Here is a 72,089-nt window from a genome sequence, read left to right on the forward strand (position 1 = left end):
GAAGATGAGGGTGGAAAAGGCGAAGGTGGAGAAGGTAGGGGAGAGAGGCGAGGGGTAGAGAGAATGCGAGGGGGAGAAGGCGAGAGTGGAGAAGCTTGGGGAAAGAAGGCTGGGAGAGATGACAGGGAGGAAAAGCGAAAGGGTGAGAAGGCGAGGAGATAAGGAAAGGGAGAGAAGGAGACTGTGGAAAAGGCGGGGAGAGAAGGCGGGGGAGAGAAGGCAAGGGGCAGAGAAGGCGAGGGGGGAGAAGGCGAGGATGCAGAAGGCGGGTGGAAGAAGGCGGGGAAAAGGCGGGGGGAGAAGGTGAGGTGGAGAAGATGAAGGTAGAGAATGCGGTGGAGAGAAGGTGATGGTGGAGAATGTAATGGGGGAGAAAGCGAGGGTGGAGAATGCGGGGGAGAGAAGGCGGGGAGAATGCCAGGGAGAGGAGAGAAGGCGAGGGGGAGAAGAAGAGGGTGGAGAAGCTGAGGGTGAAGAATGGGGGAAAGAAGGTGGGGAGGGAAGGCGAGTGGGAAGAAGGCGAGGGGGAGTAGGCGCGGGGAGAGAAGACGAGGGTGGTGAAGGCGAGGGTGGAGAAGGCGGGCGAGAGAAGGTGGGGTGAGAAGACGAGGGTGGAGAAGGCGAGAGTGGAGAAGCTTGGGGAAAGAAGGCGGGGAGAGATGACAGGGAGGAAAGGCGAAAGGGTGAGAAGGCAAGGAGATAAAGTGAGGGAGAGAGAAGGAGATGGATGAAAAGGCGGGTGAGAGAAGGTGAGGTGGGGAGAAGGCGAGGGGGTAGAATGTGAGGGAGGAGAAGGAGGGGACAGAAGGCGGGGAGAGAAGGCGAGGGCGAGAAGGTGAGGGGGAGAGAAGGCGAGGTGGAGAGAAGGCGAGGATGGGGAGGGCGGGTGGGAGAAGGCGGGGAGAAGGCGGGGGAGAAGGCGTGGTGAAGAAGGTGAGGGTGGAGAATGCGGGGGAGAGAAGGAGAGGGGTGAAGGCAAGTTTAGAGAAGGCAGGGAGAAGGCCGGGGAGAGAAGGCGAGGGTGGAGAAGGTGAGGGGATAGAAGGCGAGGGGAGAGAGCGCAAGGGGAGAGAAGGCGGGTTTAGAGAAGTAGGTGTAGAGAAGGCAAGGGGAAAGAAGGCGAGGAGAGAGAAGGAAGGGGTTAAGGCGCGGTGGAGAATGCGGGGTAGAGTCGGCGGGGGGAAAGCTGGGGTGAAGCCGAGGGAGGAGAAGGCGGGGGAAAAAGGCAGGGAGAGAGAAGGTGGGGGGGTGAAGGCGGTGTAGAAGGTGAAAGGGTGAATATGGTGGAGAGAAGGGGGGAGAGAAGTCAGGGTGAGAAGACGGGGTGGAGAAGGCGAGGGTGGAGAAGGCGGGCGGAGAGGGTGGAAGAGAAGGCGAGGGTGCATAATGCAGACGAGAAGGCGGGGAGAGAAGGCAGGGGAAAAGACGAGGCAGAGAAGGCAAGTGGGGTGAAGGCTGGGGACGGTGAAGGCGAGATGGTGTGTGAAGGCGAGGGTGGTGAAGGTGGGAGAGGGTGAAGACAAAAGGGAGAGAAGGCAGGGGAGAGAAGGTGGTCGAGAGAAGGCGAGAGAAGAGAAGGTGAGGGCACCGAAGGTTAGCGGGGAAGTCGAGCGGAGAGAAGGAAAGGGGAGAAGGCGAGGGGTAGAATGTGAGGGAGGAGAAGGAGGGGAGAGAAGGCAGGGAGAGAAGGCAGGAAGAGAAAGCGAAGGTGGAGAATACGGGGAGAGAATGCGGGGAGAGAAGTTGGGGAGCGAAGACGGGGAGAAGGCGAAGGTGGAGAATGCGGGCGAGAATGCAGGGAGAGAAGGTGGGGAGACGAGGCTGGTTTGAAGGTGAGGGGGCGACGGTGGGCGGGGAAGGTGGGGCTGAAGAATGTGGGGGGAGAAGGCAAGGGAGAGAAGGCGCGGGGGAGAATAAGGGGGACAGAAGGCGATGGTGGCGAATGGGGAGAGAAGGTGGGGAGAGAAGGGGAGTGGGAGAAGGCGAGGGGGAGAAGGTGCGGGGAGAGAAGGCGAGGGTGGAGAAGGCGAGGGTGGAGAATGGGGAAAGAAGGTGGGGAGAGAAGGCGAATGGGAAGAAGGCCAGGGGGAGAAGGCACGGGGAGAGAACACGGGGAGAGAAGACAAGGGTGGTGAAGGCGAGGGTGGAGAAGGCAGGCGAGAGAAGGCGGGGAGAGAAGATGAGGGTGGAGAAGGCGAGGGTGGAGAAGGTAGGGGAGAGAGGCGAGGGGTAGAGAGAATGCGAGGGGGAGAAGGCGAGAGTGGAGAAGCTTGGGGAAAGAAGGCGGGGAGACATGACAGGGAGGAAAGTCGAAAGGGTAAGAAGGCGAGGAGATAAGGAGAGGGAGAGAGAAGGAGACGGTGGAAAAGCCGGGGAAAGAAGGCAGGGGAGAGAAGGCAAGGGGGAGAGAAGGCGAGGGGGAGAGAAGGCGAGGATGCAGAAGGCGGATGGAAGAAGGCGGGGAAAAGGCGGGGGGAGAAGTCGAGAGTGGAGAAGCTTGGGGAAAGAAGGCGGAGAGAGATGACAGGGAGGAAAGGCGAAAGGGTGAGAAGGCGAGGAGATAAGGCGAGGGAGAGAGAAGGAGACGGTGGAAAAGGCGGGGAGAGAAGGCGGGGGAGAGAAGGCAACGGGGAGAGAAGGCGAGGGGGGGAGAAGGCGAGGATGCAGAGGGCGGGTGGAAGAAGGCGGGGAAAAGGCGGGGGCAGAAGGCGAGGTGGAGAAGATGAGGGTAGAGAATGCGGTGGAGAGAAGGTGATGGTGGAGAATGTAATGGGAGAGAAAGCGAGGGTGGAGAATGCGGGGGAGAGAAGGCGGGGAGAAGGCGGGGGAGAGAAGGCGAGGGTGGAGAAAGTGAGGGGAGAGAAGGCGAGGGGGAGAAGGCGAGGATGGAGAAGCTGAGGGTGGAGAATGGGGGAAAGAAGGTGAAGAGAGAAGGCGAGTGGGAAGAAGGCGAGGGGGAGTACGCGCGGGGAGAGAAGGCGGGGAGAGAAGACGAGGGTGGAGAAGGCGAGAGTGGAGAAGCTTGGGGAAAGAAGGCGGGGAGAGATGACAGGGAGGAAAGGCAAAAGGGTGAGAAGGCAAGGACATAAGGTGAGGGAGAGAGAAGGAGATGGATGAAAAGGCGGGTAAGAGAAGGCGGGTGAGAGAAGGTGAGGTGGGGAGAAGGCGAGGGGGTAGAATGTGAGGGAGGAGAAGGAGGGGACAGAAGGCGGGGAGAGAAGGCGAGGGCGAGAAGGTGAGGGGGAGAAAAGGCGAGGGGGAGAGAAGGTGAGGATGGGGAAGGCGGGTGGGAGAAGGCGGGGTCGAAGGCGTGGTGAAGAAGGTGAGGGTGGAGAATGCGGAGGAGAGAAGGAGAGGGGTGAATGCAAGTTTAGAGAAGGCAGGGAGAAGGCCGGGGAGAGAAGGCGAGGGTGGAGAAGGTGAGGGGATAGAAGGCGAGCGGAGAGAGGGCAAGGGGAGAGAAGGCGGGTTTAGAGAAGGTAGGTGTAGAGAAGGCAAGGGGAATGAAGGCGAGGAGAGAGAAGGAAGGGGTTAAGGCGCGGTGGAGAATGCGGGGTAGAGTAGGCGGGGGGAAAGCTAGGGTGAAGCCGAGGGGGGAGAAGGCGTGGGAAAAAGGCAGGGAGAGAGAAGTTGGGGGGAGAAGGCGGGCGAGAAGGTGAAAGGGTGAATATGGTGGAGAGAAGGGGGGGAGAGAAGTCAGGGTGAGAAGACGGGGTGGAGAAGGCGAGGGTGGAGAAGGCGGGCGAGATGGTGGAAGAGAAGGCGAGGGTGCATAATGCAGAGGAAAAGGCGGGGAGAGAAGGCAGGGGAAAAGACGAGGCAGAGAAGGCAAGTGGGGTGAAGGCTGGGGACGGTGAAGGCGAGATGGTGTGTGAAGGCGAGAGGATGGTGAGGGTGAGGGGGTGAAGGTGAGGGTGGTGAAGGTGGGGGAGGGTGAAGACGAAAGGGAGAGAAGGCAGGGGAGAGAAGGTGGTCGAGAGAAGGCGAGAGAAGAGAAGGTGAGGGCACCGAAGGTTAGCGGGGAAGTCGAGCGGAGAGAAGGAAAGGGGGGAAGGCGAGGGGGAGAATGGCGAGGGGTTGAAGGTGATGCAGATCAATGTGCGCAATTTGAATGCGAGGGGAGTGAAGGCGGGGAGAGAAGGCGAGGGGGAGAAGGCGAGTGTGGAGATGGCGAGGGTGGAGAATGGGGGAAAGAAGGTGGGGAGAGAAGGCGAGTGTGAAGAAGGCCAGGGGGAGAAGGCACGAGGAGAGAAGACGGGGAGAGACGACAAGGGTGGTGATGGCGAGGGTGGAGAAGGCAGGCGAGAGAAGGTGGGGAGAGAAGACGAGGGTGGAGAAGGTAGGGGAGAGAGGCGAGGGGTAGAGAGAATGCGAGGGGGAGAAGGCGAGAGTGGAGAAGCTTGGGGAAAGAAGGCGGGGAGAGATGACAGGGAGAGATAAGGAGACGGTGGAAAAGGCGGGGAGAGATGGCGGGGAGAGCAGGCGGGGGAGAGAAGCCGAGGGGATAGAATGTGAGGGAGGAGAAGGAGGGGAGAGAAGTCGGGGAGAGAAGGCAAGGGCTAGAAGGCGAGGGGGAGAGAAGGCGAGGATGGGGAAGGCGGGTGGGAGAAGGCGGGGAAAAGGCTGGGGGAGAAGGCGTGGTGAAGAAGGTGAGGGTGGAGAATGCGGGGGAGAGAACGCGAGGAGGAGGTGAGTGGAGAAAGCGAGGGTGGAGAATGCGGGGGAGAGAAGGAGAGGGGTGAAAGCAAATTTAGAGAAGGTTGTGAGAAGGCTGGGGAGAGAAGGCGAGGGTGGAGAAGGTGAGGGGAGAGAAGGCGAGGGGAGAGATGGCAAGGGGAGAGAAGGCGGGTTTGGAGAAGGTAGGTGGAGAGAAGGCAAGGGGAGAGAAGGTGAGGGGAGAGAAGGAAGGGGTTGAGGCGCGGGTGGAGAATGCGGGGGACAGTAGGCGGGGGGAAAGCGGGGGTGAAGCCGAGGTGAGAGATGGCGGGGGAAAATGCAGGGAGAGAAGGTGGGAGAGAGAAGGTTGGGGGACAAGACGGGGGAAAAGGTGAAAGGCAGAATATGGGGGAGAAAAGGAGGGGAGAGACGTCAGGGTGAGAAGACGGGGTGGAGAAGGCGAGGGTGGAGAAGTCGGGCGGAGAGGGTGGAAGAGAAGGCGAGGGTGCATAATGCAGAGGAGAAGGCGGGGAGAGAAGGCGGGGGAAAAGACGAGGCAGAGATGGCGAGTGGAGTGAAGGCTGGGGATGGTGAAGGCGAGATGGTGTGTGAAGGCGAGAGGATAGTGAGGGTGAGGGGGTGAAGGCGAGGGTGGTGAAGGTGGGGGAGGGTGAAGACGAGGGGGTGAGAAGGCAGGACAGAGAAGGCGAGGGGAGAGAAGGCGAGTGGGTGGAAGGCGAGGGGTTGAAGGCAAAGGTGGGTGAAGGCGAGGGGGGTGAAGGTGAGGGGAGGGTGAAAGTGAGGGGGTGAAGGCGAGGGGGGTGAAGGTGAGGGATGTGATGGCTTGGGGGGGGTTGAGGGCCAGGGGGTGTGGGCGAGTGTGGTTGAAGGCGAGTGGGTGTGAATGCAAGGTGGTGTGGATGCGAGGGGGTGAAGGCGAGGGGCAGTGAAGGCGAGGGGGAGTCAAGGCGAGGGAGGGTGAAGGCGAGCGGGTTGAAGTTGAGGGGGTGAAGGCGAGGGGGTGAGGGCGAGGGGGTTGAAGGCAACGGGGTTGAAGGTGAGGGGTGTGAAGGCGAGGGGAGTGATGGTAAGGGGAGTGAAGGTGAGGGTGGAGAAGGTGGGGAGAGAATGCCGGGGTGATGTTGTGTGGGTGAAGGCGGGGTTAGAAGGCGGAGGAGAGAAGGCGAGTAGGTTTAAGGCGAGGGTGGAGAATGAGTGGGAGAAGGCACGTAGAGAAGGCGGGGAGAAGGCGGAGGAAGGCAGGGGAGACATGGCGAGTGGGGTGAAGGTGGGGGAGGGTGAAGACGAGGGGGAGAGAAGGCGGGGAGAGAAGGCGGGCCAGAGAAGGCGAGGGGAGAGAAGGCGAGGGGAGAGACGTTTAGGGAAAAAGGCGAGGGGAGAGAAGGCGAGGGGGTGTGAAGAGGAGGGGTTGAAGGCACGGCTGGTGAATGCGAGGGGATTTGGAGGTAATGGCGGTGAAGGAGCGAGGTGTGAAAGCGAGGGAAAAAAGGCAAGGGAGCATGACGGCGATGGGGTGAAGGTAATGGAGGTGAAGTCAAGGGGGATTAAGGTGAGGGTGGGTGAAGGCAATGTGGGGGTGAGGGGAGGGGGTGTGAAGGCGAGGGTGTGAATGCAAGGGGCTTTGAGGGCGAGGAGTGATGGCAAGGGTGTTTGAAGGCGAGTGAGGGAGAAGGGGAGGGGGAGAAGGTGGGGAGAGAAGACGAGGGAGAAAGCGAGGGTGGTGAAGGCGAGGGTGCAGAAGCCGGGAGAGAAGGCAGTGAGAGAAGGCAGGGGAGAGAAGGTGGTCGAGAGAAGGCGAAAGAGGAGAAGGTGAGGGCAGAGAAGGTTAGCGGGGAAGTCGAGCGGAGAGAAGGAAAGGGGAGACGGCGAGGGGGAGAAAGGCGAGGGGTTGAAGGTGAGGCGGATGAATGTGCGGCAATTTGAAGACGAGGGGGGTGAAGACGGGGATGAGATTGCGGGAGAGAAGGCGGGGGAGAAGGCGAGGGTGGAGAAGGCGGGGAAGAAGCCAAGGGTTGAAAAGGCGGGGGAGAAGGTGAGGGTGGAGAAGGCGAGGGTGGAGAAGGCGAGGGTGGAGAAAGCGGAGGAGAAGGCGAGGGAGAGAAGGTGGGGAGAGAAGGCGAGGGTGGAGAATGCGAGGGAGAGAAGGCGAGGGAGAGAAGGCGGGGAGAGAAGTCCATTGGTGAAGGCGGGCAGACAAGGCAGGGCATGAAGGCGGAGATAAGAATGTGGCAGAGAAGGCGGTGGGGTTGAAAACAGGGAGTGAAGTCGACGGGAGAGAAGTGGGGGTTAAACCGAGGGTGGAGAATGCCGTGGAGAGAAAGCGGGGATGAAAGCGGGGATTGAAGCCGAGGGGGAGAAGACGGGGTGAGAAGTTGGGGAGAGAAGGCGAAGAGAGAGAAGGCGAGGGGGATGACAGCGGGGAGGGAGAAGGCGAGAGGTGAAGGCGGGTGATGGTGAAGCCAAGGGGATGTGTGAAGGCGAGAGGATGGTGAGGGCGAGGGGAGTGAAGGCAAGGATGGTGTAGGCGGGGGAAGGTTAAGACGAGGGGGGGAGAAGGCAGGGGAGAGTAGGCGGGATGGAGAAGGCGAGGGGAGAGAAGTCGACGGCAAAGAAGGTTGGGGAGAAGGCGAGGGGAGAGAAGGCAAGAGCGGAGAAGGTGAGGGGGTGAAGGCGAGGGGTTGAAGTTGAGGTGGGTGAATGCGAGGGTAATTGAAGGCGAGGGGGTGAAGGCGAGTGGTGTGAAGACGAGAGGGAAAGGCAAGGGAGCATGAAGGCGATGGCGTTGAAGACAAGGGGGATTAAGGCGAGGGTGGCTGAAGGCAAGGTGGTGAAGGTGAGGAGGTGATTTCGAGGGGTATGATGGCGTGGGGTGTTGAGGGCAATAGGGTGTAGGCGAGGAGCCAGTGAAGGTCAGGGGCAATGAAAGCGAGGGACGGTGACGTCGAGCGGGGTGAAGGTGAGGGGGTGAAGGTGAGGGCGTGAGGGTCAGGGGGTGTGAAGGCAAGGGGGTTTAAAGAAGGCGTGAAGGCGAGGAGAGTGATGGCGAGGGGAGTGAAGGCAAGGATGGAGAAGGCGGGGGATATAATGCGAAGGGGAAGGTGGGGAGAAGGCGAGGGTGGAGAAAGCAGGATGAGAAGGCGAGGGTGGAGACGGTGAGGGTGATAATGCAGGGGTGAGGTGGGGGAACAAGGCGAGGGTGAAGAAGGCGGGGAGAGAAGACGGGAGCAAAGGCGCGGAGAGAAGACGAGGTGGGAGAAGGTGGGGGGGAGAAGGCCAGGGTGGAGAAGGCGAGGGTGGAGAAGGTGAGGGGGAAGAACTTGGCGGGAGAATGCAGGGAGAGAAGATGAGGGTGGTGCAGCCGAGGGTGGAGATGGCAGGGGAGAAGGCGGAGAGAGAATGCCATGGTGGAGAAAGCGGGGGAGAAAGCGGGGAGAGAAAGCAAGAGGGAGAAGGCTTGGGAGAAGGCGAGGGTGGAGAAGGCGAGAGTGGAGAAGGCGAGGGGAGAGATGGCCAGGGTGGAGAAGGCGAGGGTGGAGAAGGTGAGGGGGAAGAACTTGGCGGGAGAATGCAGGGAGAGAAGATGAGGGTGGTGCAGCCGAGGGTGGAGATGGCAGGGGAGAAGGCGGAGAGAGAATGCCATGGTGGAGAAAGCGGGGGAGAAAGCGGGGAGAGAAAGCAAGAGGGAGAAGGCTTGGGAGAAGGCGAGGGTGGAGAAGGCGAGAGTGGAGAAGGCGAGGGGAGAGATGGCCAGGGTGGAGAAGGCGAGGGGAGAGATGGCGAGGGTGGAGAAGGCAAGGGGAGGGAAGCCGAGAGTGGAGAAGGCGAGGGAGAGAGAAGAGGAGTGTGGAGAAGACGAGGGGAGAGAAGGAGATGGAGAGAGAAGGAGAGGGGAGGGAAGGCGAGGGTGGAGAAGCCGAGGGTGGAGAAGGCGAGGGGAGAGAAGGCAAAGGTGGAGAAGTTGAGTTGGAGAAGGCGAGGGGGTGAGAAGGCAGTGCTGGAGAAGGCGATTGTGGAGAAGGCGAGGGTGGACAGGCGGGGAGAAGGCGGGGAGTGTAGGCGATGGTGGAGAAGGCTTGGAATGGAATGCGAGAGAGAGAAGGCGGGGTGTGAAGGCGGGGAGTGAAGGAGAGGGGAGAGAAGGAGGTGGTTAAGGCGAGGGTGGAGAGCGCCAGGGAGAGAAGTCGGGGCGTGAAGCAGGGGTGAAGCTGAGGGTGGAGAAGGCTGGGGGAGAAAAGGGAGGGAGAAAAGGCGGGGAGAGAAGGCGAGGGGAGAGACGTTTAGGGAAGAAGGCGAGGGGAGAGAAGGCGAGGATTGTGTGAAGGCGATGGGTTGAAGGTGAGGCGGGTGAATGCGAGGGTATTTGAAGGTGAGTGAGTGAAGGCGAGAGGTGTAAAGGCGAGAGGAAAAGGCAAAGGAGCATGAAGGCGATGGGGTTGAAGACAAGGAGGATTAAGGCGAGGGTGGCTGAAGGCAAGGTGGCGAAGGCGAGAAGGTGATTCCGAGGGGTGTGACGGCGTGGGGGTTTGAGGGCGAGAGGGTGTAGGTGAGGGGCGGTGAAGGTCAGGGGGAGTGAAGGCGAGGGACGGTGAAGGTGAGCGGGGTGAAGGTGAGGGGGTGAAGGCGAGGGCGTGAGGGTCAAGGGGTGTGAAGGCAAGGGGGGTTAAAGAGGGCGTGAAGGTGAGGAGAGTGATGGCAATGGGAGTAAAGGCGAGGATAGAGAAGGTGGGGGTGATAATGCGGGGGAGAAGATGGGGAGAAGGCGACGGTTGAGAAAGCAGGGTGAAAAGGCGAGGGTAGAGAAGGCGGGGTGATAATGCGGGGGTGAAGGTAGGGGATCAAGGCGAGGGTGGAAAAGGCGGGGAGGGAAGACGAGGTGGGAGAAGGTGGGGGGGGGAGAAGTCCAGGGTGGAGAAGGCATGTTGGTGAATACCCACTGTCCTGGCAGCAGTCACGGCCTCTTCATACAGAAGCAGTCAGCCATTCCCATCGTCATCGGGTCTCCACGTGGAAAGAAATGAATATATCTTGGATAAAGGCCGTCCCCTTGATGCACGTTTCAAAACACCATTCCCACCACCAATCAACCACATCAAAGTATTCCATGTGTACGGAGAGCAATGGGGTCACTTGGAGTGTCTGGGAGCTGACGATCAGGGATGGAGCAAAACTTCCCATGTCTGAACGGATCTGAGTGAACCCCCCCAGTACACAGTTTCATAAAGTCCTGTAATCTCTCTCCATTTCAGTAACATACTGCCTTCCATTATTCCTGTATATGAAATGACAGGTTATATCATGTTAAATTCTACCTGCCAAACTATTATCTATTGTCTTTACCTCTCTGAATCTATTTGCAGACTCTCCACCCTCTCTTGATAATTTAATCACTTGCTTATCACAGAGACATAACAATTCTTTGAAGAGGTGACAAGTAGGTTAGACCAGGGAAACCCAGTGGATGTGGTCTATCTAGACTTCCAAAAGGCCTTTGATAAGGCTGCTGAGGAAGGTGAGGGCCCATGGTGTTCGAGGTGAGCTACTGGCATGGATTGAGGATTGGCTGTCTGACAGAAGGCAGAGAGTTGGGATAAAAGGTTCTTTTTCGGAATGGCAGCCAGTGATGAGCGGTGTCCCGCAGGGTTCAGTGTTGGGGCCGCAACTGTTCACGTTATATATTAATGATCTGCATGAAGGTACTGGAGGCATTCTAGCGAAGTTTGCCGATGATACGAAGTTAGATGGACAAGCAGTTAGTACTGAAGAAGTGGGGAGGCTGTAGAAGGATCTAGACAGTTTGGGGAGTGGTCCAGGAACTGGCTGATGGAATTCAATGTGAGCAAATGCGAGGTCTTGCACTTTGGAAAAAAGAATACAAGCATGGACTACTTTCTAAACGGTGAGAAATTTCATAAAGCCAAAGTACAAAGGGATCTGGGATTGCTAGTCGAGGATTCTCTAAAGGTAACCATGCAGGTTGAGTCCATGGTTAAGAAAGCGAATGCAATGTTGTCAATTATCTCAAGAGGGTTGGAATATAAAAGCAGCGATGTGCTACTGAGATTTTATAAAGCTCTAGTTACGCCCCATTTGGAGTACTGTGTCCAGTTTTGGGCTCCACACCTCAGGAAGGACATACTGGCACTGGAGCGTGTCCAGCGGAGATTCACATGGATGATCTCTGGAATGGTAGGTCTAACATACGAGGAACGGCTGAGGATCATGGGATTGTATTCATTGGAGTTTAGAAGGTTAAGGGGAGATCTAATAGAAACCTACAAGATAATACATGGCTTGGAAATGATGCACGCTAGGAAATTGTTTCTGTTAGGCGAGGAGACTCGGACCCGTGGGCACAGCCTCAGAATTAGAGGGGGTCAATTCAGAACAGAAATGCAGAGACATTTCTTCAGCCAGAGAGTAGTGGGCCTGTGGAATTCATTGCCGCACAGTGCAGTGGAGGCCGGGATGCTAAATGTCTTCAAGGCAGAGATTGACAAATTCTTGATGTCACAAAAAATTAAGGGCTACGGGGAGAATGCGGGTAAGTGGAGTTGAAATGCCCACCAGCTATGATTAATGGCGGAGTGGACTCGATGGGCAGAATGGCCTTACTTCCACTCCTATGTCTTATGGCCTCATGGTCTTATGGACATCACCAAACTCAGCATCTGTATATCTCTTCCATCCTCCTGATCATTAATATAGACTGTAAATAGTTGAGAACCCAGCGCTGGTCACTTTGTGACCCTACTGGTTACGTTCTCTCTAACTGATTTATCCTGAGTGCCTGCTTCCTGTGTGATACCCAGTCCTCCCCCATTCCTGGGCAACACAGTCGAAGGGTTGAATTAGAACAAGGAGCATCTGTGGGGTATCCAACCCCTCAATGAGGCTGATGTCAACGCGGCCTCTGTTCCACTTTCCTGCCATCTCTCCATCCTCAAACTCTAGTCTCTTGTTGTAGATTGTGCCACATGAAAAAAATCCACTCCACATCTACACTTTCAATTACTTTTAGCATTTTACGGACCGCAATGAGATCTCCTTTCATTGTTATAAACTCGAGAGTATAGGCCTAAACTGCTCAATTACTCTTCATAAGACAAACACATCAAATAAGGAATCAATCTAATGAAGGTCTTCTGAATGGCCTCCAATGGAAAACCTCATTCTGCAGGACACCCAAACTGTACTCCAGTTGCAGCCTCACTAATGCCTTGCATAGCTACACCAACACTCCCTACCTTTCTACTCTATCCTTTTATAAATAAACACTGAAATTATGCTTGCATTTCTTATTACTTGCAGTACCTGCAGGCAGGTTTTCTGTGATATACCCCGATCCCTCTGCAACTAAGCACTTTGAACTTTCTCTCCATCTAGATAATAATTTGTCTTTCTATTGTACTGGCCAACTTGAATAGCCCTATATTTATTCACTTTAATTTTCCTTGCTAAATGTTGGCCCATTCTCCCAACCTATCCATATGTTTTAAAATCTCTGACATCATCACTCCGAAGTGATTTCCCACCGATGTTAGTGTCATCTGAAAATGTGGCATCTTATTTTCTCTCACATCAACCGAGTACAGTAATGCTATCGATTGCAAATGCTTGAGGCATGAGTATTGAAATCAATGGCACAAACTGCATTTGCCAAAAGAAAATGACACATTTATTGCATCTGACTCCATTTTGTTGGTTAACCAATCCTTCATCCAAGCTAATAAATTACTCCTAACCCCATGTTGTCTGACCTTACCACTTACTCTTTGGAGAAGCGACATATCCAATGCCTTCAGGAAGACTAGATATGTTCCATCTCCAGGATTCCCACTATCCACCTTGTTTGTGACATCTTCAAATAACTCAATCAAACAATTCAAACACGATTTAGCCTTCGTAAAACCATGTTGACTCTGACGAATTGTGTTTTGAGTTTGCAAATGTCCTGAACAATGGACTCTAAAAATTTGCTTTAAATTACAATAGTTTATTGTTACACTTTACTCCCTAATGTATGCCATTATTACAAGCTCTTCCCTTTTGAAAACCTTTACGTTTTCTTTGAATTCCTGTTTAATGGTCACAAGGCATTAAGAGATCTGCTCCAATTGCTGAGTAAGAGCCATGTGTGGCTGAATAGACTCATCATCCTGCTGGTGTACAAACTCGATGGGCTGACGTCTTTCTGGTGTTCCCATTTTGCCATCTCCAAGGCCAGAATGACCTCCTCCTGTTGATTCTTCAGATGATTGGGAGATTATGGAATCTTCCTGTTGCTATGTAACATTTTGAGGGGCTGATGGGTCTTCTCATACTTCTCCATAACACGTGGAAATACTGAACGGTTTCCTCATGTATCCCGGAGATGGGACCGAGGGACTGATTGGTCTTCTCTTGTTCCCATACAACAGACACGTGTCTAAATTACCTCTTCCTTTCTCATGAAAGAAGTCTGAGATAGTTTTTATCCTATCCAATTCCCTTGCAATAGGCTCGGTTGGTCTGAATGGCCTCCTGTTATCCCAGTGTAACAATCTCCAGTCACTGTGTGACCTCATCCAGTTCCTATGTTACAGACTTGAGGAGGCTGAATGGACTGATCCTGTTGCTGTTTAACAGGATACTGGTGCAGCATGGCCTACTGTTATAGGCTCGAGTGGCTGATTGGCGTCCTTCTGTAAATGTATAGGGGTTGAATAGCCTCGTTCTGTTTTGGTGTAACAGGTTCGAAGGCCTGAATATCCTCCTGTTGTTCTTGTGTAACAGGCTGGTGAACAGAATGGATTCCTCCATTATCTGTGTAATTCACTTCACTTGTTAACTCCTTCTGTCAGCTATGTTCAAATAAGATCATCTTTATTTTTTGTAAACTCCAATGGCTACTGGGTCAACCTGATCATCCTTTTGTTATAAGCTAGCATCTTCATTGCAGGAATCAGTTGAGGGAACCATCTCTGAGCTGCTTCCAATATAACAACATCCTTTCTTCATTGAAGACATTAAATCTGTACACACTACTTCAGATGAGATCTCACTAAGACTCTGTACAGCAGCAACAACACTTTACCAGCATGCTGTAAAGTTCCCACCAGGTTGGAGCTGTCTCAGCTCTCTGGGCGAATACAGAGCATTATTGGAAGATCATTGTCCTTCTCTACTCCATCAGCATAACGGAAGATCTGGAGAAGTTAAAGTTGGAGAAGATCATAAATGGTGTGAGAGATGTCTATCATTAATCTCCCCAGAGCCCACGTCGCTCAGATTCCACAGAATCTAGTAAGGTGGAGCGCAAAAACAGCATGGAGGAGCAAACAATGATGGGAGTTATATATCAAAGTGAAAACTGCAATACAAATACTGGACGTGTTATAAAACAGGAAATGGGATATTTACATTTGTGGGTACTTCAGTAATAATGTACTGTTTAAATTAGATCTAAACTGTGTTAACCCAATTGAATGCTAATGCTGGGAAAAATGGATTTCATGACCACGTGTGAGATGGTTTACATTAACATTATGTCGGGAAGCGCGGGCGGCACGGTGGCACAGTGGTTAGCACTGCTGCCTCACAGCGCCTGACACCCGGGTTCAATTCCCGCCTCAGGCGACTGACTGTGTGGAGTTTGCACATCCTCCCCGTGTCTGCGTGGGTTTCCTCCGGGTGCTCCGGTTTCCTCCCACAGTCCAAAGATGTGCAGGTCAGGTGAATTGGCCATGCTAAAAATTGCCCGTAGTGTTAGGTAAGGGGTAAATGTAGGGGTATGGGTGGGTTGCGCTTCGGCGGGGCGGTGTGGACTTGTTGGGCCGAAGGGCCTGTTTCCACACTGTAAGTAATCTAATCGAGATCAGGTTATTTAGGAATTGGTGTTGAGTGATCAGAAGACCTAATTGAAAATTTTGCTATAAAGGACCTTTTGGGAACAGTGAAGGTGTGAGGAGAAAGTGGGGGCTACAGATGCTGGAGATCAGAGTCGAAGAGTGCGATGCTGGAAATGCACAGTCAGGCAGCATACTAAGGGCACATAAACCGATGTTTTGGGAATAAACCCTTCATCAGGAATGAAGCTTATGGGACAAGGGGGCTGAGAGATAAATGAGAATGGGGTGCAGCGGAGGTAGGTAGCTGGGAATGCGGTAGGTAGATGAAGGTGGAGTTGAAAGTGATAGGTGATGAAGGGAAACAGAACTCTTCATCTACTGCATCCATTAAACCCAATGTGATCTTCTCTACATTGGCGAGGCAGGAGGTCAACTTGTGGATCATTTCAGAGAATATCTCTGGGACATCCACATTGAACAACTCCATCGCCTTGTGGCTGAGCACTTTAACTCCCCTTCCCACTCTGCCAAGGACATGAGGGTCCTAGACCTGCTCCTTCGCCAAACCGGAGCCACCAGAAGCCTGGAGGAAGAAATCCTCATCTTCTGCCTTGGGACCCTCCAACCACAGGGGATCATAGTGGATCTCCCCATTTCCCCATTTCCCCTAATCCCATCTTATCCCACTCCAAACTTCCAAGTCAGCACCGCCCTTTTGAACGTTCCTATGTGTCCACCTTCCTTCCTATCAATCTGGTCCACCCTCCTCTCTGACTATCTCTTTCAAATCCACCTTTATCCTCCTATTAGATGAAAGGAGGCAGCTTAGAAAAATGCCAAGTGTTGTAGCAAGTCAGTGGATTCAGAGAGATGTAGGACCCAACAAAGGATGACCAAGAAACTGAGAAGAAAATCAAAAAGAGAAAAAGCATGCAAACGAAAGAAAAAGATAAAGACTGCTAAAAAGCGTCTATCAATGTATGAAAATAATAATAAAAACAAGGTCAAATGTGGAACAGTTGGTGCGCGTTCAGGATAATATATTGCAGAGAACAGAGAAATCGCAGGGAAAAGAAACAGTTTCTTTGTGTCTATCTTCATGGAAGAATGTCCAGAAATTCTTCCAGAAATACCAAGTGACATGGGACTTGTGTAAGTAAAGTCTAAGATCATTCTTATCAATGTTGGGGTCATCTTTGTAAAGAAAGCTGGATTGAGTATTTATAAATCTGACAGACTAGATGAACTTCATACAAGAATTTCAGGGGAAGCAGCAATAGACATGTTGATTGCAACGCGGATTTTCACTTTATTTTCCGACACATTCCCGAAAGGTATTTAACCAATCTTGACAAGGCAAAGGTTATAAATATGATCCAACAGTTTAAGAAAGGATGAAGATGGAGAGTGGAGAACTACAGCCCAGTAGCTTATTATCCGCAGTCGGGTGTCTGTTGGACTCGATTACAAGGAATATGCTACTAGATATATAGAATGTAATAATATAACTGGGGAGTATGGTAATGTATCGATGAAAGGAAAACCAGAAGTGGAAAACATTGTTTTCAATGGTTTGAAGATTATTATTGTGGACATAGGCAAAGAAGAACCATTGGTAACGTATAGTTGGATATTCATGAGCTTTTTTTAAAGGACTCACAAGGTAAGCTCGTGAGAAAAGTTAAAGCAAGAGGTATTGAGAAGAACATATGCAAATGGGAAAGTAGAAATTAGGTTTACATTCATGTGAATGTAATTGGAATATAGAGGATGTAGTGCACCAGTTGAATCGAGTGTTCATGAGACTACACTTAGTGTATTGTGCATCGTTCAGAGTCCCAATCTAAGAAAGAATGTACTGACTACAGAGGAACTGCAAATGGTATCATCCAGAATAATCCCTAAAATGGCAAGATTGTCTGATGTGGAAACTCAGCCTGTGATCTCGAGTTTCAAAACATGAGAGGTGATTGCAGTGAATCTTAGAAACATAGGGGGGACTGAATAACAGAGGGACATGGAGAAATACATGTCGGCGAGATCAGGGAGAATCCCACGATATTCTATACGGACAAGTAGAACAGAATAATCAGCAGTTAGTGTCCATTAGGAAACAAAGGGGCAATCTGTGTGTCAAGCTGGAGAATATTGATGGATTGTTACATGAGACCTTCACATCTATTTTACTTGGGAGAAGGAGGAGGCAGGTACAGAATTCACGAAGATGGATGGGGAAGCTCTTGAACAGATTGATGTAAAATACGAGAAAGAATTTGAGGCTTTGTTCTGTATAAATTTGGACCAATCTCCATGTCTGAATGAGTTGTATTACAGGCGGCTGTTGAGGTCAAGGGACGAAAGAGCCTGACTGAATATTTTAATTAGAAGCTGACCATAGGGGAGGTGCCAGAGGACTGGAGAACTGCTAATACGATTCCACTTCACAGTAAGGGTGGGAGAGATAGACCAGGTAACTATAGCTTAGCGAGTATTAGATCACTGTCAAGGAAACTACTGGAGAAAATAGGGAAGGAGAAAATTGAGCTCCAATCAGAGTCGCAAGATTTGATCAGGGATAATTATCATGACTTTATCAGAAGGAAGTCACATCCAATGGCTTTGATTGAATTAGTTTGAGGAGATCAATTGTTTAGTTTTGTAGGAAGGCCTTTGACAAACGTCCATCTGGGAAACTGAAAAAATAATGCAAAATCTCACAATATGATGGATAACTTGACAAATTACAACGAACATTGACTTAGTATCAGGAGACAGAGGGTGGTGGGAGAAGGCTGTTTGTGTACCTGGAGACCAGTGTCCCCTGACGTACCACAGAGATCAGTGCTGTGTCCCTTATTATTTGTGTTATTCATTAAAAAAACAATGTGAATGTGGAGGGGCTAGATGTAAATTGGGGGAGAAGTGATAAGTAAGTGTATGTTTGACATAAAGATTGTCTGGGAGGTTCGCAGTGAGGAGGAAGGCCTTAAGTTACAGGAAGATGCAGATGGAATGGTCAGATGGGCAGACCAATGGCAGATAGAATATAACCTTGATAAATATTAGGTGATGAACTTTGGGAGAAGGAACCAGGCAGGGAGGACTCAATGAATGGCAGCACACTGGGAACCTCAGAGTGTGCTTCTCCACACATCCCTGAATGCGACTGGACGGGTTAATGGACTAGTTAAGAATTGGATCTTGGGTGTTGTGTTTCCTAATCAGGGCGTAGATTATAGGAGCAATACAGGGCTTTGGTTCGGCCAAAATGGAGTACTGAATGGAGTGCTGGGAGCCACATTCCAGGAAGGATGTGATTGTATTGGAGAGGGTGCAGAGGTGACTCACCAGGATGTTTCCTGGGATGGAGCATATCAGCTATGGAGAGAGGCTGGATAAGCTCGGGTTGTTTACTTTGGAGCAGAGAAAGCTGAGGGGGCCATGACTCAGAAGGATAAGATTATGAGCGACACGGACAGGATGGATAGACAGCAGCTGTTCCTTTTAGTCAGTGTGTCAAGAACAAGCCAGGATACTTTTAAAGTGAAAACTTTGAGGTTCAGAGAGGATTTTAACTTTTTTTCACCTCGAGGGTATTGTGTTCTGGGATTACTTCCTGAGAGGGGAATTATCACGGGTAAACTCACAATCGTTCAAAAGTACTTGGACGAGCAATTGGAAGTGTAATAACATTCCAGGCTATGGGCCTGCTGTAGGAAAGTGGAGCTAATATAGATCGTGCTGAATTTCGGTTGGCACAGAGTCTATGCTCCTGTGAGTGTATGGTGTGGAAGGTCAACTATTGAGCAGTTTAAGGCAGGAATTGAGAGTTTCTGAAGAGTATATTCACAAGGGTTATAAGAGTGAACTGTAATAACTTGATACATCATGTCAATGTGAGAAATATGAGAAAACAAGTGCAGTTTCCTTACAGGCTGAAAACAGAGAATGGAGAATGGAGAACAGGGAAATGGCAGAACTATGAAGCCACTATTTCAGTTCTGTCTTCACAGAACGTTCTATCAATACAAGGAAAACCAAGTCTGGTGTGGGAAAATGGTAGAGTACATGGAACATAGAACATAGTAAGGAAATGGTTCAGGATCAATTATTAGGACTGAAAGCAATGCTCATAGACAACACTAACATAGATTTTTGAAATGGGAATTATGTTTGAGAAACAGACTGGGAGACAAATGAAAGAGAAGCAATGGATGTAAATCATATGGATTTTTAGAACAAGTTTGGTCAAGCTCCAAGCCCAGTTTACAAAATCAAATCTGAGTGGATTGGTGCTAATGTATGGCCATGTTTCTAGAATAGGACAGCTGGCAGGAAACAGTGAGTAGAAATAAACAGACTCGTTAGGCAACAGCCTGACATTGTCTGAACGGCATGATTCTGTAAGGTATAAGTCCTTCCACATCTAGTCAAGAAACATTGGGGACAATTAAACAATTCACTGGAGGAAGAGATTCCACAAATAACTCCTGCCTCCATGATGGGAGAGCCCAGCACTTCAGTGTCTAAGATAAGGCTGATTCATTTGTAACAATCTTCGGTCAGAATTGCTGAGTGGATGATCCATTTCAGACTATATCCCAGACTCCACATCACCTTCCCTGGATATCTACTGTCTCATCAGCAGGCGGCACATTGAGATACGTTTGGAGGGGAATTGCTCTTGGATTCCTCAACAGTGACTCTGTATCCCATGAAGTCTCATGGCATTAGTTTGTTCATGGGAAAGGAAACCTCCTGATGATTACCATGCACCAGCCTCTTTCAACTGATGAAGCAATACTCCTCCATGCTGACCAACACTTGTAGGAAGCACTGAGGGTAGCACCTGCGCAAGATGTAGTCTGGTTGGAGGGTTTCAATGTCCACCTCCAAGAGTATCTCAGCTACAGCATTAATGATCGAGCTGGCCGGTTCCTAAAGGATATAACTGCTAGACTGGTTCTGCGGCAGGTGGTGAAGGAACCAACAAGAGGAAATAACTTACTTGACCACAGCCTTACTAATATGCCAGTTACAGAAGTATCTGTCCGTGACAGTATCGATAAGAGTGACCACTGCATAGTCATTGTGGAGACAAAGTCACACCTGCACATTGAGAATCACATCCATCATTTTGGGTGGTACTATCATGGTGCTAAATAGGACAGACTTTGAACAGATCTAGCAGTTCAAGTCTGGGTGTCCATAAGGTACTCTGGTTCATCTATAGGAGCAGAATTGTACACCCACACAAACTCATGGCCTGGCGTATCCCCCTCACAACAATTACCATCATTCCAGAGGATCAACCTTGGTTCAATGGATGTGCAGGATGGCAGGAGCAGCACCAGGCATACCTGAAAATGAGGTGTCAGCCTGATGAAGCCACCAAACAGGACAACTTGTGCACCGAACAGCATAAGCAGTAAGTGATAGACAGAGTTAAGTGATCTCACAAGCAACGGATCAGATCAAAGCTCTGCAGTCCTTCCACATCTAATTGAGAAATGTTGCAGACAATGAAACAATTCACTGGAGGAAGAGATTCCACAAATAACCCCTTCCTCCATGATGGAAAAGCCCAGCACCTCAGTGTATAAGATAAGGCTGATGCATTCGCAACAACCTTCAGTCAGAAGTGCTGAGTGGATGATCCATCTCAGCCTCCTCCAGTGGTCCACAGCGATTCAGTTACCAGTCATCAGCCAATTTGATTCAGTCCACGCAATATCCAGAAACGGTTGGAGATACTGGATACTCCATAGGGTCCATACTCTGACAGCATTCTGGCAATTGTACTGAAAACTTGTGCTCCATAACTTGCCACTCCCCTAGCCAAACTGTTTCAAGACGGTTACAACAATGGCTTTTCCCGATTACGTGGAAAATTAACCAAGTATCTCATGTATAGAAAAAGCAGAACAAATCCAATCGGGCCAATTACCACCCCATCAGTCTACTCTCGATCATCAGTAAAGTGGTGGAAGGTGTCAGTGCTTTTAATCAGCACCTGCTCAGCAATACCCTGGTCAATGACGCCCAGTTTGGGCACCACCAGGGCGACTCAGCTCCTGACGTCATTACCGTGGTTCAAACATGGACAAAAGAGCTGAATTCGAGTGGTGGGGTGAGAGTGATAGTTTTTAAATCAAGGCAGACTTCGACCAAGTGTGGTATCAAGGGGCTTTAGCAACACTGGAATCAATGGGTATCAGGGGCAAACTTCCCGCTGGTTAGATTCATACCTGACACGTACAAAGACGGTCATGGTTGATGAAGGTCAGTCAACTCAGCTCCAAGTCTGTAGGAGTCCCTCGAGCAGTGGCCGAAAACTTCTTCAGGGCTGCTTCATCAATGACCTTCCCTCCATTTTAAGGTCAGAAGTGGGGATGTTCGCTAATGAATGTACAATGTTCTGCAACATTTGTGGCTCTTCAGATACTGAAGCAGTCCAGGTTCAAATGCGACAAGATCTGGACAGTATCCAGGCTAACAAGTGGCAAGTAATATTCAGGCCACACAAATGCCAGATCGTGACCATCACCAATAAAATACAATCTAACCTGCCCCTTGGCATTCAATTGTGTTACTATCACTGAATCCCCCAGTATCAAGTCCTAGTGGGTAATCATTGCTGAGAAACTCACTGGTCTCGCCACATAAACACAGTAACTACAAGAGCAGATCAGAAGGTAGGAATACTGCGGCGAGTAACTCACATCTTAACTTCCAAAAGTCTGTCTATCTTCTACAATGCATAAGTCAGAAGTGTGATAGATGACTCCCAATTTGCCTGGATGAGTGCAGCTCCAACAACACTCAAGAAGCTTTATACCATCCAGGACATAGCAACCAGTTTGATTGTCCCTTCATCCACAATGCTCCACCATCAACGCTCAGCAGCAGCGCAGTGTTTTACTCTCTACATGCTGCAATGAAATTATTCACCAAAGATCCTCAGAGACCATCTTCCCAATCACAACTACGTCTATCTAGAAGGACAAAGTCTGCAGATGTATGGAAAAAACATCATCTTTAGGTTCCCCTCCAAGCCATTCACCACCCTGACTTGGAAATATATCACCGCTCCTTCACAGTCGCTGGATCAGAATCCTGGAATTCCCTCCATAATGGCATTGGAGGTCAACCACAGCAGGCGGACTGCAGCGTTCAACAAGGCAGCTCACCACCACCTTCTCAAGGGCAACTAGGGACAGGCAATAAATGCTGGCCCAGGCAGTGACACCCAGATTCACGAAATACATAAATACAAATTAACAGAGGACGGTTGCTGAGGTGTCGCAGGGATCGGTGCTTGGGGCCCAGCTGTTCACAAAACCCATTAAACATTGGGTTGCTGGAATCAGATACAATATATCCCAGCCTGCCGACAGCACTAACGGATGTGGGATTGTGAGTGGGTGAGGAGGATGTAAAAAAGCACCGAGAAGACGAAGACAAGTGGAGTGAATGGGTAAATACGTGACAGAGGGAGAACAATGTGGATAGAGGTGATGGTGTGCCCTTTGGTGGTAACGATAACTTGGCAGCCTACCATTTGAAAGGGATTGGTTGAAATATGTTGATCTACAAAGGGACATATGCGCCTGATTGTTGTTTCCTTCTGCATGAACCTCTGAGGTCCCTGCAGCGCAGTGATTTCTGTAACCAGAAGTCAATATTGGGCATGGCATTGGCACGCTGCCCAGTGTACACAGACCCACCAAGTGGGGAGCTATAACACGGAAAAGGATCTGCATCTCCTTGTACACCATCACTGAAAGCAATATTGCAGAAACAGAAAGCAGTGAGGAAGATAAATGGTGTGTTAACCTTCATTTCAGGGGGATGAAAGTCCAGGAGAAAGGGTGTCTTTCTGCAGCTGCAAGGCCCTTGGAGAGATCCCATCTCGAACATTGTGCAGTATTGTGCGCAGGTTTAGTTTCCTTACCTAATAAAGGACAAACCTGACATTGATGGAGAGCAGTGAAGGATGACCAGACTCGTCTCTGGGATGACGGGCTTGTTTTGGGAGCAGAGTTTGGGAGACTGGGCCAGTATTCCATAGGGTTTAGGAAATGATTGGACATCTCAGTGGAATATACAAAACTCTGACAGGGTGAGATAGATTGGAAGCAGGGATGATAATTCCCCTGGATGGGACGTCTAAAACAAGGGGCCACAGTATTAGGTACAAGCAGGTCACTCTGCATTGAAATGAGAATAACTGGCTGCACTCATTGACCGGTGAACCTGGGGAATTCGCTCGCACCTTGAAACCAAGACACTGATTATAAATAAGGATTTAGAGACAGTAAAGGGATGGTGGGAGAGCAGGAGTACGGTGTGAAATGAAGGGCCAACCATCATTTCATTGAATTGGTTAGCAAACTCAATGGACCAAACGTACTACTGCACCGCCTATTATATAGTTTCTCAAGGTTACTCACATTAACGGATATGTATATCGTGTCGGGTAAGTGCATTGAGGAGATTTTTTTCATGAACTAGAATGTGGGAGGCTCAATGTGTTGTATGACCTACTCTTTTCCTGCTGTTTCTGTGCAGTCAGTGTGAAAGCTCTGTAAATGTTGTCAAAAGCACTCAGATGTTAGGAAGGAGGTCTCTGCAGGGTCGACAGGACTGTGTTCCCATTCCCTTTTCCGTCACTAATGCTGAGACCGGATGTTCTGTCCGGTTTCATCCTTTCAGACCTCGGAGTAGTTTGATACAAATGAGTGCCCTTGCTTGGCCGTTTCAGAGACCATTAAAATGTTCATCACATGTCAGGGTCTTTGGAGTCAGTTTTAGGCCAGCCCAGGAAATCACCGGAGCTTCACTTCCTAAAAGTACATTGAGAAGGAAATTCTGTTTACAATCGATATTGGCTTCAACGTCACTATTACTGATCCTAGATATTAGATCTCGATATTTTATTAATTGTTTTTAACTTCCACCCGCTGCCAGAGTATTAGCCTGGTCTGGATCAGGAATCCAGTGAAATTTCCACAACACTATCTCCACATGGGGATCTATCGGAAACCACACTGAGCAGGTTGTTTCTGTGCTGCTTGACATCTCTGTCAAAAAGAACTCCCACCAATTTGACTGTCGTGATGGGACCGAGGGGGTGATAATTGGTCAGATTGTAATAATTCCCCTCTTAGGGGACTGGACATAGCTGAGTAATTATCCACATTGCCAGGGAGATGTTAGAGTTGGAGTTGGACTGAAACAGCTTCCCCAGGGACACGGCTTATTGTGCAGCACAAGGCTTCAGCCCTGTTGCAGGAATGGAGTCAGGACCCATTGCCTTTGTCGTATCTATTGTGTTCAGCTGTTTCTTCCTCTCACATGCAGCAAATCGAATTAGTTGAAGACTGGCATCTGTGATTTTGTGGGCATCATGATGAGGGTGAGGTGTATCATCGACTCAACACTTCTGGCAGAGGATGGTGCAGATAAAACATCCTTCTCTTTTACACTGATGTGCATGTGTGTTCCATTATTTAGGATGGGGATGTTTGTGGAGCCCTCGCCTCCAGTCATTTGTTTAATCGTCCATCACCATTTATGACTGAACGTGACAGGACTGCAGATCTTCGATCAGATCTGTTGGTCAAGTACGGTAGCTTGAATGAGTTAGCATCAGGTTAAGGTTCATGTGATTCTGACTCTATCATGTTCACCCACACTCGTCACCGAGCCATAGATGGTGTTGCTGGTAATGACAGACTGAGGTGTCATCCTGGCAAAACATTACAGGTTGTGGTTGAATGCTGTTCTGCCTCTCCTGCTGTGGTGTACAGCAATACATGAATACGCAGTTCGAGCTGCAATATCTGCAATGCAATTCTACTGTCTGTTCCTCAATTCTCACTGAGACCCATTCACCCATCAGCCCTGCACTCAGTGACCTAACCTGGTTTCTGATGTGGAAATAATTCCATTTTCAAACTCTCATTCTGCTGAGGGTCTGTCTCCCTGGGTCACAATCTGAAACATTCCGCAAAAGAATTTAACTGATCTTAATTCAAATGTTTAATTCACCTGAATCTTTTTCCTTGAGAAATATCATCTTCTGTGTTTGAAGTGAATGTGTTTCCTCTGTTTCTCTCCTTGACCACGATTAAGAGCTCTGTAGTGTCAGTAATGCCAGCCTTATGTAGTTTCAGAGCCAATGAATTCTCTGAATTCCCAATCATCTTCACCACATTGTATGTTTTCTCTATTGGTTTGATGCCTTGTAACTCATGGCTGCCTTGTCCTCCCATGAGTATGTTTCATCTTCTTGGGGTTGCATTTCTGGTATTATCTTCCGAATTATCCACATAAACTTCTGCTGTTGCTGCTCCATGGTCTTTCCTGCTCAGCTCCCCTTCAAATTAACTCTGGCCAGCTCCTCCCGCATGTCTTTGTAGTTACATTGCTTAATTATAACCACATTACATCTTAAAGAAAGCATTGCCTATAAACTGAAAGAAGGAGTTTTGAGAGATGGGCCACGAAGAATGACTGGTGGATTTCGTAACTATATACAAAGGGAGAATGAGAGAGAGAGAGGATATAGATATGGAGATGTGGAAAATGAGAAAACTATATTATCGAAAGAAGTAGATATACTTCCCTCAACATTTTGGCAATTCCTATGTGCTGTGGTCCTTTGTACAGTGCACGTACAACAGAGCAATATGTTCAAATGCTGGGTCTGATGCCATAACTTTTTTCTCCAACAATATGACAGACACTAGCTTTGGAAAGAACCGAGCAGGCCAACATATTTAATTCCTGGTAGAAAGAGGATTAACTGAAATAAGTTGGGAAACCAGAACCAAGAATTTCTAACACACATCCTGATAAGAATGAGAGACTAGAGTTGGGAATCTCAGAAAAGGGGGAACGTTGAGAAAAAGGGAAGCTATCACTTCAGATGAGGATCAAATAATGTTGTAATGCTTTATAAATTTTATACATCGTGTGCATCATCTTTCGTTAACTGTGTCTCCGTTGTTCATTCAGAATGTGTTGTACACATATGAACAATCTTCCTTATCTGAACACACACTGATTAAACAGTGTAGAAAAAACATTTTTCCTCCATTTCAGACTGTCCTGTTGTCGTGCTAGCGGGATATATGAAAAGCAACTGGCTACCAAAAGACATTACCCACTCTCACTAGTTTCCATACATATAGACAAAGAAGGACACCACGTTGACTGTGACAACACACACTTCCAAGGACAAAGCCATGCACGAAAGTTCTTAGAAGCATGACATTCTCGCCAGAAGTACATCAATAAACACATCAATTTAGATTCTATCTACCTTCCCTTGAACAAAAAACTGGAAATGACATCACGCAACTTAAGAAACCAAGACCTAGAAATAGAAAGATGAGACATACCACCAGTGCGTCACCAGAGACTCTCACTGATGATGTTACCTAGTCATGGTGACGAAACATCTGAAAACAAACCTTCAAGCTCAGCGAGTTAACATACATACTTATAAATGGTTATTTTTTCTCTTAATCGTGGAATTTGGAACTTCTCTGTCACTCATGTTTTAACAGAGTATGAGGCGAGGTGAGCTTTTCTGGGTGTGTGGTCTTAATTAACAGGGGGGTTCACCATCGACATCATAACGGTTTGAGGGCTTGTCGTATGGGATTTGAACAGATTTGGGGTACAAAAGGTCCCAGCAGATTCCATAAATTGGCAGTTAGTGACCTAGATCTTCAAATAAAACAGGTGACAAAATTCATTTAATTTTGTTTCCTTGTGGTTGGTTAATTGAAAAGAAATGGCTTTTAAAATTACTAAGCAGGTTCTGAGGTTTGAAGATGGTACCCAAATTTGCCAAGAAAGTGTAGAAAGACAAAGGAAGGGCATACTTTTAGAATTAACATGTAGATTAGAATTGTGTTTCACCAGAGACAAAAGGAAAGCTGTCACCATAATCGAGTTGGTCAATCACTTTGATGTATCAGAGAAGCAGACAACTGCAGTCGAGTTCAAACAAAACTTAAATTGCAAATATGACAACTGCAGTTAGAAGATAAAGAGAGAGGCTGAAAGAGAGAGAAGGGAGAAAGAGAAAGAAAGGAAAAAGGAAGAGAGGGAGAAATTGAAATTCAGAAGTTTGGAATTAGATAAGAAAGTTAAAGTAGCAGGATGAAGATGAAGGGAGAATGTAGGGATGTATACAACTATGTTGATACATTGCCATATTTCGGTGTGAAAAATGCCAAAACCGTTTGTATTTCATTTGCGAAATTGGCTCCGCAGATGGCATGTCCAGTGAACCTGTGGGTAATGCTAGTTCAGACTAAGCTGGTGGGTACAGCTTGAGAGGTATGTGCAGTGCTGTCACATGAGGGAGCAAGAGATTATGCAGATGTCAAACAGGCTATTTTGAGTGCTTATGAATTAGTACTAGAAGAATATAGACAGTGGTTCAGAAATATAGAGACGGAACCAGGTCAGATATATATTGAATTTGAAAGAATTAAACACAGTCATTTTGATAGATGGGTGCAGGCCTTAAAAATGGATAAAACCTGTGAGGCTCGAAGGGAGATTATTCTGCTGGAGGAGTTGAAAGACTCACTTCCAGAGAAGGTAAGAATTCATGTGAATGAACAGAAAGTTCAAGAAGTGAGAAGCACGGCAGAAATGGCAGGTAAATATGCATTGTGGCATGTGATGAAATTTAGCTTCTGGGAGGATTTTCATCCTGTGAGGGATAGAAATTGGGAGAAGGGGAGATCCTACGCTAGAAAACATAGAGAAAGGCACACTGGCAATAGTTTACCACAGGTGAAAAAACAAGTCCAAGGAGTTGAAAGGAAGTGAAAGGCCTCAGGTGTTCTTACAATTGCGTATAAAAAAAACGGATGGTTTAAGAGGGGCACTATGAAAAGGTGTTTCACTGCAGTAAGCTGGGAAACACAGTGCTGGGCATTCAAGGAAGACACTTTGGGAAAAAATGTTATAAAGGAGTTTAAGCCAGTGACATTGGTGAACCTCGTAAAGGAGACCCCAAGTGGAGCCGAGGAGCTGCAGGAGACTGCACTGACTAGGCAGGGGCTGGGAATGGAGTCAGTGCCTGATCTCTATAAAGAATTCGCCTCCGTAGATAAACCTTAATAAGGAAAACCGGGATGTGGGGGGAGGACAAGTAGTTATCAATTTCCAAGATACGGGATCTGCTCAGTCTCTAATAGTTGAGAAGTAAGGGGCCGGAAAGGCACAACAGATCAGGCAGCATTAGAAGAGCAGGAATATCGACACATCAGGCATAAACCCATCGTCAGGCATGTGGCGGGGGGACAAGGGGCTAAAAGATAAATAGGAGGGTACGAGCTGGGCTGGTGGGAGGGTCACTGGGAGGACGTTAGGAAGATATAGATGGGAGTGATTGCGATATGTTGGAGGGGAGGGTGGAGTGGATAGGTGGGAAGGAAGATGGACAGTTAGCACAGTTCAAGAGGGCAGAGCTAAGTTGAACGGTTGGATCTGGGTTGAGGCTGGGGAAGGGGATTACTAAGTTTGCAGATAACATTAAAGTAAGTGGGAGCATGATCCGTGAGGAAGTTTATCAGAAATTGCAGCAGGACCTTAATCAGGTGGGGACGTGGGCCGAGAAATGGCAAATGGAATTTAATATAGAAGTGTGAGGTCTTGCATTTTGGAAACTCAAATCAAGGTAGGAGTTTCATGGTGAATGGGAGGGTCTTAAGGGGTGCAGTGGGCAGAGAGACCTTGATATTCAGGTGCACACGGTTCTCAAAGAGTGGAGTCACAGGTAGACAGGACAGTGAAGAAGTCTTTTGGCACATTGGCCTTCATCAGGCAGGATATTGAGTATAGAAGTTGGGAATTTATATTGCAGTTACACAGGACTTTGGTAAGGCCGCACTTGGAGTATTGTGTTCACTTTTGTCATCTTGTTATAGGGAGGATGCTATGAAATTAGAAAGAGTGCAGCAGAAATTTACAAGGACGTTGCCAGGACCCACTTCCGCCCTACATTGAGAACACCAGGCTGTTTTCTCGGAGTTGGAAGGTGCCTTCTTGAGACTTTGCACAAGACATATGGCTTCCCTCCTCAACACTAGAAGACCACGTTAAATTCCCACGTGTGTATCATAAGCAATGGAGCCAGGAGGTACAACGAGGACCAGTCTGTCTGTGCAGCCTCTGCTCCACTTGTGCATCATATTACAGCATCAATTAGGAGACAGTGAGGACTGCCAATGCTGGAGATTGGAGTAGAGAGACGATTGCTGGAAAAGCACAGCAGGTCAGGCAGCATCCGAGAAGCAGGAGAATCAACGTTTTGGGCATAAGCAGTTCATCAGGAATCAGCATCAACTACCTCATTCTGTGCCTGTGTAAGTGTATTGAGGGGGGAATGGCCTCCTCCTGTTCCTGCCTAAATGGCTCAAGGGGATGAATGGCCTCCCATTGTTGCTGTAGGAGTGATGCAACGGGCTGAATGGTTTCATCCTGTTGCTGTGTAAGTGACTCAAGGGACTGACTGGCTTCTTCCTTGTCCGATTGGACAGGGCGAAGGGCCTGACTGGGTTACCCCTGGTTCCTGTTTGACACCTCGATGTACTGACAAGTGTGATGATGTTGCAGCTTTAAGGGGTTATTTTGTCCTGGTTAATTTGAAGAGAGATATTGAATGATTATCACCAAGCTGGCTAGTTCAGGTCACTTGGATAAACAGAGAGGGAGGCCTTTATTTTAATGCAGCCTGAATGGGTGTGGCCAGCTCTCACAAATTACGATCTCTGGGTTTTGGTTTCTTGGCAACATCAGAAACTATTGGGGTCTCCATAGAGTTGGAAGCTTCAGTGACTATGTCCTGGCTGCTACTCTCTCTGAATTTTCTCTTGGTGCTGTGTTTAATACCTGGATGAGAGAAATCTTTGTGACAATCTGTGTCTGAATTTTCCTTTCTGCCAGGGGCTGTGTTTATGGGATTTTCCTATATTGGTTCAGTTCATTAGTAATAGTTCCTAGATCTATTATTCTGTCAACTTGTCTAATAGAATTACGTTATTCTAAATTCCTCTTTCTTTGCTTTCATTTTATCTTCCGTGTTTAAATAAATAGTGTTTAGCTTCACACCAAGTAGTTTGAAGTGTCACATTGCATCTGAACAGTCACTTTATATTCCCTTTAAAATAAAAAAATAGAGTCTAGGTTACCGCCTTCCAATATTTTCGAGGGGCTCTGGTGTGCCCCATCACACTATACTCCTTCTCTTCCTGAGTAATAGGCTGGAGGCACTGAATGGGTTGTCCCTGTTCTTCTCCAATAGTGTCAATGGGCTGAATGGCTTCCTCATATTCCTGTGAAACCAGCGTGAGGTGCTGAATGAACTCTTGTTTTACTGTGGCGATGTGCAGTGTCAGGCAGTGCTGGTAGATGAATGTTACTGACACTTTAACAGCACAAGTCTCAATGGAGTCTGGGTCTTGCTGCTCATGTACACATACCAGTTCAGGAGCTGACAGGGCATAAAATGTTCTGAACATTGTGGAATCTTCAGTGACCATCCCCACTTCTGATCTTATGGTGGGGAGGGTGGGGGCGGGGATACATTGATGAAGCCGCTGAAGCTATTTGTGTAGTGGAAGCTACCCTGAGGATCTCCCACAGAGCTGACCCAGAACTGAGATGATGAGCATCTTCCTTTGTGCCATGTTTGATTCCAAACACTGGAGAGTTTACTCTGATTCCCATTAAGTCCAGTTTTGTTCGGCTCCTTGATGCCAACAGAAGCCAACCACTGCCTTGATATCAGGGCCAGTCATTTTTACCTGAACCCTTGAGTCAACCTCTTTTGTTCATATCAATAAACCATGATATAGGAGCAGCAAGTGTTTTCTTCAAACAGGTGGGATTGAATGTCAGGATTTCTCTTCTCATGAGTGTTCGGGGAACTAGATGACTGAAAGTATTTGAAGAGGTGGTAGACGGATATTGACTCATCAGAGAGGTGAGAGCTATGAGGAATTGGGCATTAAAGAGGATTTCAGACCGAGAGCAGATCAGTCATGATCTTAGTGAAGGTGAAGGAAGGCTTGGGGAGTGAACGACCTGTTCCTGTTTCTGATGTTCTCCCATTCTGTTTTTGGAAAGTTAGTGGGTGTTATTTTTATGAATGTTATGTTATTGAATATTGCAGTCAGGAAGAACAGATGATTTTGTGAGCCATCTCTGGGTGAGGTATGGGGGCTGTATTCACAGTGAATCTGGGTCTCCAACATGACCAACAAATGAAGCACCAGTTGCAGAGAGGGGAAACTCTGTGAAGAGAGATGAGGGGTCTCCTTCATACCCGTGCCTGGATTTTCCAATTACATTTCCCCAATCACTTCAAAGCGTGTGTGAGTGTTGAGAGGCTGAATTGTCTCCTCTGGTTATAGCAGTAAGTGGCCTCCAACTGTTCCTGTCTAGCAGGTTTGAGGGGCAGAATGGAACACAAAAACATGGGACTGAGGAGCAGGAGTGGGTCATTAGATACTTTGAGGCTTCTCCACCAGGCATTAAGATTTTGGCTGATCAGGTTGGGGTGTCAGCCCCACTTTCCTGTCTGCATCCCATTATGCATGACTCACTTCTGTTTCAAATATTTAACAAATGCAGCTTTCAATCAATGTGAACATAGAGACACGATAAACTTCCAGTGAAGAGAGTTCTGACTTGAATGGTCCTTTCAGAATTATTCGTCATCCTTCTCGTAGAATCAGGGAGTCATGCAGAACGGAAACAGACGCGTTAGTCCAACCTGTTCACTCCGATCAGGTAACAAATCTGATCCAGTCCTATTTGCCAGCATTTGGCCAATATCCCTCCTCTTTCCGATGTTTTTTAAATGTGCGATTGTAACCGCCTTCAGCACTTCCTCTGACAGCACTTTCTGTACACACACCGCTCTCTGTGTGAAACACAGGTCCCTTCTAAATCATTCGCCCTCCCGTCTTCAGCCTATGCCCTCTTGTTCTGGACTCCCCTGTCCTGGGGAGCAGAACATGCTATTCAGAATATCCATGCCCCTGATAGTTTTATGAAACTCTATAATGTCACCCCTCAGCCTCTGACACTCCAGGAGAAAGCACCTCAACCTAATCAACCTCTCCATGAAGCTCAAACTACCAGACCTGGAACATCTGTGTGTAAATCATTTCTGCAGAAACCCGATTTGTACGCGGTATTCTTAAAGTGGCCTCACCAACATCCTGTACAGATACAACATGCCACCACAACCCCTATATTCAATGCTCTGACTGATTACGGCAAATGTGCCAAATGTGTTCTGCACCACTCTGTCTACCTGCGACTCCAGTTTCAAGTAGCAATGTACCTACATCCCTCGGTCCCATTGTTCCACAACACTCCCCAGGACCTTACCATTAAGAGTATAATTTCTGCCCTGGTTTGTGTTCGCAAAATGCAAAACCTCGTATTTATCTAAATTAAACTTCATCTGTCACTCCTTGCCCCTTTGTCCCATCTAATGGTGGTCTCGTTGTACTCTGAGATAATCTACTGCACCACCTTTTTGATGTAATCTGTAAATTTACTAACTATGGCCCCAATATTCACATCTAAATCCTTTACATAAATGATGAAATGCAGTGAACTCAGTACTGATTCTTACAGCACACTGCTGCTCGCAAGCCTCCAGTCTGAAAAATATCCTTCTTCCTTCAAGCCAATTGTGACTAGCTTCCTCTGTATCCCATGTGATTGAAACAAACTTACTAATCTGTCTATCAATCAGAATGAAATACTAGGTATGAAGAGAGGCTGAGTAGGTTAGGTTTATTTTCAGTAGAAAAAAAGGAGATTGAGGGGGAACTTGATTGAGGTTTACAAAATCATGAAGGGTATAGACAGGGTGGATAGAGAGGGGCTTTTTCTCGGGGTTAAGGATTCAGTAACGGATGGTCGTGCTTTCAAAGTGAGAGGGATACACGCGGTAAGTACTTCACACAGAGGGTGGTGGGCGTTTGGAACGTGCTGCTAGCAGAGGTGGTAGAGGCAGGCATGGTAGATTAATTTAAGATGCGTCTGGACAGATGCATAAGTAGGTGGGGAGCAGAGGAAGACAGATGCTTAGGAATTGGGCTACAGATTTAGACAGCAAATTTGGATCGGCTCAGACTTGGAGGACGAAGGGCCTGTTCCTGGGCTGTAAATATTTTTTGCTGTTTGTTCTTTAAATGAACACCTTGCTGAAGTCCATATAGACAATGTCTACCAAACTGCCTTCATCAATCTTCTTTGTTATCTCTTCAAAAAACTTAACCAAATTAATGAGACATGATTTCCCATGCAGAAAGACACGTTGTCCACCCCAATCAGCGCTTGCCTTCCCAAATATATGTAAATGCTATCCCTCAGAATCCCCTCCAACAACTTACCCACCACTGACATCAGGCTCACCGGTCTATAGTTGCCTGGCTTTTTGGGTCTCTGTTTTCTTTTCTAGTCCCACTCCTCCAGTGCTCACAATAAATGTTAAATGTAACATTCCCTTGTTGAAGAAGGGGAGTAGGGATAACCCTAGTAACTATAGGCCGGTAAGTCTCACTTCTGGTGTGGGCAAAGTCTTAGAGAGAATTGTAAGGAACATAGTTTATGAACATCTGGATAGGAATAATGTGATCAAGGATAGTCAGCATGGTTTTGTGAAGGTCAGGTCGTGCCTCACAAACCTTATTGAATTCTTTGAGAAGGTGACTAAGGAGGTGAACGAGGGTAAAGCGGTAGATGTGGTGTGTATGGATTTTAGTAAGGCATTTGTTAAGGTTCCCCATGGTAGGCTACTGCAAAAAATACGGAGGTATGGCATTGAGGGTGAGTTGGAGGTTTGGATTAGGAATTGGCAGGCTGGAAGAAGACAGAGGGTAGTAGTTGATGGTAAAGGTTCATCTTGGAATGCAGTTACTAGCGGTGTTCTGCAAGGATCTGTTTTGGGACCATTGCTGTTTGTCATTTTTATAAATGACCTGGAGGAGGGGCGAGAAGGTTGGGTGAGCAAGTTTGCAGATGATACGAAAGTCTGTGGAGTTGTTGACAGTGAGGAAGGATGTGGCAGGTTATAGCGGGATATAGATAAGCTGCAGAACTGGGCAGAAAGGTGGCAAATGGAGTTCAATGTAGGTAAGTGTGAAGTGATTCACTTTGGTAAGAGTGACAAGAAGATGAGGTACTGGGCTAATGGTCGGATACTAGGTAGTATGGCTGAGCAGAAGGATCTTGGTGTCCATGTACACAGATCTCTGAAAGTTGCCACCCAGGTAAATAGTGCTGTGAAGAAGGCATATGGCGTACTGGCTTTTATTGGTAGAGGAATTGAGTTCCGGAGTCCTGAGGTCATGTTGTTTAAGTCTCTGGTGCGGCCGCATCTGGAGTATTGTGTGCAGTTTTGGTCGGCATACTATAGGAAGGATGTGGAGGCACTGGAACGGGTGCAGAGGAGGTTTACCAGGATGTTGCCTGGTATGGTAGGAAGATCGTATGAGGAAAGGCTGTTGCACTTGGGGCTGTTTTCATTGGAGAAAAGAAGGTTTAGGGGTGACTTGATAGAGGTGTACAAGATGATTAGGGGATTAGATAGAGTTGACCATGAGAACCTTTTTCCACGTATCGAGTCAGCTATTACGAGGGGGCATAGCTTTAAATTAAGGGGTGGTAGGTACAGGACAAATGTTAGGGGGAGATTCATTACTCAGCGAGTCGTGAGTTTATGGAATGCCCTGCTAGTAGCAGTGGTGGAGTCTCCCTCTTTATGGGCATTTAAACGGGCATTGGATCTGCATATGTAGGATAGTGGGCTAGTGTAGGTTAGGTGGGCTTGGATCGGCGCAACATCGAGGGCCAAAGGGCCTGTACTGCGCTATATTTTTCTATGTTCTATGGAACCAGGTTTCTGATATGTCCGATGATATCTGTCTCAGATTGGGTCAGAGTCAGTTTTAGGAACAAGTCAGGCTACTTTCTTTAATCTGCTAAAACAACACGTTTATAATCCAGAGCAATGTTACTCAAACTATGGTGGAAAGATGAATGGCAAACTGGGTATTGCAAATATATAATCAATATTTCCCTTTCTAAAAACTCTGACTCTCTCTCTCTCCCTCTCTGCAAGTTTAACTTGAAAGAACTTTGTCCAGATATTATTAGAACTCATGACAAAAGGAAAAATTGCGAGATTGTCCAAAATGTTATTCTGCTTCTGATGATATTGTACTCACACAGCTGCTAGCAATGAGATTTCATCCTGGGAGAGTTGGATTTGGCTGAATTGCCTTTGCTTTAGGCAGTGAGGAGATTCCAATAATGCGGGTCATGGATCACCCAAAGGGTAGCACGGTGGTTAGCACTGCTGCTTCATCGTACCAGGGACTTGGGTTCGATTTCAGCCTTGGGTGACTGTCTGTGTGGAGTTTGCATATTCTCCCTGTGACTGTGTGAGCTTCTAATAGATGCTCCAGTTTCCTACCACAGCTAAAACTGTGTAGGTCAGGTGGATTGGTCATGCTAAATTGTCCGTAGTGTTCAGGGATTTCTAGGGTTGGTGCATTAGTCATGGTTAAATATCGGGGGATATTTTGGGAAGGTTGGAATGGACTTGTTGGGCTGAAGGGCCTGTTTCAACACTGCAGGGATTCTATAAAAATAAGAATGGTAACGATGACTGTAGAGCTTTGTTTAGCTCGCACACATTGCTGGGATGAGGAACAATGAAGGAGAGAGAGTGCAATAGGCCATACCTTCTCAGGCAGATTACATTTTCTCCCTCTCTGAGTTGAATCACACAGTAATGTGATCCTATCCCAAACTGGATCAGGTGAGGTCTCCTTGTACATTATCCAAACTAGCTATCCATCACATTCCCTGCTCCATTGCTGCTGTCATACACAGATCTATACCCTTAGCAGCAAATGGTCTTGGTCGATTTGAAATATGTTTACATGGCCCTGCGTCATTAAAAAATTAAATGTTTCATGTATTCAGAATACCTGTGTTAAAATGAATGCATTTTTTAAAGAAATACAGAAATTTCTGGAAAAGCTCGGCAGGTCTGTCAGTACCCAGATGCCTTTTACATGCTGTATTTGTACCAGCCTCCATCACTTCCTAGGCAGCTCATTCCATACGCACACCACGCTCTGCGTGAAATGGTGCCTTTTAGGCCTCATCAAAACCTTTCCCCTCTCACTTTCAACCAAAGCCCTCTAGTTTTGGACGCCCCTAAACTGGGGAAAAAAACCCTGATTACTCACTCTATCCAGGACCGTTCTGATTTTATAAACCGCTACTGCTGCGAACTGTGACCCCAATCAACACGAATAGCTGTACTTTCAGTCATCCTGGGCCTAAATTCTGAAAGTCAATACTGACACCTCTTCCTTCTCCATCGAGTCACAATTCTAAATCCATTTTCATCAGTTTGTTCAGATGTATCATGAGACACTTCTGTGGGATTTACACCTAGACCTTTGCGCCCGAAGGAAGGGACACTAGTATCACTCTGCAATACCCATAAAACTGTAACATTATTCTCCTGTGTGTTTGTACATCAGCCTGTTCTGACAGCTGTGACATACCTCTGCAACAGGCACGACTTTAATCCAGGCCTACTAGTCCAGAGCTAGGAGCACTACCACACGAGTTCAGGAATTGGAATCAAATCCAGAGCTCTGGCTCAGAGACAGGGACACTACTCACTACAACTACCATAAACAGATTTTGGGTCACATTTTATGCCCACTTTCACCTCGGTGTGGATTTATTATAATCAGGTTACCATTACTGAACTTCACAAAATACTTTGTATTGTTAAACAAATGCAAGATATTTGTCTCAACTCAAGGATATTGAGTGCACGCGCTGTGCTACCGAAATTAACGATGAACATCTTTAATCGCTATTATCTGTAGTCTGCAAGATTAGGGAAAGAAATCCTGCAGCCATACTCGGCCCAATGAAGGGTCTCAAATGGATATTTATTACTGAACACCAGAGACGAAGGAAGAGCTTAATTTCTGGTCCTAAAATACCGATCAGTATAACCCACCTCTAACGTGTGACTGTCTCTTCCTAAAACCATGAAATGATACCAGGCTCCTGATTACTGTCCAGCGTCTCCTCCCCATTGACTGTGTCTGCAATCTGTGTCTCCTCCCTCGAACAACACAAGGCAAACCAAGCTTGATTTTCTTTGTGAAAATCAAGGCCGGAGTGTGCAGGCTCCCTGGAGAGGGGGATGTGCATTTTAAAATTGAAGGGGGAGTGTGAGGTGGCAGTAATATCACACACTGGGCTGAGGGGTGGCAGATGGAGCTTAGTTAGGATTAATACGAGGTATTGGATTTGGTAAATCAAACAAGAGCAGGATCTATACAATTAAAAGTAGGGTCTTTGGCAGTGTTGTAGAACAGAGACCTAGGCTGTCAGGGATAATTCTTTAAAATTTCCATCTCATATAGATAGTGTGGTTAAGGAGGTGTTTATCACACTTGCCTTCACAGGTCAGACCTTTGAGTATCGGAATTGGGACGTCATGTTGAGGTTGGAAAGGACCTTTGTGAGACCCCTTTTGGAATACTATGTCTAGTCTGGTCACCCTGCCCGCTCATTCCATAGGCACACCACCCTCTGGGTGAAAAAGCTGCTCCTTAGGTCACTTTTAAATGTTCCCCTCTCAGCTTAATCCTATGTCCTCTAGTTTTGGACTCCCCTACCCTTAGAAAATACCTTGACTGTTCACTTTGATATTACTGACCTTGACATTACTAAGCTGGAGAGGGTTCAGAAGAGATTAACCTGGATGTTGCTGGGAATGGAGGGAGTGAGCTATAAGGAGAGGCTGGATAGGCTGGGACGTTTTTCACTGGAGAGTATGAGATTAAGGGGTAACTTTACAGAGGTTTATAAAATCATGAGGGGTACAGAGAAGCTGAAGGGCTGATGTCTTTTCCCTAGAATTGGGGATTCAAACTGAGGGATATTTTAAGACGCGAGGAAAAAGATTTATAGAAGTCATGAGAGGTAATTATTTTAGACAGAAGCTGGCTTGTGTGTGGAATGAACTCCCAGAGCAAGTGGTGAAAGCAGAGACAGTTACAACGTTTAAAGGACATTTAGATCAGTACATGGATAAGACATCAGTTTGGATGGTGCTGTGAGCAGCTGCCCTCTCCCTCCCCATCTCTGAATGTATCCCTGTTGGTTTTCACCCTCTGCCAATGCCTGTGCAGTGGCGTGGAGGGGCCAGCAGCTGGTGGCATTGCATCACTTTAAGCACCACAGAGACAGCCATACCTGCCCCACACAGAGACGCACAGAGACACACACGGGAATGGTTAGTGCACTGCTTGAAGCTCATCTGGTAACTTAAACTAAACATAAAGAAATGCTCAATTCGCCTTGTAAACTGTTAAAATATGAGGGACAGAGAACACCCAAATCCCACTGTTTAAATAAAAGCATCAATGTATGTTTTAACTCTGAAAGTGAACATTTTACATCAGAAATTCACAACTCTGGGGTCCCCTTTCTCTTAACTGCTTATTACCCGACTCCAGCTCTATTGCAATATACTGTTTCTGGGTCTGCCATCCTCTCATACCACAGGTGCTTGTAAGCTCTCAGTTCAGAACAGCGTTCACCCTCGCTTAAAGGTACAGTACACAATTTCAAATTCATCACATTATACCCTGATGAATATCGATAAGTGGAACCTATTCGGATTTCTCTTGCTCTGTGGTTTGTCAATATTTCATCTACTCTGTCTCGTATATGTCAGGATTTTTGTTGCTCCATTGACAGCAGTATTTCACTTGGCCACACTCGTGTATGTGGGGCAGGATTTCAGTTGTTTCATGGGGACTGTGACGCTATGACAATCTCAATGCTTGGAGATGGCACCGAACCTGGAAGAATTGTAAAGTCTAAAGTAACAGGACAGTGACACGCTGGTGTAGTGTGAGGTGATGGACTGTGGTAGGAAGGACATTGAAAGGCAGTTTAATACATGCCGTACCGTTATAAAGGAGGTGCAGAAGCAGACGGCCTTGGTGTATATGAACATAGATTGTAGAAGATGTCAGGACAAGTGGGGAGAGCAGTAACGATCACAGATTAGTTTCAGTATCTGAGCTGTTTACAGAGGGAGGTGTAGGAGGGAGTCTCAGAGCTCCCTTCCTGGGAGGTGGTGGTGACGATGTGTTGTGAGCCCACCCTCCTGCCCACCGAGACCGTGGGGATTCCATTTGTACCAGTTCGACACAAAAGGGAGATGGCATCAGGACCACGGCTTCTAAGTTGTGCCGGGGGAAACGGAGCTGCCAGTGGGTTTAAAGTGAGAATTGCCCTTCAAAGAACATTGCTCCTTACTCGGTTGGTGGGACGGAGATGTTTCAGAATCTCCACACGAGGCGTCCCGGTCCTCTCCGGCTCGTAACAGGGTCCTCCCCACTTGCCGGGGGGAGGGGGTGAGGGAACGGATATCGGGTACTCCACCACCCGGCTTGGCCATTTCTGTCCTATTCCAGGCTGTTTCTCCTGGGAGAAGGGGAGGGAGGGAGTGAGGGTGGGAGTGGGTGGCCCTCGTGTTAGTGTTAGTGTTAGTGTAGGTGGGGGACGGGGTCATGGTGAGGGGTCCAGAGGGTGTCAGTCCACAGTGTTGTATCCATGCAATTTTGTTAATGTCGGGGGATAAAGTGGAGGGAGGGAAGGAGAGAGAGGGAGAGCGAGGGGATAGAGAGCGGGAGAGAGAGGGAGAGAGAGAGAGAGCACGGAGGGGTGGGAAGGTGTTATACAGTGAGTGTGAGGGAGCAGAGCGAACATGGTGAGCCTTATCCTGACAGAATGGGGAAGGTTATTGATGCTTGTCCTGTTTTGCTGGGCATTTCTTCAGACGGCAGATACTGCACTGAGCTGGGTGGTGAGCTCAGACCATGCTCGGTGGGTCTGGTGGTGTGGCCCCCTCTGGGAAGAGAATGGTCCCCCTCTGTACCAGCCCAGCCACCAAGGCCTCCGTGCCCCTGTCGACAAACCGTGGTGTAATTACCCTTTATCTGCCATGCTCGGGGAAAATGTGCAGGGCAGCTCCAAACTGAGAAAGCTCAACCACAAGGCCCTTGGCCTTTTAAAGTTGGCACCAGTGTCAGGGACCAAGGAATATCCAGGGGCATCGGGGCGATAGTGAGTATCTCCAGCCATGATGGGTGGAAGAATCGGGCTGGTATTGAATGAGTCGGACACCATGGGGTGGGGTGGGTCGTTAATGAGGTGAGTTTGATACGTTAGCACCAGGAAACTAGCTCAGCCTCGTGCAGACAACCCCTCTGTCACACGCAATGCAAATGGCACTGAGACAGTTTTTTGTTTGATTCAGCCCAGTGAGTCATAGATTCTGTTGAAACCACTCCCATTTACAAAGCTGTAGAACAAATGCTCAAATATCCCATTTTCCCATCTTTCCTGGGAAGACTGGCTCATGTTACAGGATGCTATCGAAGTGTCCACACTTCAGAATTCTGAAACCTGGGAATACATCCTTACATGACACTGTCTATCAGTATCCCCCATCTCTGTCTATTTCACAAATTCCTTACATGTGAAGGTAGTTAAACTGATTCCACCGCCATCTCTCTCTGTGACAGTGATGTTCACAACCACAGAACCCCCTTGTCGGGGCACAATGCATATATGGAGAGGTAAAGGGGTGGGAGCTGTACATCCTGTCAGTTCCAGCACAGGATGCAAGAATACCCACGATGGGCAACGATCTAAGACAGTGGTCCCGAGCAATGCACTGGGGTGGGGTACATAGTCCAACAGGCAGGGAGGGTGACTGCTCCTGGTTTACAGATCAATGCACTGGGGTGGTGTACACGGTCCTACATACTGGGTGGGGAACTGCTCCTGATTTACAGATCAAAACACTGGGGTGGTGTACAAAGTCCAACATGCTGGGAGGGTAACTGCTCCTGGTATAGAGATCAATGCACTGGGGTGGTATACAAAGTCCGACACGCTGGAAGGGTAACTGCTCCTGGTTTGAAGATCAATGCACTAGGGTGGTGTACACAGTCCTACATACTGGGTGGGGAACTGTTCTTGATTTACAAATCAATGCACTGGGGTGGGGTACACAGTCCTACATGCTGGGATGGTATCTGCTCCTGGTTTACAGATCAATGCACTGGGGTGGGGTACGCAGTCCTACATGCTGGGTGGAATAACAACTCCTGGTTTACAGATCAATGCACAGGCGTGGTGTACACAGTCCTACGTTCTGGGAGGGCAACTGATCTTGGTTTACAGATCAATGCAGTGGTGTGGTGTACACAGTCCTACATGCTGGGAGGGTAACTGCTGCTGGTTTTCAGATCAATGCACTGGGGTTTGTATACAGTCCTGCAAGCGGGGAGGGTAACTGCTCCTGGATTTCAGATCAATGCACTAGGGTGGTGTACACAGTCCTACATGCTGGGATGGGATCTGCTCCTGGTTTACAGATCAATGCACTGTGGTGGGGTACACAGTCCTACAAGCTGGGAGGGGAACTGCTCCTGGTTTACAGATCAACGCACTGGGGCGGTGTACACAGTCTTACATGCTGGGAGGGTAACTGCTCACGGTTTACAGATCAACGCACTGGGGTGGTGTACACAATCCTACATGCCGGGTGGGTAACTGCTTTTGGTCTACAGATTAATGCAATGGGGTGCTGTACACAGTCCTACATGCTGGGTGGGGAACTGCTCCTGATTTACAGATCAAAACACTGGGGTGGTGTACAAAGTCCTACATGCTGGGAGGGTAACTGCTCCTGGTTTACAGATCAATGCACTGTGTTGGTGTACTCAGTCCTACATGCTGGGATGGTAACTGCTCCTGGTTTACAGATCATTGCACTGGGGTAGTGTATGCAGACCTACATGCAGGGAGGGATGCTGCTCCAGGTTTACCGATCAATGCACTGCGTTGTTGTACAAGGTCCTACATGCTGGGACGGTAACTGCTCCTGGTTTACAGAACAATGCACTGGGGTGGGGGACACAGTCCTACAATCTGGAAGGGTAACTGTTCCTGGTTTACAGATCAATGCACTGGGGCGGTGTACACAGTCCTCCATGCTGGGGGATAACTGCTCCTGGTTTACAGATCATTGCACTGGGTTGGTGTACACAGTCCTAGACGGTAGGAGGGTAAATGCTCCAGGTGCACAGATCAAAGCAGTGGGGTAGGGAACACGGTCCTACATGCGGGTGGCTAACTGCTCCTGGCTTAGAGATCAATGCACTGGGATGGTGTACACAGTCCTACATTCTTGGTGGGCAACTGTTCCTGGTTTACAGATCAATGCACTGGGATGATGTACACAGTCCTACATGTTGGGAGGGAAACTCTTCCTGGTTTACAGGTCATTGCACTGTGGTAATGTATGCAGACCTACATGCTGGGAGGGTAAATGCTACTGTTTTTCAGATCAATGCCCTAAGGGTGTGGTACACTGTCCAACATGCTCGGAAGGTAACTGTTCCTGATTTACAGATCAATGCACTCGGGTGGTGTACACAGTCCTTCATGCTGGGAGGGTAACTGTTCCTGGTTGACAGATCAATGCACTGGGGTTGTGTACACAGTCCTACGTGCTGGGAGGGTAACTGCTCCTGATTTACAGATCAATGCATTCGGGTGGTGTATACAGTCCTACATGCTGGGATTGTAACTGCTCCTGGTTTATAGAGCATTGCACTTGGGTAGTGTATGCCGACCGACATGCAGGGAGGGTGACTGCTCCTGGTTGACATATCAATGCACTGGGGTGGTGTACACAGTCCTACATACTGGGTGGGGAACTGCTCTGATTTACAGATCAAAACACTGGGGTGGTGTACAAAGTCCTACATGCTGGGAGGGTAACTGCTCCTGTTTACAGATCAATGCACTGGGGTGGTATACACAGTCTGACATGATGGGAGGTTAACTGCTCCTGGTTTACAGATCAATGAACTGGGGTTGTATACACAGTCCTACATACTGGGTTGGGAACTGCTCCTGATTTACAGATCAATGCACTGGGGTGGGTTACACAGTCCTACATGCTGGGCTGATATCTGCTCCTGGTTTACAGATCAATGCGCTGGGGTGGGGTACAGTCCTACCTGCTGGGTGGAATAACTGCTCCTGGATTACAGATCAATGCACTGGGGTGAGGTACACAGTCCTACATGCTGGGTGGCGAACTTCTCCTGATTTACAGATCAAAACACTGGGGTGGTGTACACAGTCCTACATGCTGGGATGGGATCTGCTCCTGGTTTACTGTTTAATGCACTGTGGTGGTGTACACAGTCCTACATGCTGGGAGGGTAACTGCTCCTGGTTTAAAGATCAATGCAGTGTGATGGTGTACACAGTCCAACAAGCTGGGAGGGTAACTGATCCTGGTTTACAGATCAATGCACTGGGGTGGGGTACACAGTCCTACATGCTGGGATTGTAACTGCTCCTGGTTTATAGAGCATTGCACTTGGGTAGTGTATGCCGATCTACATGCAGGGAGGGATACTGCACCTGGTTTACAGATCAATGTGCTGGGGTGGTGCACACAGTCCTACATGCTGGGAGGGTAACTGTTCCTGGTTTCCTGATCATTGCACTGGGGTAGTGTATGCAGACCTACATGCTGGGAAGGTAACTGCTGCTGGTTTTCAGATCAATGCACTGGGGTGGGGTACACAGTCCTACATGTTAGGAGGATAAATAGTCCAGGTGGACACATCAATGCAGTGGAGTGGGGAACACAGCCCTACATGCTGGGAGGGTAACTGCTCCTGGCTTAGCTATCAATGCACTGGGGTGGTGTACACAGTCCTACATGCTGGGCTGGTATCTGCTCCTGGTTTACAGACCAATGCACTGGGGTGGGGTACAGTCCTACCTGCTGGGTGGAATAACTGCTCCTGGATTACAGATCAATGCACTGGGGTGAGGTACACAGTCCTACATGCTGGGCGGGTAACTGCTCCTGGCTTAGCGATCAATGCACTGGGGTGGGGTACACAGTCCTACCTGCTGGGTGGAATAACTGCTCCTGGATTACAGATCAATGCACTGGGGTGAGGTACACAGTCCTACATGCTGGGTGGGTAACTGCTCCTGGCTTAGCGATCAATGCACTGGGGGGGGGGGGGGTGTACACTGTCCTACATGCTGGGAGGGAACTGCTCGTGGTTTACAGATCAATGCACTGGGATGGTGTATGCAGTCCGACATGCTGGGATGGTAACTGCTCCTGGTTTACAGGTCAATGCACTGGGGAGTTGTACACTGTCCCTACATGCCGGGATGGTAGCTACTCCTGGTTTACAGATCAATGCACTGTGGTGGTGTACACAGTCCTACATGCTGGGAGGGTAACTGTTCCTGGTTTACAGGCCAATGCACTGGGGTGGTGTACACAGTCCTACATGCTGGGATGGTAACTAATCCTGGTTTACTGGTCAATGCACTGGGGTGGGATACACAGTCCGACATGCTTGGAAGTTATCTGCTCCTGGGTTACAAATCAATGCACTGTGGTGGGGTACACAGTCCTACATGCTGGGTGGAGTAACTGTTCCTAGTTTACAGATCAATGCAGTGGGGTGTTGTGCACAGTACTACATGCGGGGAGTGTATCTCCTTCTGGTTTTAAGATCAATGCACCGCGTTGTTGCACACAGTCCTACAATCTGGAAGGGTAACTGTTCCTGGTTTACAGATCAATGCACTGGGGCGGTGGACAAAGTCCTCCATGCTGGGGGATAACTGCTCCTGGTTTACAGTTCATTGCACTGGGTTCGTGCACACAGTCCTAGACGGTAGGAGCGTAAATGCTCCAGGTGCACAGATCGGTGCATTGGGGTGGGGAACACAGTCAAACATTCTTGGTGGGGAACTGTTCCTGGTGTACAAATCAATGCAGAGAGGTAATGTACACAATCCGACATGCTGAGAGGGTAACTGCTGCTCGTTTTCATATCAATGCACTAGGTGTTGTATAAAGCCCTTCAAGCTGGGAGGGTAACTGATCCTGGTTTTCAGATCTTTGCACTGGGGTGGTCTACACAGTGCTTCATGCTGGGCAGGTAACTGCTCCTGGTTTACAAATCAATGCAAAGGGGTGGGGTACACAGTCCTTCATGATGGGGGGCTCACTGCTGCTGCTTTACAGATCAATGCCCTGGGGTGTTGTACACAGTCCTTCATGCTGGGAGGGTAACTGTTCCTGGTTTACAGATCAATGAACTCGGGTGGTGTACACAGTCCTACATGCTGGGAGGGTAACTTTTCCTGGTTTACAGATCAATGCACTGGAATGGTGCACACAGTCCTTCATGCTGGGAGGGTAACTGTTCCTGTTTTGCAGATCATTGCACTGGGCTAGTGTATGAAGACCTACATGCTGGGAGGGCAAGTGCCACTGTTTTTCAGATCACTGCACCTGGGTGTTGTACATCGTCCTTCATGCTGGGAGGGTAACTGTTGCTGGTTTACAGTTCAATGCACTGGGGTGGTGTACACAGTCCCACATGCTGGGAGGGTAGCTGCTACTGGGTTACAGATCAATGCACTGTGATGGTGTACACAGTCCTTCATTCTGGGACGCGAACTACTCCTGGTTTACAGGTCAATGCACTGGGGTGGTGTAAACAGACCCTACACGCTGGGAGGGTAACTGCTCCTGGATTACAGATCAATGCACTGGGGTGCTGTACACACTCCTACATGATGGTAGGGTAACTGCTCCTGGTTTACAGATCAATGCACTGGGGTGGTGTACACAGTCCTACATGCTGGGATGGTAACTGCTCCTGGATTACAGATCAATGCACTGGGGTGGGGTACACAGTCCTACATGCTGGGTGGAGTAACTGCTCCTAGTTCACAGATCAATGCACTCGGGTGGTGTGCACAGTCCTACATGCGGGGAGGGTGTAACTTCCCCGGTTAACAGATCAATGCACTGGGGTGGGGTACACAGTCCTACATGCTGGGAGTGTATCTCCTTCTGGTTTTAAGATCAATGCACTGCGTTGTTGTACACAGTCCTACATGTTGGGAGGGTAACTGCTCCTGGTTTACAGATCAATGCACTGGGGTGGTGTACACAGTCCTACATGCTGGGCGGGTAACTGCTCCTGGTTTACATATCAATGCACTGTTATGGGGTACATTGTCCGACATGCTGGGAGGGTAACTATTCCAGGTTGACAGCACAATGCACTGGGGTGTTGTACACAGTCCTCCATGCTGGGGGATAACTGCTCCTGGTTTACAGTTCATTGCACTGGGTTGGTGTACACAGTCCTAGACTGTAGGAGGGTAAATGCTCCTGGGTTACATATCAATGCTCTGGGGTGGTGTACACTGTCCAACGTGCTGCGAGGGTAACTGCTCCTGGTTTAAATATCAATGCAATGTGGTGTGGTACACAGTCCTACATGCTGGGAGGTTAACTATTCCTGACTTACAGATAAATGCACTATGATGGGGTACACAGTCCTACATGCTGGGTGGAGTAACTGCTCCTGGTTTACAGATCAATGCACTCGGGTGGTGTACACAGTCCTACATGCTGGGAGGGTAACTGTTCCTGGTTTACAGATCAATGCACTGGGTTTTGTACACAGGCCGACATGCTGGGAGGGTAACTGCTCCTTGATTACAGATCAACGCACTGGGGTGGGGTACACAGTCCAACATGCTGGGTGGAGTAACTGCTCCTGGATTACAGATCAATGCACTGGGGTGGGGTACACAGTCCTACATGCGGGGTGGAGTAACTGCTCCGAGTTTACAGATCAATGCACTGGAGTGGTGTGCACAGTCCTACATGCGGGGTGGGTGTAACTTCCCCTGGTTATCAGATCAATGCACTGGGGTGGGGTACACAGTCCTACATGCTGGGTGGAGTAACTGCTCCGAGTTTACAGATCAATGCACTGGAGTGGTGTGCACAGTCCTACATGCGGGGTGGGTGTAACTTCCCCTGGTTATCAGATCAATGCACTGGGGTGGGGTACACAGTCCTACATGCTGGGAGTGTATCTGCTTCTGGTTTTAAGATCAATGCACTGCGTTGATGTACACAGTCCTACATGCAGGGCGGGTAAATGCTCCTGATTTACAGATCAATGCACTGGGCTGGGGTACATAGTCCTACATGCTAGGTGGAGTAACTGCTCCTAATTTACAGATCAATGCACTTGGGTGGTGTGCACAGTCCTACATGCTGGGAGGGTAACTGCTCCAGGTTTACAGATCAATGCACTGTTATGGGGTACATAGTCATACATGCTGGGAGGGTAACTAATCCAGGTTAACAGATCAATGCACTGGGGTGGGGTACACAGTCCTATATTCTGGAAGGGTAACTATTCCTGATTTACAGATCAATGCACTGGGGCGGTGTACACAGTCCTCCATGCTGGGGGATAACTGCTCCTGGTTTACAGTTCATTGCACCGTGTTTTGGACACAGTCGTAGACGGTAGGAGGGTAACCCAGGAGCAGATAGGTACACAGTCCTACATGCTGGGATGGTAACTGCTCCTGGATTACAGATCAATGCACTGGGGTGGGGTACACAGTCCTACATGCTTGGAAGATATCTGCTGCTGGTTTACAAATCAATGCACTGTGGTGGGGTACACAGTCCTACATGGTGGGTGGAGTAACTGCTCCTAATTTACAGTTCAATGCACTGGGGTGGTGTGCACAATCCTACATGTGGGGAGGGTAACTGCTCCTGGATTACAGATCAATGCACTGGGGTGAGGTACACAGTCCTACATGCTGGGTGGAGTAACTGCTTCTAGTTTACAGATCAATACACTCGGGTGGTGTGCACAGTCCTACACGCGGGGAGGGTGTAACTTCCCCTGGTTAACAGAGCAATGCACTGGGGTGGGGTACACAGTCCTACATGCTGGGAGTGTATCTATTTCTGGTTTTAAGATCAATGCACTGCGTTGTTGTGCACAGTCCTACATGCAGGGCGGGTAAATGCTCCTGGTTTATAGATCAATGCACTGTTATGGGGTACATAGTCCTACATGCTGGGATGGTAACTAATCCAGGTTGACAGATCAATACACTGGGATGGTGTAAACAGACCCTACACGCTGGGAGGGTAACTGCTCCTGGATTTCAGATCAATGCCCTGGGGCGGTGTACACAGTCCTCCATGCTGGGGATAACTGCTCCTGGTTTACAGTTCATTGCACTGGGTTGGTGTACACAGTCCTAGACAGTAGGAGGGTAAATTCCTCCAGGTGCACAGATCAGTGCATTGGGGTGGGGAACGCAGTCCTACATTCTGGGTAGGTAACTGCTCCACGGTTACAGATCATTGCACTGGGGTGGAGTACACAGTCGTACATTCTTGGTGGGGATCTGTTCCTGGTTTACAGATCATTGCACTGGGATGTTGAACACATTCCCACATTCTCGGGGGGTGACTGTTCTTGGTTTACAGATCAATGTAGGCGGGTAGTGTACACGGTCCTACATGCTGGCGGGGGGGGGGGGGGGGGGGGGGTAACTGTTCCTGGTTGACAGATCAATGCACTGGGGTGGTGTACACAGTCCGACATGCTGGGCGGGTAACTGCTGCTGGTTTTCAGATCAATGCATTGGGGTGTTGTCTACAGTCCTGCAAGCTTGGAGGTTAAGTGCTCATAGGTTAGAGATCAAGGCGCTGGGGATGGGTACACTGTCCATCACGCTGCGAGGGTAACTGCTCCTGGTTTACAGGTCAATGCACGGGGGTGGTGTACACAGGCCTACATGCTGGGAGGGTAACTGCTCCTGATTTACAGATCAAAACACTGGGGTGGTGTACACAGTCCGACATGCTGGGAGGGTAACTGCTCCATGTTTACAGATCAATGCACTGGGGTGGGGTACACTGTCCAACATGCCTCGAGGGTAACTGCTCCTGGTTTACAGATCAATGCACGGGGGTGGTGTACACAGTCCTACACACTGGGTGGGGAACTGGTACTGATTTTCAGATCATAACACTGGGGTGGTGTACACAGGCCGACATGATGCGAGGGTAACTGCTCCTTGTTTACAGATCAATGCACTGGGGTGGTGTACACAGTCCTACATGCTGGGAGGGTAACTGTTCCTGGTTGACAGCTCAATGCACTGGGGTGGGCTACACATTCCTACATGCTGGGGGATAACTGCTCCTGGGTTACAGTTCAATGCACTGGGTTGGTGTACACAGCCCTAGGCGGTAGGAGGGTAAATGCTCCAGGTGCACAGATCAGTGCATTGGGGTGGGGAACACGGTCCTACATTCTGGGTAGGTAACTGCTCCAGGGTTACAGATCATTGCACTGGGGTGGGGTACACAGTCGTACATTCTTGGTGGGGAATTGTTCCTGGTTTACAGATCAATGCAGAGAGGTAATGTACACAATCCGAAATGCTGAGAGGTAACTGCTGCTCTTTTTCAGATCAATGCACTGGGGTGTTGTATAAAGCCCTTCAAGCTGGGAGGGTAACTGCTCCTGGTTTTCAGATCAATGCACTGGGTAGTCTACACAGTCCTTCATGCTGGGAGAGCAACTGCTCCTGGGTTACAGATCATTGCACTGTGGTAATGTATGCAGACCTACATGCTGGGAGGGTAACTGCTACTTTTTTTCAGATCAATGCCCTGGTGTGTTGTACACAGTCCTTCATGCTGGGAGTGTAACTGTTCCTGGTTTACAGATCAATGCACTCGGGTGGTGTACACAGTCCTACATGCTGGGAGGGTAACTTTTCCTGGTTTACAGATCAATGCACTGGAATGGTGCATGCAGTCCGACATGCAGGGAGGGTAACTGTTCCTGGTTTGCAGATCATTGCACTGGGCTAGTGTATGAAGACCTACATGCTGGGAGGGCAAGTGCTACTGTTTTTCAGATCACTGCACCTGGGTGTTGTACATCGTCCTTCATGCTGGGAGGGTAACTGTTGCTGGTTTACAGTTCAATGCACTGGGGTGGTGTACACAGTCCCACATGCTGGGAGGGTAGCTGCTACTGGGTTACAGATCAATGCACTGTGATGGTGTACACAGTCCTTCATTCTGGGACGCGAACTACTCCTGGTTTACAGGTCAATGCACTGGGGTGGTGTAAACAGACCCTACACGCTGGGAGGGTAACTGCTCCTGGATTACAGATCAATGCACTGGGATGCTGTACACACTCCTACATGATGGTAGGGTAACTGCTCCTGGTTTACAGATCAATGCACTGGGTTGTGTACACAGTCCTACATGCTGGGATGGTAACTGCTCCTGGATTACAGATCAATGCACTGGGGTGGGGTACACAGTCCTACATGCTTGGAAGATATCTGCTGCTGGTTTACAAATCAATGCACTGTGGTGGGGTACACAGTCCTACATGGTGGGTGGAGTAACTGCTCCTAATTTACAGTTCAATGCACTGGGGTGGTGTGCACAGTCCTACATGTGGGGAGGGTAACTGCTCCTGGATTACAGATCAATGCACTGGGGTGACGTACACAGTCCTACATGCTGGGTGGAGTAACTGCTTCTAGTTTACAGATCAATACACTCGGGTGGTGTGCACAGTCCTACACGCGGGGAGGGTGTAACTTCCCCTGGTTAACAGAGCAATGCACTGGGGTGGGGTACACAGTCCTACATGCTGGGAGTGTATCTATTTCTGGTTTTAAGATCAATGCACTGCGTTGTTGTGCACAGTCCTACATGCAGGGCGGGTAAATGCTCCTGGTTTATAGATCAATGCACTGTTATGGGGTACATAGTCCTACATGCTGGGATGGTAACTAATCCAGGTTGACAGATCAATACACTGGGATGGTGTAAACAGACCCTACACGCTGGGAGGGTAACTGCTCCTGGATTTCAGATCAATGCCCTGGGGCGGTGTACACAGTCCTCCATGCTGGGGATAACTGCTCCTGGTTTACAGTTCATTGCACTGGGTTGGTGTACACAGTCCTAGACAGTAGGAGGGTAAATTCCTCCAGGTGCACAGATCAGTGCATTGGGGTGGGGAACGCAGTCCTACATTCTGGGTAGGTAACTGCTCCACGGTTACAGATCATTGCACTGGGGTGGAGTACACAGTCGTACATTCTTGGTGGGGATCTGTTCCTGGTTTACAGATCATTGCACTGGGATGTTGAACACATTCCCACATTCTCGGGGGGTGACTGTTCTTGGTTTACAGATCAATGTAGGCGGGTAGTGTACACAGTCCTACATGCTGGCGGGGGGGGGGGGGGTGTAACTGTTCCTGGTTGACAGATCAATGCACTGGGGTGGTGTACACAGTCCGACATGCTGGGCGGGTAACTGCTGCTGGTTTTCAGATCAATGCATCGGGGTGTTGTCTACAGTCCTGCAAGCTTGGAGGTTAACTGCTCATAGGTTAGAGATCAAGGCACTGGGGTTGGGTACACTGTCCATCACGCTGCGAGGGTAACTGCTCCTGGTTTACAGGTCAATGCACGGGGGTGGTGTACACAGGCCTACATGCTGGGAGGGTAACTGCTCCTGATTTACAGATCAAAACACTGGGGTGGTGTACACAGTCCGACATGCTGGGAGGGTAACTGCTCCTTGTTTACAGATCAATGCACTGGGGTGGGGTACACTGTCCAACATGCCTCGAGGGTAACTGCTCCTGGTTTACAGATCAATGCACGGAGGTGGTGTACACAGTCCTACACATTGGGTGGGGAACTGGTCCTGATTTTCAGATCAAAACACTGGGGTGGTGTACACAGGCCGACATGATGCGAGGGTAACTGCTCCTTGTTTACAGATCAATGCACTGGGGTGGTGTACACAGTCCTACATGCTGGGAGGGTAACTGTTCCTGGTTGACAGCTCAATGCACTGGGGTGGGCTACACAGTCCTCCATGCTGAGGGATAACGGCTCCTGGTTTACAGTTCAATGCACTGGGTTGGGTATACAGTCGTAGGCGGTAGGAGGGTTAATACTCCAGGAGTACAGATCAATGCAGTGGGATGGGGAACACAGTGCTATATGCTGGGTGGGTAACTGCTTTTGGCTGAGAGATCAATGCACTGGGGTGTGTACACGAACTTACATTATTGGTGGGGGATTGCTCCTGGTTTACAGGTCAATGCACTGGGATGGTGTACATAGTCCTACATGCTGCGAGGGTAACTGCTCCTGGATTACAGATCAATGCACTGGGGTGGTGTGCACAGTCCTACATGCTGGGAGGATGACTGCGTCTGGTTTACAGATCATTGCACTGGGGTAGTGTATGCAGACCTACATGCTGGGAGTGTAAATGCTACTCTTTTTCAGATCACAGCATTGTGGTTTTGTACACAGTCCTTCATGCTGGGAGGGTAACTGTTCCTGGTTTACAGATCAATGCACTGTGATGGTGTACACAGTCCCACATGCTGGGAGGGTAGCTGCTGCTGGGTTACAGATCAATGTACTGTGATGGTGTACACAGTCCTACAAGCTGGGACGCGAACTCCTCCTTGTTTACAGATCAATGCACTGGGGTGGTGTACACAGTCCTACATGCTGGGACGCGAACTCCTCCTTGTTTCCAGATCAATGCACTGGGGTGGTGTACACAGTCCTACATGCTGGGAGGGTAACTGTTCCTGGTTGACAGCTTAATGCACTGGGGTTGGTCTACACAGTCCTACATGCTGGGGGATAACTGCTCCTTGTTTACAGTTCAATGCACTGGGTTGGGTATACAGTCCTAGGCGGTAGGAGGGTAAATGCTCCAGGAGTACAGATCAATGCAGTGGGATGGGGAACACAGTCCTAAATGCTGGGTGGGTAACTGCTTTTGGCTGAGAGATCAATGCACTGGGGTGGTGTACACGGTCTTACATTCTTGGTGGGGAACTGTTCCTGGTTTACAGATCAATGCACTGGGAAGGTGTATGCAGTCCTACATGCTAGGAGGGTAACTGCTCCTGGTTTACAGGTCAATGCACTGGGATGGTGTACATAGTCCTACATACTGCGAGGGTAACTGCTCCTGGTGTACAGATCAATGCACTGGGGTGGTGTACACAGACTTACATGCATGGGAGGGTGACTCTGCCTGGTTTACAGATCATTGCACTGGGGTAGTGTATGCAGTCCTACATGCTGGGAGTGTAAATGCTACTCTTTTTCAGATCACAGCACTGTGGTGTTGTACACAGTCCTTCATGCTTGGAGGGTAACTGTTCCTGGTTTACAGATCAATGCACTGGGGTGGTGTACTCAGTCCTACATGCGGGGAGGGTAGCTGGTGCTGGGTTTCAGATTAATGCACTGTGATGGTGTACACAGTCCTACATGCTGGGAGGGTAGCTGCTGCTGGGTTACAGATCAATGCACTGTGATGGTGTACACAGTCCTACATGCTGGGACGCGAACTGCTCCTGGTTTACAAGTGAATGCACTGGGGTTGTGTACACAGTCCTATGTGCTGGGAGGGTAACTGCTCCTGGTTTACAGTTCAATGTACTGGGGAGTTTTACACGATCCTACATGCTGGAATGGTAACTGCTCCTGGTTTGCAGATGAATGCACTGGGATGGTGGACACAGTCCTACATTCTTGGTGGGGAACTCTTCCTGGTTTACAAATCAATGCACCTGGGTGGTGTACACAATCCGACATGCTGGGAGTATAACTGCTGCTGGCATTCACATCAATGCACTGGGGTTGGGTACATAGTCCTACATGCTAGGAGGATACCTGTTCCTGCTTTACAGATCAATGCAGTGGTGTGGAGTACACAGTCCTACATGCTGGGAGTGTAGCTGCTGCTGGGCTACAGATCAATGCACTGAGTTGGTGTGCACAGTCCTACATGCTGTGAGGGTAACTGCTCCTGGTTTACTGATCAAGGCACTGGGGTGGGGTACACAGTCATAAATGCTTGGTGGATACCTGCTCCTCTTTTACAGTAAAATGCACTGATGTGGTGTACATAGTCCTACATGCTGGGAGGGTAACTGCTCAAGGTTTACAGATCAATGCACTGGTGTGGTGTACACAGCCCCACATGATGGGGTGGTTCCAGGTCCTGGTTTGCAGATCAATGCACTGGGTTGTGTACATTGCTCTAAATGCTGGGAGGGCTGCTGCTGCTGGGTTACAGATCAATGCACAGTTGTGGTGTACATAGTCCTACATGTTGTGTGGGTAACAGCTCCTGGTTTACAGATCAATGCACTGGGATGGTGTACACAGCCCTACATACTGTTAAGGTAATTGCTCCTGCTTTACAGATCAATGCACTGGGGTGGTGTACACAGCTCTACATGCTGGGAGGGTAACTGCTCCTGGTTTGCAGATCAAAGGACTGGGGTGGGTTAGACAATCTTAGACTCTGGGAGGGTAACTGCTTCTGGTTTACAGATCAATGTACTAGCGTGGTGTACACAGTCCTAGATGCTGAGAGAGTAACTGATCCTAGTTTACAGATCAATGCACGGAGAGGTGTAAATAGACCTACATGCTGGGAAGGTAGCTGATCCTGGTTTACACATCAATGCACTGGGGTGGTGTACACAGTCCTACGTGCGGGGAGGGTAACTGCTCCTGGATTACAGATCAATGCACTGGGGAGGTGTACACAGTCCTATATGCTGGGAAAGTAACTGTTGTTGAGTTACAGATCTATGCACTGTGGTGGTGTGCACTGTCCTACATGCTGTGAGGGTAACTGTTCCTGGTTTAAAGATCAGTGCACTGGGGTGGGGTACGCAGTCCTAAAGGCGAGGAGGGTAACTGCTCCTGGTTTACAGATCAATGCAATGTGGTGGGGTACACAGTCCTTCATGCTGGGAGCGGAACTGCTACTGGTTTACAGATCAATGCACTGAGGTGGTGTACTCAGTCCTTCCTGCTGGGAGTGTAACTGCTCCTGGTTTACAGTTCAATGCACTTGGGTGGGGTACACAGTCCTAAATGCTCGGAGGGTACCTGCTCCTGGTTTACAGAGAAATGCATTGATATGGTGTACATCGTCCTACATGCTGGGAGGGTAACTGCTCACGGGTTACATATCAATACACTGGGGTGTTGCACAAAACCCTACTTGCTGTGAGTGTAACTGCTTCTGGTTTACAGATGACTGCACTGGGGTGGTGTACACAGTCCTACATGATGTGAGGGTAACTGCTTCTCGTTTGCAGATGAATGCATTGGGATGGTGTACACCGTCCTACATGCTGGGAGGGTAACTGCTTCTGGTTCACAGATCAATGCACTGGGGTGGGGTACCCAGTCATACATGCTGGGAGGGGAACTACTACTGGTTTACAGATCAATGCACTCCGTTGGTGTACACAGTCCAAAAGGCTGGGATGGTAAGTGCTCCTGGTTTACAGATCAATGCACTGAGGTGGTGTACACAGTTCTTCCTGCTGGGAGTGTAACTGCTCCTGGATTACAGTTCAATTCACTGGGGTGGAGTACACAGTCCTAAATGCTTGGAGGGTACCTGCTCCTGGTTTACAGAGAAATGCATTGATATGGTGTACATAGTCCTACATGCTGGGAGGGTAACTGCTCAAGGGTTACATATCAATACACTGGGGTGTTGCACAAAATCCTACATGCTGGGAGTGTAACTGCTCCTGGTTTACAGATGACTGCACTGTGGTGGTTTACACAGTCCTAAATGATGTGAGGATAACTGCTTCTCGTTTGCAGATGAATGCACTGGGGTGGTGTACACCGTCCTACATGCTGGGAGGGTAACTGCTCCTGGTTTACAGATCAATGCAATGGGGTGGGGTACACAGTCCTTCATGCTGGGGGGCTCACTTCTCTTACTTTACAGATCAATGCACTGGGGTAGTGTACACCGTCCTACATGCTGGGACGGTAACTTCTCCTTGTTTACAGACCAATATACTGGGGTGGGGTACACAGTCCAACATGCTGCTCGGGTAACCACTCCTGCTTTAAAGATCAATGCACTGGGTGGGGGTACACAATCCTACTTTCCAGCAGGTTAACTGCTCCTGGTTTACAGATCAATGCACTGGGGTGGAGTGCCTCGTCCTACATGCAGAGGAGGTAACTGCTCCAGGTGTACAGATCAATGCACTGAGGTGATGTACACATCTGTACGTGCTGGGAGGGTAGCTGCTGTTGGGTTATAGATCAATGCACTGGGGTATAGTACATAGTCCTACATACTGGGAGAGTAACTGCTCCTGGGTTACAGATCAATTCACTGGGGTGGTGTACACAGTCCTACCTGCTGGGGGTTAACTGCTCCTGGTTTCCAAATCAATGCACTGGGGTGGTGTACAGAGTCCTTCATGCTGGGAGGGTAACTGCTCCTCTTTTACAGATTAATTCATGGTGATTACTGCACAGTTCGCTGTGCTGGTCAGAGTAACCGGTTGAGGTTCATTGATAATGCAATGGTGTCGTTTGTGCTGCTCCACATACTGGATGGATAATTCTTTCAGGTTCACACATTAGTGCACTGCTGAATTCTTCACAGCTCCCGGTGCTGGACAGATATCTAGTCTGGGTTTATAGATCAATGCACTTCCGTGGGCTACACAGCTCCCCGTATTCCTGTGTAGCAGTTTTGGAATGCTTATGTTCCCTTCCATTTCCTGTGTAAGCGGTCTGAGAGATTAAAACATCTGCTCCAATCGCTGAATAACAGACTCCAATGGCCGAATGGCCTCATTCTATTCCTGTGTTATACTCTTGATGGGCTGAATAGCCTGTTTCAGTATCCGTGCAGTTGTGAATGGTGCTGAATATTTTGAAACCATCAGTGAATAGCCCACTTCTGACTTTATGATGGAGGGAAGGCCATTGATGCTGCAGCTGCTGCTAGCCCACAGTGCCTCATGGATGGCCAGTTTCCATGTGCTCAGTCCTTTAGAAGTCTGTCCTACTTCACAGGAGGGAGTGCCACATCACACAGTGAGCAGTCCGCCTAATATGATTTATCTCTCCATCCCGGAGTCTCTCAGCCTCATTCGTGATGAAGGTTTGCTGCCCGAAACGGTGATTTTCCTGCTCCTCGGATGCTGCCTGACCGGCTGTGCTTTTCCAGGAACACACTAATCTTGACTTTGTCAAATATGAGGCTGAGACTTTCCCTCCACCAGGACTGTGTGCTGGCTGCTCCTACAGATACAGTCAGCAACAGATACATCTGGGACAAGGAGTTTCGTGAGAATGCTTCCCCCAGTCTGGCTGTTGTGTATTGAAGCCTGTCCTGCTCAGGCATCGACGGGCCTGTGAGGACACTCCTGGACATTGAAGTCCCACACCCAGAGGACGGTCTGCGTCCTTGTCAGCTTCAGTTTTTCCTCTGATTTGTTTTCAACATCGAGGGGAACTGAGTTATCATCGAGAGGAGGGGTGGGGGGCAGGAGATAACCATCCTCAGGCGATTTCTTTAACCATGATCTGTTACCATGAGATTTCCTGGGTTCTGGAATCAATGTTGGGGAATTGCAGGGTAACTCCTTCCTGAATGTATCCCAGGGTGTCCCCACCGCTGGTGGGTCTGTCCTGCCGGTGGGACAGAATATCCCCAGGGATGGTGATGGGGCTTCATGAAACACTCTGGGTGACACGGTGGCACAGTGGTGAGCACTGTTGCCTCACAGCGCCAGAGACCCGGGTTCAATTCCCGCCTCAGGTGACTGACTGTGTGGAGTTTGCACATTCTCAACGTGTCTGAGTGGGTTTCCTCCGGGTGCTCTGGTTTCCTCCCACAGTCCAAAATAAATGTGCAGGTTAGGTGAATTGGCCATGGGAAATTGTCCGTAGTGTTCGGTGAAGGGGTAAATGTAGGTGAATGGGTTTGGGTGGGTTGTGCTTCGGCGGGTCAGTGTGACTTGTCGGGCTAAAGGGCCTGTTTTCACACTGTAAGTAATCAAATCTAAGCTAAATTGCCCATCAGGCCTGATCCTGTGAGTATGACGGTGTCGGACTGTTTCCTGACTGGGAGTGTGGTGCTAGAAAAGCACAGCAGGTCAGGCAGCATCCGAGGAGCAGGGGAATGAACGTTTCAGGCATAATCCCTTCATCAGGAATGAGGCTTGTGGGCTGGGAGCTTAGAGATTCATGGGAGGGGGCTGGGCAGGAGCTGGGGCTGGGTGGGGGGGAAAGGAGCTGGGCTGGTGCAGGAGCTGGGGCTGGGGTGAAGGGAGCTGGGAATGTGATCAGGAGACGGAGATGGGGGAGAGGTGATATGTCAGAGAGGAGGGTGGGGTGGATGGTGGGGAAGGTCATGGAGAGGTCAAGGAGTTCCCGGGAACATTCCGTTCCCGACATTCTATAACTGACATTCCCCGGAACGTTCTGTCCCTGACATTCTATAACTGACATTCCCTGGAACGTTCTGTCCCTGACATTGTTTGTGAACGGCCGGACGTCAGTGAATTGAACAAACGATAATATCCCGAGGGAAGAGATCCCGTTCCAGGGAGAAGGAGGCACTGTTCCTAAGGCCCCTCAGGCAGTTAAAAGGGGGAATACGTTTTCCCTGCGTTTACATTTCTTCCACAATTTAGACGAAAATACAGGAATTGCCAAACTCCGTTTGTCTTCAAGAAACTGGGAGAGAATCCTTCAGGACAGCGACGTTTCCATCCTCCGTATTAGGATCTGGGAAGGAGTGACCTGTGTCTGCTCTCGAGTGATCGAGTGTGTGGGAATGTTCTAGAAACCATCTGTCCTTATGGATGTGTCTCTGTGTGTTTGGGGAGGGAGGGTTTCTTGTGGTTTATGTCACATTTTTGTCAGTAATTCCAACCTTACCATTTGTTATTCCAGCTCCAATTATTTTAATAAATCCCTGAATACAGGGACACATTTGAAAATCTCACTGGGCCCCTGATCAAACGGGTCCCTTTGCCTCCAGGCTGATGGATAATAGGTCTGTTTTCCTTCCTCACAGTTAACGTAGTGACCATCTACGTCCTGCTTTATAAAGATTGTGGATTGTCTCCATGTGTCAGACGTTACCTGGGAGCCATGGCAGCGGCGGATCTCCTGGTCATTATCCTCGACCTGATCCTGAGACACATTCCCATTGTTTATTGGGAACAGTTTGATTTCCTGAGGGACTCCGTCCCCGTGTGTAAGATCCACGCCGTCCTGCTTTATGCAGCCACTGACTGCTCTGTCTGGTTCACCGTCACTTTCACCTTTGATCGGTTTGTGGCTATTTGTTGCCAGAAGCTGAAAAGAAAATATTGCAGTGAGAAAACGGCGGCTGTGGTTCTGGGAGCAGTGACTGTGCTGAGCTGTTTAAAGAACATTTCCTGGTATTTTATGTTCACGGCTTGGTATTACCTGGGGAACCTCCCCTGGTTTTGTTATGTAACAAACGCTGTTCTATTCTCCATTGTCTGGGTCACGATCGAGTTCCTCCACAACATTCTAACCCCGTGTGTCCCATTTCTCCTGATTCTGCTGCTCAATGTTCTCACCGTCAGACACATTTTAGTGACCAGCAGAGCCCGCAGGAGACTCCGCGCTCACACCAATGGGGACGCTCAGTCTGACACTGAAATGAGAAACCGAAAAAAATCCATCATTTTACTGTTTGTCATCTCGGCCAATTTCATCCTGTTATGGTCAACATTAATGCTGTATTCTATATGGTACCAGATGGGTGATATTGGGTATACCCCTGTGTATCTCCATCCCTTTGTTCAGGAATTGGGCTTCATGCTGCAGCTCCTCAGTTGCTGCACAAACACCGCGATTTATGCCGTGACCCAGACTAAGTTCAGGCAGCAGCTGAAGAATGTGCTGAAATATCCCTTCACCCAAATCCATCCATCCATCAAATTCCCTCATTAATCAATCCATCCGGGATTTTCTCTTTTCAGTTCAGTGTTTCAGCGATGGAGCAGCCTGTCGCTATGGTAACAGACTGAGGGTAGCGCTGGTTTGTCCATCCTTATCCCACAGGGGGGTTACAGGGACACATTTCAATGTTTCTCACAACTCAGGGGCCAGTGAGAAAAGGCACCATCCCACTGACTGTATCCATCACTTCCACTTGTAAACAATAAAAATGTTGACTAAAGCGTGCCGAGCACCAGAGTGACCGATGTTGTTGTGTGTCTTTTTGTTGGAGAAACTGAACTGGAGAGTGACAGACTCAATAACAAGTCCTAGTCCTCAGGGAAGGGGAGGGCACCGCGCCCTGAGCTCAGGAGCTGGGATTAAATTCCTCTGTCCTAATTTTCACCTCTGGGTCTCCCACTGCAACTTGGCTCTCAGCAGAATTCACCTTACTCCCTTTGTCACTCTCTCCCTCCGTATATCCCTCCCATTCTCACACTGCACTGCTATTTCTCTCTCATTTTCCCATTTACACACTCAATTCCACTGTCGTTGCCTTCCCCAATCTCATTCACTCTCTCTCCATCTTGCGATCATAACCTCCCAATGCTACCATCTTCCTCGAATCCTTCAGTGCTGGGGGAACAGAAGAGGGTTGTCGATCCTCAGGCCGATGTTAGGGAACAGAGATTGGGACGCCATATCAGGCCATTGCCAAGGCAACATTATGGAGCTTGGGCCAAATGCCATTGCTCCGGGACATAGTGGGTGTGAGAACTTGAGCCATTACTGGGGTGTAACAGGTGGAGTGGCACCGTAGGCTGTGGCTGAGACTGGTATAACAGGATATCACAAACAGAACACATTGTGTGGGACATAAAACATAGAACATAGAAGAACACAGCGCAGTACAGGCCCTTCGGCCCTCGATGTTGCGCCGATCCAAGCCCACCTAACGTACACTAGCCCATTATCCTCCATATGCCTATCCAATGCCCGCTTAAATGCCCATAATGTCTGTTACTCAGGGAATAGAATGGGGATGGGGTCAAAGGCCATTTAGAGGGGATCAACTGGGTCGGTGTTCACAGGCAGGAGCTCAGTTAAGGTGTGAGAGGCGTGTGATGGTGGGAGACTGCGTGGGCATGTGAGTGTGATGGTGGGGGAGTGTGCGAGGGAGTGAACGTGATGGTGGGGGAATGTGTGAGGGAGTGAGTGCGATGCTGAGCGACTGTTCAGGTGAGTGAACGTGACGGTAGGGGAGTGTGTGGGAGAATGGGGGATTATGTGGGGGTGAGCGTGAAGGTGAGTGTGGTGTGGTGCAGTGTGTTGGGGTGAGCGTGAAGGTGAGGGTGGTGTGGTGCAGTGTGTGGGGGTGAGCGTGATGGTGGGGATTGTGTGGGGCAGTGTGTGTGTGTTCTGGAGTGTGTGGGGCTGAGGATGACGGTGAGGGTGGTGTGGGGCAGTGTGTGTGATGGTGTTGGAGTGTGTGGGGCTGAGGATGACGGTGAGGGTGGTGTGGGGCAGTGTGTGTGATGCTGTTGTAGTGTGTGGGGTGAGCGTGATGGTGGAAGTCGTGTGGGGCATTGTGTGACGTAGTGAGTGTGAGGGGGTCAGGGCGTTGGTGGTGGAGTGAGTGTGAGGGGGTCAGTGTGTTGGTGATGGAGTGAGTGTGAGAGGGTCAGGGTGACGGTGATGGAGTGAGTGTGAGGGGATCAGGGTGACGGTGATTGAGTGAGTGTGAGAGGGTCAGGGTGTTTGTGATGGAATGAGTGTGAGGGGGTCAGGGCGGTGGGGATAGAGTGAGTGTGATGAGATGAGTGTGATGGTGATGGAGTGAGGGTGAGGGAAACAGGGTGAGGATGATGGAGTGAAAGTGAGGGGGTCAGGGTGAGGATGATGGAGTGAGAGTGAGGGGATGAGTGTGACGGTGAAGGAGTGAGAGTGAGGGGATCAGCGTTAGGGTGATGTAGTGAGTGTGACGGGGTCGGTTTGACGGTGATGGAGTGAGTGTGACGGGGTCAGTTTGACGGTGATGGGGTGAGTGTGTGGGGGTCAGTGTGACAGTGATGGAGTGAGTGTGAGGGCGTCAGGGTGATTGTTATGGAGTGAGTGTGAAGGGGTCATGGTGACGGAGAAGTTGAGAGTGTGAGGGGGTCAGCGTGATGATGATGGAGTGAGTGTGAGGTGGTCAAGATGACGGTGAGTGAGTGAGGGTAAAAGAGTGTCAGCGTGATGGTGATGGCGTGAGTGTTTGGGGGTCAGTGTGACGTTGATGGAGTGAGTATGTAGGAGTCAGGGTGACAGTCATGGAGTGAGTGTTGGTGTTGTCAGGGTGACGGTGATGGAGTAAGTGTGAGGGGGTCAGGGTGATGGTCATGGAGTGACTGTGAGGGAGTCAGGGTGATAGTGATGGTGATGGAGTGATTGTGATTGTGTCAGGTTGACAGTGATAGAGTGAGTGTGAGGGGGTCAGTTTGACGGTGATGAAGTGAGTCTGAGAGAGTCAGTGTGACCTTTATGGGAGTGAGAGTGAGGGGATCAGGGTGACGATGATGGAGTGAGTGTGAGGGGGTCAGTGTGACGGTGATGCAGTGAGTGTGAGGGGTTCAGTTTGACGGTGATGGAGTGAGTGTGACGGGGTCAGAGTGATTGTAATGGAGTGAGTGTGAGGGGCTCAGGGTGACGGTGAAGGAGTGAGTATGAGGGGGTCAGTGTGACAGTGATGGAGTGAGCGTGATAGGGTTAAAGTGACGGAGAAGGAGTGAGTGTGAGTGGGTCAGTGTGACTGTGATGGAGTGAGTGTGAGGACGTCAGTGTGACGGGGATGGAGTGAGTGTGAGGGCGTCAGGGTGATGGTTATAGAGTGAGTGGGAGGGGGTCAGGGTGACGGTGAAGTTGTGAGTGTGAGAGGGTCAGGGTGAAGGTGATGGAGTGAGTGTGAGGGTGTCAGGATCACGGTAATGGAGTGAGTGTGAGGGGGTCAGAGTGATGGTGATGGAGTGAGTGTGAGGGGGTCAGTATGACGGTGATGGAGTGAGTGTGAGGGGGCCAGGGTGACGGTGATGGAGTGAGTGTGAGGGGGTCAGTGTGACGGTGAAGTTGTGAGTGTGAGGGGGTCAGGATGACAGTGAAGTTGTGAGTGTGACTGGGATAGGGTGACCGTGAAGAAGTGAGTGTGAGGGTGTCAAGATGTCGGAGAAGGAGTGAGTGTGAGCGGGTCAGGGCGATGGTGATGGAGTGAGTGTGAGGGGGTCAAGGTGACGGTGAGTTAGTGAGTGTGAGAGTGTCAGGATGATGGTGATGGCATGAGTGTTTGGGGGTCAGGGTGACGGTGATGGAGTGAGTGTGAGGAGATCAGGTTGACTGTGATGGAAAGATTGTGAGGGGGTCAGGAGGGTGGTGATGGGGTCAGAGTGATGGAGAAGGAGTGAGTGTGGGCGGGTCAGTGTGACGATGATGGAGTGAGAGCGAGGGGATCAGGGTGACGATGATGGAGTGAATGGGAGGGGGTCAGTTTGACGGTGATGGAGTGAATGTGAGGGGGTCAATGTGACGGTGATGGAGTGAGTGTGAGGGGGACAATATGACGGAGATTCAGTGAGTGTGAAGGACTATTTGACGGTGATGGAGTGAGTGTGAGCGGGTCAGTTGACGGTGATGGAGTGAGTGTGATGGGGTCAGGGTGACGGTGATTCAGTGAGTGTGAGGGGGTCAGGGTGACGGTGATGGAGTGAATGTGAGTGGGTCAGGGTGACGGTGAAGGAGTGAGTGTGAGGGGGTCAGTTTTACAGTGATGGAGTGAGTGTGAGGGGGTCAAAGTGACGGTGAAGGAGTGAGAGTCAGGGGGTCAGAGTGATGGTGATGGAGTGAGTGTGAGGGGGTCAGTTTCACGGTGATGGCGTGAGTGTGAGGGGGCCCGTTTGACGGTGATGGAGTGAATGTGAGGGGGTCAGTGTGACGGTGATTGAGTGAGTGTGATGGGGTCAGTTTGACGGTGATGGAGTGAATGTGAGGGAGTCAGTGTGACGGTGATGGAGTGAGTGTGATAGGGTCAGTTTGACGGTGATGGAGTGAATGTGAGGGAGTCAGTGTGACGGTGATGGAGTGAGTGTGATGGGGTCAGTTTGACGGTGATGGAGTGAATGTGAGGGGATCAGTGTGACGGTGATGGAGTGAGTGTGAGGGGGACAGTGTGACGGTGATTCAGTGAGTGTGAGGGGGTCAGGGTGACGGTGATGGAGTGAATGTGAGGGGGTCAGGGTGACGGTGAAGGAGTGAGTGTGAGGGGAGTAGTGTGACGGTGATGGAGTGCGTGTGAGGGGGACAGAGTGACGGGTGATGGAGTGAATGTGAGGGGTCAGGGTGACGGTGAAGGAGTGAGTGTGAGGGGGTCAGCTTGACGGTGATGAAGTGAGTGTGAGGGGGTAAAAGTGACGGAGAAGAAGTGAGTGTGAGGGGGTCAGAGTGATGGTGATGGAGTGAGTGTGAGGGGGTCAGTTTGACGGTGATGGAATGAGTGTGAGGGGGTCAGTGTGACGGTGATGGAGTGAGTATGTGGGAGTCACGGTGACTGTGATGGAGTGAGTGTGAGGAGGTCAAGATGACAGTGATGGAAAGATTGTGAGGGGGTCAGGAGGGTGGTGATGGAGTGAGTGTTGGGGTTGTCAAGGTGTTGGTGATGGAGTGAGTGTGAGGGGGTCAGTTTGACAGTGATGGAGTGAGTGTGAGGGGTCAGTTTGACGGTGATGGAGTGAGTGTGAGGGGGTCAAAGTGACGATGATGGAGTGAGTGTGAGGGGGACAGTGTGACTGTGATGCAGTGAGTGTGACGGGGTCAGTTTGACGGTGATGGAGTGAGTGTGAGGGGGTCAGGTTGACGGTGATGGAGTGAATGTGAGGGGGTCAGGGTGGTGGTGAAGGAGTGAGTGTGAGGGGGTCGGGGTGACGGTGATGGCGTGAATGTGAGGGCGTCACTGTGACGGTGAAGGAGTGAGTGTGAGGGGGTCAGTTTGACGGTGATGGAGTGAGTGTGAGGGGGTCAAAGTGACGGAAAAGGAGTGAGTGTGAGCGGGTCAGGGTGACGATGATGGTTTGAGTGTGAGGGGGTCACTGTGACGGTGAAGGAGTGAGTGTGAGGGGTCAGTTTGACGGTGATGGAGTGAGAGTGAGGGTATCAGAGTGATGGTGATGGAGTGAATCTGAGGGGGACAGTGTGCCGGTGAAGGAGTAAGTGTGAGGGGATCAGTGTGACGGTGATGGAGTGAGTGTAAGGTGATCAGGGTGACGGTGAATTTGCGAGTGGGATGGGGTCAGGGTGACGGTGATGGAGTGAGTGTGAGGGGGTCAAATTGACGGAGAAGAAGTGAGCGTGAGGGGTCAGGGTGACGCTGATGGAGCGAGTGTGATGGGGTCAGAGTGATGGTGATTGAGTGTGTGTGAATGGGTCAGTTTGACGGTAATGGATTGAGTGTGAGGGGTTCAGGGTGATGGTGTGGAAGTAGTGTGAGGTGGTCATGGTGACGGTGATGGAGTGAGTGTGAGAGGGTCAAGGTGACAGTGATGGAAAGATTGTGAGGGGGTCAGGAGGGTGGTGATGGAGCGAGTGTTGGGGTTGTCAATGTGACATTGATGGAATGAGTGTGAGGGGGTCAGAGTGGTGGTGATGGTGATGGAGTGATTGTGAGTGTGTCATGTTGACAGTGATAGAGTGAGTGTGAGGTGGTCAAGATGACGGTGATGCAGTGAGTGTGAGGGGGTCAGTGTGATGGTGATGGAGTGAGTGTGAGGGGGTTAGGGTGATGGTGATGGAGTGAGTGTGAGGGGGTTAGGGTGATGGTGATGGAGTGAGAGTGATGGGGTTAGGGTGATGGTGATGGAGCGAGAGTGAGGGGGTCAGGGTGACGGTGATGAAGTGAGTGTGTGGCGTTCACAGTGACGGTGATGGAGTGAGTATGAGGCGGTCAGGGTGACCGTGATGGAGTGAGTGTGACTGGGTCATGGTGACGGTGACGGGATGATTGTGAGAGGTTAAGGGTGACGGTGATGGAGTGAGAGTGAGGGGGAAAGGGTGGCATTGATGGAGTGAGTGTGAGGGGATCAGTGTTAGAGTGATGGAGTGAGTGTGAGGGTGTCAGGGTGACGGTGATGGAGTGAGTGTGAGAGGGTCTGGGTGACGGGTGATGGAGTGAGTGTGAGGGGGTCAGTGGGACGGTGCTGGAGTGAGTGTGAGGGGATCAGTGTGACGGTGATGTAGTTAGTTTGAGGGGGTCAGTATGACTGTGGTCGCGTGAGTGTTTGGGGGTCAGGGTGACGATGATGGAGTAAGTATGAGGCGGTCTGGGTGACAGTGATGGAGTGAGTGTGAGATTGTCAGTGTGATGGCGATGGAGTGAGTGTGAGAGGGTCAGAATGTCGGTGATGGAGTGAGTGTGAGAGGGTCAGGTGTCGATGATGGAGTGAGTGTGAGGGGATCGGTGTGACGGTGATGGAATGAGTATGTGATTGTCAGTGTGATGGCGATGAAGTGAGTGTGAGGGGGTCAGGGTGACAGTGATGGAGTGAGTGTGAGGGGATCAGTGTGAAGTTGATGGAGTGCGTGCAAGAGGGTCTGGATGACGGTGATGCAGTGAGTGTGAGGGGACATGGTGACGGTGATGGAGTGAGTGTGAGGGGGTCAGTGTGATGGAGATTGTGTGAGTGTGAGGTGGTCATGGTGAAGTTGATGGAGCGAGTGCGAGAGGGTCAGTATGACGGTGATGCACTGAGGTTCAATACATATGAAACAAATGATAGGCAAAAATAGATATTGGGCCATTTCAAACTGATGCTGGAAGCCTCGTGATGGGAGATAAGGAAATAGCAGGAGAACGTAATAAGTACTTTGCGTCAGTCTTCACAGTGGAAGACATGAGTAATATCCCAACAATAAAAGGGAGTCTGGGGGCTGGGTTGAGTATGGTTGCCATTACTAAAGAAAAAGTGCTAGAAAAGCTAAAAGGTCTTAAAATTGATAAATCTCCTGGCCCCGATGGGCTACATCCTAGAGTTCTGAGGGAGGTCACTGAGGAAATAGCGGAGGTGTTGGTTGAGATCTTTCAAAAGTCACTGGAGTCAGGGAAAGTCCCGGATGATTGGAAGATCGCTGTTGTAACCCCCTTGTACAAGAAAGGATCAAGACAAAAGATGGAAAATTGTAGGCCAATCAGCCTAACCTCAGTTGTTGGTAAAATTCGAGAATCCATCATTAAGGATGAGGTTTCTAAATTCTTGGAAGAGCAGAGTCGGATTAGAACAAGTCAACATGGATTTAGTAAGGGGAGGTCGTGCCTGACAAACCTGTTGGAATTCTTTGAAGAGGTGACAAGTAGGTTAGACCGGGGAAACCCAGTGGATGTGGTCGATCTAGACTTCCAAAAGGCCTTTGATAAGGTGCCATACGGGAGGCTGCTGAGCAAGGTGAGGGCCCATGGTGTTCGAGGTGAGCTACTGGTATGGGTTGAGGATTGGCTGTCTGACAGAAGGCAGAGAATTGGGATAAAAGGTTCTTTTTCGGAATGGCAGTCGGTGACAAGCGGTGTCCCAGAGGGTTCAGTGTTGGGGCCGCAGCTGTTCACGTTATATATTAATGATCTGGATGAAGGGACTGATGGCATTTTAGTGAAGTTTGCCGATGATACGAAGTTAGGTGGACAGGCAGGTAGTACTGAGGAAGTGGGGAGGCTGCAGAAGGATCTAGACAGTTTGGGAGAGTGGTCCAGGAAATGGCTGATGGAATTCAATGTGAGCAAATGTGAGGTCTTGCACTTTGGAAAAAAGAATACAAGCATGGACTACTTTCTAAACGGTGAGAAAATTCATAAAGCCAAAGTACAAAGGGATTTGGGAGTGCTAGTCGAGGATTCTCTAAAGGTAACCATGCAGGTTGAGTCCGTGATTAAGAAAGCAAATGCAATGTTGTCATTTATCTCAAGAGGAATATAAAAGCAGCGATGTGCTACTGAAACTTCATAGAGCTCTGGTTAGGCCCCATTTGGAGTACTGTGTCCAGTTTTGGACCCCACACCTCAGGTAGGACATACTGGCACTGGAGCGTGTCCAGCGGAGATTCACATGGATGATCCCTGTAATGGTATGTCTAACATACGAGGAACGACTGACGATCCTGGGATTGTATTCATTGGAGTTTAGAAGGTTAAGGGGAGATCTAACAGAAACTTACAAGATAATACATGGCTTGGAAAGGGTGGACCTAATTGTTTCCATTAGGTGAGGAGACTAGGACCCGTGGACACAGCCGTAGAATTAGAGGGGATCAATTCAGAAGAGAAATGTGGAAACATTTCTTCAGCCAGAGAATGGTGGGCCTGTGGAATTCATTGCCACGGAGTGCAGTGGAAGCCGGGATGCAAAATGTCTTCAAGGCAGAGATTGATAAATTCTTGATGTCTCAAGGAATTAAGGGCTACGGGGAGAATGCGGATAAATGGAGTTGAAATGCCCATCAGCCATGATTGAATGGCGGAGTGGACTTGATGGGCCGAATGGCCTTACTTCCACTCCTATGTCTTATGGTCTTATGGTCAGGGTGATGGTGATGTAGTGAGTGTGAGAGGGTCAGTGTGACGGTGATAGCGTGACTGTTTGGGTGTCAGTGTGACAGTGATGGAGTGAGTATGTGGGAGTCAGGGTGAAATTGATGGAGTGAGTGTGAAGAGGTCAGGGTCACAGTGATGGAAAGATTTTGAGGGGGTCAGGAAGGTGGTGATGGAGTGCGTGTTTGAGTTGTCAGGGTGACGGTGATGGAGTGAGTGCTTGGGGGTCAGGGTGACAGTGATGGAGTGAGTGTGAGGGTGTCAGGGTGACGGTGATGGAGTGAGTGTGAGGGGGTCAGGGTGAGTGTGATGGAGTGAGTGTGAGGGTATCAGTGTGACGATGAAGAAGTGAGTGTGAAGGTTTCAGGGTGATGGTGATGGAGTGATTGTGAGTGTGTCAGGTTGACAGTGGTAGAGTGGGTGTGAGGGGGTCAGTTTGACAGTGATGGAGTGAGTGTGAGATTGTCAGTGTGATGGTGATGGAGTGAGTGTGAGATTGTCAGTGTGATGGTGATGAAGTGAGTGTGAGATTGTCAGTGTGATGGTGATGGGGTAAGTGTGAGGGGATCACTGTGACCGTGATGGAGTAAGTGTGAATGGGGTCAGTGTGAATGTGATCGCGTGAGTGTGAGGGTGTCAGAGTGACAGTGATGGAGTGAGTGTGAGGGGGTCAGGGTGACTGTGATGGAGTGAGTGTGAGGGTATCAGTGTGACGATGAAGAAGTGAGTGTGAGGCGTCCACAGTGACGGTGATGGAGTGAGTGTGAGGGTGTCAGGGTGACATTGATGAAGTGATGTGTGAGGGGGTCAGTGTGAGAGTGATGGAGTGAGTGTGAGGGGATCAGTGTGATGGTTCTGGAATGAGTGTGAGGGGGTCAGGGTGACGGTGATGGAATTAGTGTGAGGGGGTCAGGGTAACGGTGATGGAGTGAGAGTGAGAGTTTCAGGGTGACGGGGGTGGAGTGAGTGTGAGTGGGTGAGTGTGAGAGTGATGGGGTGAGTGTGAGGGGTCTGGGTGACCGTGATGGAGTGTGTGTGAGGGTGTAAGTGTGACGGTGTTAGAGTGAGTGTGAGGGGATCACTGTGATGGTGATGGAGTGAGTGTGAGGGGCCAGTGTGACTGTGATGACGTGAGTGTGAGGTTTTCAGGGTGAAGGTGATGGAGTGAGTCTGATGGGATCAGTGGGATGGTGAAGGATTGAGTGTGAGGTGGTCAGGGTGATGGTGATGGACTGGGAGTGAGGGCTTCAGCGTGACGGTGATGGAGTGAGTGTGTGGCGGTAAGCGTGAAGGTGATGGTTTGAGTGGGAAGGGGTCTTGGTGACGGTGATGGAATGATAGTGAGAGATTAAGGGTGACGGTGATGGACTGAGTGTGTGGGCATCAGTGTGACAGTGAGGAGAATGTGTGAGGTTGACCGGTTGATGGTAGTGGAGAGAGTGTGAGGGGATTAGTCTGACGGTGATGGAGTGAGTGTGAGGGGGTCAGAGTGAAGGTGATGGAGTGAGAGTGAGGGTTTCAGTATAACGGTGATGGAATGAGTGTGAGGGAGTCAGGGTGACAGTGATGGAGTGAGTGTGAGGGGGTCAGGGTGACGGTGATGGAGTGAGTGTGAGACGGTCAGTTGGACGGTGATGGAGTGAGTGTGAGGGAATCAAGGTGACAGTGATGGAGTGAGTGTGAGGGGATCACTGTGACGGTGATGGAGCGAGTATGAGGGGATCACTGTGACGGCGATAGAGTGAGTGTGAGGGGGTCAGGGTGACAATGATAGAGTGGGTGTGAGGGGGTCAGTGTGATGGTGATGAAGTGAGTGTGAGGGAGTCAAGGTGACGGTGATGGAGTGAGTGTGAGGGTGTCAGGATGACAGTGATGGAGTGAGTGTGTGGTGGTAAGCGTGAAAGTGATGGAGTGAGTGTGAAGGGGTCTTGGTGACGGTGATGGAATGATTGTGAGAGGTTAAGGGTGACGGTGATGGAGTGAGTGTGAGGGGGTTAGTGTGACAGTGAAGGAGTGAGTGTGAGGTTGACCGTTTGATGGTCATGTAGTGAGTTTGAGGGGATTAGGGTGATGGTGATGGATGAGCGTGAGGAGGTCAGTGTGATTCTGTTGGAGTGAGTGTGAGAGGGTCACTGTGACGGTGATGGAGTGAGTGTGAGGGGGTTAGGGCGACGGTGATGGAGCGAGAGTGAGGATGTCAGGGTTTCAGTGATGGAGTGAATGTGTGGCGGTAAGCGTGAAGGTGATGAAGTGGGTGTGAAGGGGTCTTGGTGATGGTGATGGAATATTGAGAGAGTTTAAGGGTGACGGTGATGGAGTGAGTGTGAGGGGGTCAGGGTGACTGTGATGGACTGAGTGTGAGGGGATCAGTGTGACAGTGAAGGAGTGAGTGTGAGGGTGTCAGGATGACGGTGATGGAGTGAGTGTGAGGGGGTCAGAGTGACTGTGATGGACTGAGTGTGAGGGGATCAGTGTGACAGTGAAGGAGTGAGTGTGAGGATGACCTATTGACGGTCGTGGTGTGAGTGTGAGGGGGTCAGTGTGACTGTGATGGAGTGAGTTTGTGGGGTTCAGGATGAAGGTGATGGAGTGAGTATGAGGGGGTCAGGTTGACGGTGATGGAGTGAGTGTGAGTGGGTCAGGGTGACTGTGATGGAGTGAGTGTGAGGGGGTCAGGGTGACGGTGATGGAGTGAGTGTGAGGGGGTCAGGGTGACGGTGATGGAGTGAGTGTGAGTGGGTCAGGGTGACTGTGATGGAGTGACTGTGAGGGGGTCAGGTTGACGGTGATGGAGTGAGTGTGAGACGGTCAGTTGGATGGTGATGGAGTTAGTGTGAGGGAATCAGGGTGACGGTGATGGAGTGAGTGTGAGGGGATCACTGTGACGGTGATGGAGCGAGTGTGAGGGGATCACTGTGACGGCGACAGAGTGAGTGTGAGGGCGTCAGGGTGACAATGATAGAGTGGGTGTGAGGGGGTCAGTGTGATGGTGATGAAGTGAGTGTGAGGGAGTCAAGGTGACGGTGATGGAGTGAGTGTGAGGGTGTCAGGATGACAGTGATGGAGTGAGTGTGTGGCGGTAAGCGTGAAAGTGATGGAGTGAGTGCGAAGGGGTCTTGGTGACGGTGATGGAATGATTGTGAGAGGTTAAGGGTGACGGTGATGGAGTGAGTGTGAGGGGGTTAGTGTGACAGTGAAGGAGTGAGTGTGAGGTTGACCGTTTGATGGTCATGTAGTGAGTTTGAGGGGATTAGTGTGATGGTGATGGATGAGCGTGAGGAGGTCAGTGTGATTCTGTTGGAGTGAGTGTGAGAGGGTCACTGTGTCGGTGATGGAGTGAGTGTGAGGAAGTCAGTGTGATGGTGATGAAGTGAGTGTGAGGGGGTTAGGGCGACGGTGATGGAGCGAGAGTGAGGATGTCAGGGTTTCAGTGATGGAGTGAGTGTGTGGCGGTAAGCGTGAAGGTGATAGAACATAGAAGAATACAGCGCAGTACAGGCCCTTTGGCCCTCGATGTTGCGCCGATCCAAGCCCACCTAACCTATACAAACCCACTATCCTCCATATACCTATCCAATGCCCGCTTAAATGCCCATAAAGAGGGAGAGTCCACCACTGCTACTGGCAGGGCATTCCATGAACTTACGACTCGCTGAGTGAAGAACCTACCCCTAACTTCAGTCCTATATCTACCCCCCCTTAATTTAAAGCTATGCCCCCTTGTAATACCCGACTCCATACGCGGGAAAAGGTTCACACTGTCAACCCTATCTAACCCCCTAATCATCTTGTACACCTCAATCAAGTCACCCCAAAACCTTCTTTTCTCTAATGAAAACAGCCCCAAGTGTCTCAGTCTTTCCTCATACGATCTTCCTTCCATACCAGGCAACATCCTGGTAAACCTCCTCTGCACCCGTTCCAGTGCCTCCACATCCTTCCTATAGTATGGCGACCAAAACTGCACACAATATTCCAGATGCGGCCGCACCAGAGTCTTATACAACTGCATTATGACCTCAGGACTCCGGAACTCAATTCCTCTA

This window comes from Chiloscyllium plagiosum, unplaced genomic scaffold, assembly GCF_037043375.1.
Source record: "Chiloscyllium plagiosum isolate Xiang-an unplaced genomic scaffold, Cpla_swu_hap1 HiC_scaffold_39, whole genome shotgun sequence".
Classification (NCBI taxonomy): Eukaryota; Metazoa; Chordata; class Chondrichthyes; order Orectolobiformes; family Hemiscylliidae; genus Chiloscyllium; species Chiloscyllium plagiosum.